This window comes from Saccopteryx leptura, chromosome 2 (genome assembly GCF_036850995.1).
Source record: "Saccopteryx leptura isolate mSacLep1 chromosome 2, mSacLep1_pri_phased_curated, whole genome shotgun sequence".
Lineage (NCBI taxonomy): Eukaryota > Metazoa > Chordata > Mammalia > Chiroptera > Emballonuridae > Saccopteryx > Saccopteryx leptura.
Window position 1 is genome coordinate 96,185,425 of NC_089504.1, and position 72,089 is coordinate 96,257,513.

General features: G+C 42.5%; 1 protein-coding gene across 3 annotated transcripts; it reads right to left on the minus strand.

Annotated features, from left to right (window-relative positions):
- Positions 1-6,941: 6,941 nt before the first annotated feature.
- On the minus strand, positions 6,942-45,449 carry ZNF169 (zinc finger protein 169). Of its 3 annotated transcripts, none has more exons than XM_066368356.1 (5): positions 45,382-45,449; positions 30,597-30,684; positions 20,710-20,836; positions 20,130-20,225; positions 6,942-10,114 (listed from the first exon to the last, which is right to left on the minus strand). In XM_066368356.1, the coding sequence occupies exons 2-5, from the start codon at positions 30,627-30,629 to the stop codon at positions 8,592-8,594; spliced, it is 1,779 nt and encodes a 592-aa protein (XP_066224453.1). In that variant the 5' UTR covers positions 30,630-30,684; positions 45,382-45,449; the 3' UTR covers positions 6,942-8,591. The 3 variants fall into 3 exon arrangements, with proteins under 3 accessions (XP_066224453.1, XP_066224451.1, XP_066224452.1); XM_066368354.1 differs by having other exon boundaries at positions 6,942-10,117; XM_066368355.1 differs by lacking the exon at positions 45,382-45,449 and adding an exon at positions 45,280-45,338 and having other exon boundaries at positions 6,942-10,117.
- Positions 45,450-72,089: the final 26,640 nt, after the last annotated feature.

Here is a 72,089-nt window from a genome sequence, read left to right on the forward strand (position 1 = left end):
GTGGTAGTTTACACTACTTTGAATTTATTAAATACCACTGAACTGTTCTCTTTAAAATGGTTAATTTTGCCCTGGCCGATTGGCTCAGTGGTAGAGCGTCGGCCTGGCGTGCGGGGGACCCGGGTTCGATTCCTGGCCAGGGCACATAGGAGAAGCGCCCATTTGCTTCTCCACCCCCCTCCCTTCCTTCCTCTCTGTCTCTCTCTTCCCCTCCCGCAGCCAAGGCTCCATTGGAGCAAAGATGGCCCGGGCGCTGGGGATGGCTCCTTGGCCTCTGCCCCAGGCGCTAGAGTGGCTCTGGTCACAGCAGAGCAACACCCCGGAGGGGCAGAGCATCGCCCCCTAGTGGGCAGAGCGTCGCCCCTGGTGGGCGTGCCGGGTGGATCCCGGTCGGGCGCATGCGGGAGTCTGTCTGACTGTCTCTCCCCGTTTCCAGCTTCAGAAAAATACAAAAAAAAAAAAAAAAAAGAAAGAAAGAAAAGAAAAGAAAATAATAAAATGGTTAATTTTGCCCTGGCCGGTTGGCTCAGTGGTAGAGCATCGGCCTGGCGTGCAGGAGTCCCGGGTTCGATTCCCGGCCAGGGCACACAGAAGAGGCGCCCATCTGCTTCTCCACCCCTCTCCCTCTCCTTCCTCTCTGTCTCTCTCTTCCCCTCCTGCAGCCGAGGCTCCATTGGAGCAAGGATGGCCCAGGCGCTGAGGATGGCTCTATGGCCTCTGCCTCAGGCGCTAGGATGGCTCTGGTTGCAACAGAGCGACACCCCAGATGGGCAGAGCATCGTCCCCTGGTGGGCATGCTGGGTGGATCCCAGTTGGGCGCATGCGGGAGTCTGACTGCCTCCCTGTTTCCAGCTTCAGAAAAATACAAAAAAATAAAATAAAATAAAAATAAAAATAAAAATAAAATGGTTAATTTTGTTGTATGAATTTCTCAATTGAAAAAAATTTTAAAGCATAAAAGCAAATTATGTTTAAATTATAGGAAAATAAAATGACAAATTCAGTAAGGAATCTCAATAGAGAAGTATTCAGATAAAAAGTACAATAAATGACAAAAAATTTAGCAAACTGGTTCAATAGCAGATTAAAGATGGCAGAAGAATGAATCAGCAAACCTTAAATAGCTAATTGAAATTTAAGTATTTACCCATTTCTTTTTCTTTTTTAAAGTGAGAGAGAAAGAAAGAGAGAGGAAGGGAGAGAGATGAGCAGCATCAACTCATAGTTGTAGCACCTTAGTTGTTCATTGATTGCTTTCTCATATGTTCCTTGACTGGGGGGGGGGGGGGCTGCAGCCAACCCAGTGACCCCTTGCTCAAGCCAGCGACCTTGGGTTCAAGCCAGTGACCTTGGACTCAAGCCAGTGACCATGGGCTCAGCCAGCAATGTTGGGCTTTAAGCCAGCAACCTTTGGGCTCAAGCCAGTGACCTCAGGTTTTCAGACCTGAGACTTCAACATCCCAGGTTAATGCTCTATCTGCTGTGCCACCACTAGTCAGGCAAGTCTAGAATTATTATAAAATAATGTTAAATGAAATAAAAATTTTAATGCTCAAGTCATTTATATGGCTATCACCTTAAATCATATTTTATTCCACTCTTTCTTAGCCTTATGTGCCAAAAAAAAAGAAAAAAAAATTTCTTCTGTTCTCTCTCTCTCTTCTTTTGTGTGTCTTTTCTCTTAACCAATTTTCTACTCACTTCAGTCTATTATCAACCCACTAATGTAGCTTTTACTATGACCACAAATGAATATTTTTACTCTACAATGGACATTAGTTAATATCTGCTCACAAATGACTCACATATTTTTATTCTAGACAGAACTTTTCTTATGAAAGCCTGATGCAGATATACAACTGCTTATCTGGCATTAGATTCAACAAAGCAATTTAGTGGTTTTTACTTTTCTCCCCCAAATCTATTCTTTGGTTTTTCCAACCAGTATCCAGTTAAAAGTATCGATCTCTCCTCTGTGGAAAGGGTGAGAGGCATTGGGGAACAGCAATGGGAGTTTCTAAGACACTGTAAATATACTGTTTCATAACTGGAATAGTATGTAAATATGCTCATTTTAACTTAAAAAGAAAATAGTTGAGAAGAATCAACATGAATTCATCTAAAAATGTTTGGTAGAATTTATCTGTGAAACCACCTGGTATTGGGCTTTTTTTTTGTTTAGAGGTTTTTGATTACTGATTTAATCCCCTTAACTAGTTATAGATCTACTTATAATTTTAATTTTTTACTTAGTCTTTGCAGGTTCCTAGGAATATATCCATTTCTTCTAGGTTATCTGATTTCATAGCATATAGTTGCTTATAATAATCCCTTACAATCCTTTTTGTCTTGTGCAATCTGTTGTAATGTCTTCTATTTCATTTCAATTTGGTTTATTGTAATTTATCTCTTTTGTTACTAAAGTTTTGTCAATATTGTTTATCTTTTAAAAAACCAACTTTTGCCCTGGCCAGTTGGCTCACTGGTAGAGCACTGGCCCAGCATGTGGATATCCGGGTTCAATTCCCAATCAGGGAATACAGGAGAAGCGCCTATCTGCTTCCCTACTCCCCCCCTCCCTCTCATTTCTCTCTCTGTCTGTCTCTCACTCTTTCTCTCCTGCAGCCATGGCTCAATTGGGGTGAGTTGGCCCCAGGCACTAAGGATGGCCCATGGCCTTGCCTCAGGCACTCAGAAAAGCTCAGTTGCTAAGCAACAGAGCAATGCCCCATATGGGCAGAGAATAGCCCTCCTCGTGGGCTTGCTGGGTGGATCCTGGTCTGGGCACATGTGGGAGTCTGTTTACCTTTCCTCTTCTCTATCATTGATCTCTATCCTTTTTCTGGTTTCTATTTCTACACTGTTTATTTCCTTTCCTTTGCTAACTTTGGACTAGTTTGTTCTTTTCTAGTTTCTTGAGGTGTGAAGTTAGGTTATATATGTCAGATCTTTCTCTTAATGTAAGAATGAACTGAGATAAACTTCCTATATAGAACAGCTTTTGATGCATTCCATAAGTTATGGTACATTTAAATTTTTCTCAAGATATCTTCTAATTTCACTTTCATTTTTCATCTTTGACCCATTAGTTTCTCAATAGTGTATTATTTATTTTACACATATTTGTGAATTTTCCAGGTTTTTTTAATTTTTAGTTTCATTCCATTGCAGACATAAGAGATACTTTGTATGAGTTAGTCCTCCTAAATTTATGAAGGCTTGTTTTGTGACCAAAATATGTGATTTATCTTGGAGAAAGCTTCATGGGTGTTTGAGAACAATGTATCATGCTGCGATTGGGTAGAATTTTCTCTATGTATTTATTAGATTCATTTGGTATATAGTGTTGTTCTTGTTAACTGTTTCTCTATTGATTTTCTGTGTGGATATTCTATACACTGTTGAAAGATGTTCTTTTCACACAAATTCCTAACAGGGACTTCTCAATGACTTTGTGCTGGCCCACAAGGAAACTAAAGATAGTTTTTCCTCAAGTGTCCTTTGTCTTTAACCAAAATGCAAAGGGACAGAATGACAGGTATTTCCCTTTAGTTACTTAGATTTTGGTCTCCCTTTTATTTCTGTTCTAAGCATTGGCCACCAAATAGGACACAATGCTGGTCAATGAGACATCAGCTGAGGGTTTCTGGGAAAGTACTTGTTTTCTTTTCTATTTTTTTGTTTTGTTTTGTTTTTTTACAGAGACAGAGAGAGAGTCAGAGAGAGGGATAGACAGACAGGAATGGAGAGATGAGAAGCATCAATCATTAGTTGTTCGTTGCACATTGTGACACCATAGTTGTTCATTGATTGCTTTCTCCTATGTGCCTTGACCGCGGGCCTTCAGCAGACCGAGTAACCCCTTGCTTGAGCCAGCGACCTTGGGTCCAAGCTGGTGAGCTTTTGCTCAAACCAGATGTGCCCATGCTCAAACTGGCAACCTCGGGGTCTCGAACCTGGGTCCTCCACATTCCAGTCCGACGCTCTATCCATTGCGTCACCGCCTGGTCAGGCAGTACTTGTTTTCTGATTCAGTCAGGGCTGCTTCCAAATTTTGTTGTCCTTTTCAGGTCAATCATGTATACACAAAGCAAAAAAAAAAAAAATCACTTTCCAAATATGATGGAGCAGAATGATAAAAAGTTAGGTGGGTCTTTCATCACACGAGTGAGCTGCAGTCTCTCCAACACTGGATATCTTGTTAGGTGATGAAATAATCTCTGATGTGTTTAAGTTGCAACCATATTTTTCTGCATTCCTGATAAAGAATGACTTGCCTGAGAATGGAGTTGCAAGATGCATATTCTAATATTTAAAATTGGCTGAATGGAGGAAGTAGGAGGGGATATCCAATTACTCCAGGCAATAAAATTAGAGATCTTTATTATAAGGCAATGAAATATGTGATCAAAGAGCTATCTACTTATCTGGGGACTCAAAATATAGGATAAGGAGAAGTGACAGGATAACATCTGAAATGTTACCTTGTGATTATGTTTTGGTATTGTCAATGTAGTCCGTGAAAACAGAGATGATTTCAGACTTGATCCAACCAGTTTGCATGAAGACATGGAAGAAATGGAGCTTTGCTAAAAGAACATTCTCTAACTGCATCCTTTAATTTATGTTACTCAAGGGTCATGATTTGGAGTTCTATGAGCTGAAATAACAGCTAACATTTATTTAGCACTTCCTCTGTGCTAGACAATAAGCACTTTACATTTATTAACATATTTAATCCACAGTCCTATGGTCACTATTGTCACAGTCTTTGTTCTATTGAGGCCTTCAACTGGTTTGATGAAGACCACCCAGATTATGGAGAGTAATCTGCTTTACTCAAATTCCAAAATTTCCAAGACCAAGGATATACAGTAAAATACTATAGCCTGACCAGGTGGTGGTGCAGTGGATAGAGCATTGGACTGGGACACAAAGGTTTCAGGTTCAAAACCCCAAGGTCACCAGCTTGAGCGTGGGGTTGCTGGCTTGAGCGTGGTATCATAGACACAACCCCATGGTCGCTGACTTGAAGCCCAAGGTCACTGGCTTGAGCCCAAGGTCACTGGCTGGAGCAAGAGATCACTTGCTCTGCTGTAGCCCTCCCCCACCCCCGTCCAGGCACATATGAGAAAGCAATCAAATCAATAAACAACTAAGGAAACAAAAGAGTCGCAATGAAGAATTGATGCTTCTCATCTCTCTCCCTTCCTGTCTGTACCTATCTGTCCCTCTCTCTCTTTCTCCATCTGTCACCAAAATAAACAAACAAATTAATTAATTAATAAAATAGTATACTCATTATTTTCCCTTCTTTCTTAAAAAGGTAACTAATTGTATATGCTTATGGCACTTGGCTCTTTTCCTTTAGTAACATTTCCTCCGTAGCATCTTCCTGTGTTTTTCTCAGCCACATTTGACTCCATTGTGCATATGCTTCAGTTCATATGCTTAAATATACAAGCCAGATTCAACATTTTGGAACTATAAGTAATGCTATGAAAAATAGGTAGGTGCATGGGTATATTCATAAAACTGCCGGTAACCCTTCAGGATAGATTCTTAGAAGCATGCTTGCTGTGTTGCCAGGCACATGTAAACAGTTTAAATATTGCCACATTACCCTCTAAAAGGCTTTAGCATTCTGTATTCCCACCAACAAAGGATGAAAATGGCTGTTTCCTCATGGCCCAATGAATACATAGTACTGCTGTTAAATTTCCACCTAGCTGACGAGTGAGAAATAGTGTCTCAGTGAAGCTGTAATTTATGTTTCTCTTATCCTGAGTGAAGTTAAACATCATTCTACTTATTTATGCCTCTTTTGGTAAACTGAGCATGTTTCTTGCTCAATTTTATACAGAACTTTTGGTCTTTTCCTCTTGATTTTTAAAAGTTTCTATAAAGTGGGGATTTAACCCTTTGTCTGTGAAATATGTTGATGTGTTATACATTTTTCTTTCAGTCATTTGTCTTTTGATATTATTCATGGTATTTTGTGCCATGCAAAATTTTGTTTTTGGCCTGACCAGGCAGTGGCACAGTGGATAGAGTGTTAGACTGGGATGCAGAGGACCTAGGTTCAAACCCTGAGGTTGCCAGCTTGAGTGCGGCTCATCCAGCTTGAGCATAGGCTCACCAGCTTGAGTGCAAGGTCACTAGCTTGAGTGTGGGATCACAGACATGACCCCATGGTCACTGGTTTGAAGCCCAGGGTCACTGGCTTGAGCAAGGGGTCACTGGCTCGGCTGGAACCCCCAGTCAAGGCACATATAAGAAAGCAATCATTGAATGACTAAGGTGCTACAACAAAGAATTGATACTTCTCATCTCTATCTCTCTCCCTTCCTGTTTGTCCCTATCTGTCCCTCTCTCTGTCAAAAAAAAAAATTGTTTTTGTGTTAAACTTTACTAATAATCTTTTATCATCTCTGGGTTTTAAGCCAGGAAAGCATATGGGCATGGGGGAAAGTACTGTACTGCTGACTGCTCAGTGCTCAAAGCAACGTGACATGGCCTCCTGGCTGGGTAACTGTTAGGCTCTGAGGATTAGAGAGCAAAAGGGGCAGTGGCTAAAGGGGCAGTGCCTTGCCTGGACATAAAGGTGTGTGCTCTGGACTCTTAAGACCAGGAAAGGTTGTGGCTGAAAGCCCTGAGTCCTTGTGCTCGGTCACTGACATGTAGTCGGAGCTGGTGGGATGGGGCCTCGGGCTGCCAGGACAGGTATTAATAGATAACTTCCAAGCTGCCACTGGGGTAGGCTGAGTGTGTGGCTTGGGGATCTCATAGGACTGTTGGAGGACTTAGAATGGGGTGAGGATGAGTGCCATTATAATACTTGTCTTTATAGGACCAGAGTCCAGAACAGAGTGATGTTCCCATGTCTCTCAAAAGGTTGAATATCTTAAGGTTTTTGACAGAATGAGGTACACAGACAGGTGTGCAGCTTTGTAAAGGAATTTATTAAAATAAAAGGAAATATAATACAGAGGACTGCTGCTTAAAGAGTAAACCATAAACGAACTCTCTCATTAACCCTGAAAGCAACACAGTGTTTCCTGCATTGCAGTTCAGGAGAGCAGAACACGTACTTCGTAGTGATTTCTGCCATCTTCACACTCACGGGGAAAGGAAAGGTCAGAACATGTTTACAGCAGGAGTTCATTACTGGCCATGTCAGTTTTGGAAATCCAGAGGGCAAAAGTGACAAATATTAGGTGAGGAGATTACTAAACAGGGTATTGAAGGTGCAGGCTGGTTTCTTCTTGCTTCTTATAGTGAAATGTGAGAGTAGAGAGATGAAGTGAAGGAACTCTTAAAAAGGAACCAAAACTTTAAGATTTGGGAATTCTCAGCCTATCCGTATTGCAAAAAATAAGACAGCACGTTCTGGAAAGAACACCACCGTGTTGCTAGACAATCATTTGATAACAAGATTAATTTGGGACACATCAACTATCTCAGCAGAAACTCTGACAGGCTGGGTTAATGGTGACGCACATGTGAAAAAAATGAAGGCATTCTACGAGAATGAGAATATCTCTATCCAACTGCAAACATGTGTTACCCATCAAGAAGAAGGATGAATGACCCCAAAGGTAAAACAGAGATGAGCAGGTCTGCTAGTCCCACAGTCAGCCCAGAGAGTAAAAGTCTGGGGGCCAGTGTGTCTGTTCATAGTCCTGGTGGGTCTAGCACCACCGCCACCACCCCAGTGGGCCAAGGGCAGAGGAGCCAACCAAAGATTGTTCTTGAGCCTCAAATATAACAGAATCTGCCTTGGAAGGTTTGTAACCTGTTTGGGACCATCATTCATTTCTTTTCTCCACTTTTGGAACGGGAACGGGAATTCTAGGCCTGTCCCACCTTTTATTTTAGAAGCAAATAACTCGTCTGGTTTACAGGTTCACAACTGAAAAGTAATTCTGCCTAAGGGTGAAACATATTTCTAGTGTCATTCATGCTTGATTTAGGTGAGATCCTGTCATGAGTTGATATTGGAATGTGTTAAGATTTGGAGGGTTTTAAGATGGGTGAATGTAATTTGCATGTGAGAAGAATGTGCATTTAGGGGGACTAGATATCCAGAGAGCCGAGTGTTATGGGCTGAGTTCTTCCTCTAAATTCATATGTTGAAGCCATAACCTACAATGGGATTTATTTGATGACAGGGTCTTTGAAAAGTGAATGTTATAAGGTGCCTAATGCAATATGGCTGGTGCCAGGATGAGAGGGAGAGATACCAGGAAGGCACACATACAGAAACAAGGCCTCAGGAGAACACAGCAAGAAGGCAGTCACACCTGCAAGCTTTCCAGCAGAAGCCAAACTGCTCACACATTGATCTTGGACTTGTAGTCTCAAAAATGGAAAAAAAAGAAGTTTCTGTTCTTTAAGGTACCAAGTCTGTAGTACTTTATTATGGCAGGCCTAGCAAATTATAACTTATTTCTACTGCAGGAGATAAACCATAAATCAACTATCTTATCACTGAAAGAATGCAATATTTTTTTCCACTACATTTGAGAAAAGGGAAATACTTCCTAGTGGTTTCTGCCATTTTCAGACTCATGGTGAAAGGAAAAGAAAGGTCAGGAGAACAGCTCTTGTGGCAGGGGGTGGTGGCCAGACTTGGTCCTCCTGTGTCTGTGGAGGTGAGACTTCTGGCTAAAGCCACGGCCACACTCCCTGCACACATATGGCTTCTCTCCCGAGTGGGTCCGCTGGTGTCGGATCAGCGCTGACTTGAAGCCAAAGCCACGCCCACACTCAGCACACACACATGGCTTCTCTCCTGAGTGTGTCCTCTGGTCAGAGGTGAGGTCAGATTTCTGGCTGAGTCTTTGCTCACACACTCCATACCCATCAGACTTTTCCCTTAAATGTGTCCTCTGGTGTCTGGTGAGGAGTGACTTGAAGCCAAAGTTGCGGCCACACTCAGAGCACATGTAAGGTTTCTCTCCTGTGTGTGTCCTCTGGTGTCTGATGAGGGTGACCTTGTGACCGAAGCCCCGCCCACACTCAGGGCATAGGTAGGGCTTCTCCCCTGTGTGAGTCCTCTGGTGTCCCATGAGGGCGACCTTCTGACGAAAGCCACGCCCACACTCAGAGCACAGGTAAGGCTTCTCTCCTGTGTGCGTCCTCTGGTGTCTGATGAGGGTGGCATTCTGGCCAAAGCTGTGCCCACAGTCAGCACAGACGTAAGGCTTCTCCCCTGAGTGTGTGACTTGGTGGATGAGGAGCAGGGACTGCTGCCTGAAGCCACGCCCACACTCTAGACACAAGAAAGGCCTCTCACCAGAATGTGAGCTCCGGTGTTGCAGGAGGGATGCCTTCTGGCAGAAGCCTCTCCCACACTCAGGACACACGAAGGGCTTCTCTTGCAAGTGTGTCCTCTGGTGCAGGACCAGGGCGATCTTCTGGCGAAAGCCGCGCCCACACTCCTGACACACAAAGGGCCTCTCTCCGGAGTGTATCCTCTTGTGGTTGGTGAGTGAGGATGTATACCTGAAGTGTCGCCCACATTCCCTGCAGACGTACGGCTTCTCCCCGGAGTGTTTCCTCTGGTGTATAGTGAGAGAGGACTTCCGGCCAAAGCCACGCCCACACTCCCCACAACTATAAGGCTTTTCCCCTGTGTGCATCCTCTGGTGCTTGAGGAGGTCAGACCGCTGGCAGAAACCTCTGCCACACTCAGGACACACATGATGCTTCTGGAGGCTTGAGTTTGTGCTATGTCCTAGTCTATATTTTTCACACACAACTGCTCCAGATTCTGAGCAGTCTTCCCCCACAGGATCCATCCTCTGGTCTATTTTTCCACCTCTGTTGCCTTCCACCCTGTCCACTGGCTGACCTTGAAACAGGCCAAGGGACACAACTGAAGTTCCACTCAGCTGCAGCCTCCTGAACACGGTGCCAGGGCCGCCTCTCTCTCCATCTTCTGCTACTTCACTCAAGCAGCGTGAAGCTTCCCATGGGGAGTGGCTTCCTACAGATGATCTTGGGAATATCTGAGGGGGGTGACCACATGGCACATATTGTCTGAGGAACTGTGGACCAGAAGAAAAGGCCACCAGGCTGGAGAGACTGGGCTGGAATTCTGTCCTTGATTCTGCTGGAGAGAGAGTCACTGTCAGAATCACCACGGGCCCGTTGTGGACAGTTAAACTTACCCAGAAGTCCTTCCTCAGATGTTCACAACAAGAGTCCTTCCCAAACCTATGGAAAGAGCTAGATCCTCAAATCCAAGAAGCAAACAGAACACCTAACCACCACAACCCAAAAAGGCCTTCTCCAAGGCACGTTGTATTAAAACTGTCAAAAATTTAGGCCCTGGCTGGTTGGCTCAGTGGTAGAGCGTTGGCCTGGCGTGCAGAAGTCCTGGGTTCGATTCCCGGCCAGGGCACACAGGAGAGGCGCCCATCTGCTTCTCCACCCCTCCCCCTCTCCTTCCTCTCTGTCTCTCTCTTCCCCTCCCGCAGCGAGGCTCCATTGGAGCAAAGATGGCCCAGGCACTGGGGATGGCTCCTTGGCCTCTGCCCCAGGCACTAGAGTGGCTCTGGTCGCGACAGAGCAAAGCCCCGGAGGGGCAGAGCATCGCCCCCTGGTGGGCAAAGCGTTGCCCCCTGGTGGGCGTGCCGGGTGGATCCCAGTCCGGCGCATGCGGGAGTCTGTCTATCCCCGTTTCCAGCTTCATAAAAATACAAAAAAAAAAAATTAAAAAAAAAATTAAAACTGTCAAAAATTAATGAAAAGAAAGAATTCTCAATGCAGCCAGGGAAATGAAGAAAGTGACCTGTAAAGGAAAGCATATTAGGTTATCAGAATTTTCAGCAGAAACTCTACAAACTAGAAGAGAATGGAACCAAATATTCAAAGTACTGAAAGAGAGAAATAACCAGTCAAGAATAATATCTACAGCAAAGCTATCCTTTAGATATGAAGGAGAAATAGACTTTCCAGATATACAGAAGCTGATGAAATTTATCACCAGAAGGCCTCTATTTCAGGAAATACTTAAGAGGGTTATTCTACCTAAAACAAAGAATAATAGGTCACAAAACTCTGAGTAAGATCACCAACAAACCTATAGCATTAACAGGGATAATTTGTGCAAAAAAAGGGGTGGGGTGGGGATTAAAGTCTGAAATTGCAAAGAAGGATGGAGATCAGATGCATTCAAAAGTGAAAGGAATACTAAATACACATTTTTTCATAAACGTAATGGTAACCATAAACAACAAACCCGAAACTGAGACATATCTTAAAAACAGGGGAAACAGGAAAAGAGGATGGAATACACCAAACAAAAACAACAAAGAGAAACACAAAGGAAAAGAACCAATGGAGACACAGAGCTACTAGAAAAAAAACAAAACATAAAATGGCTATAGGGAATCTCATACATCAACAATGGTCTGAATTCACCAATAAAGAGGCAGAGTAGCAGATTGGATCAAAAAACAACATCCAACTATATGGCTGCCTTCAGGAGGCACATCTAACCTGCAAAGACAAAGGTAGACTCAAAGTGAAAGGACGGAAAATGATTCTCCAAGCAAATAGTGCCCACAGAAAAGCAGGTGTAGCATACTTATATCTGACAAAATAGATTTAAAGATAACAACTGTAACGAGACAAAGAGGGACACTACATCAACAAGGTAACACTTCTCAATATATATGCACCCAATCAGGAAGCACTAATATATATATATATATATATATAAAGCAACTATACTGCTCACAAAAAAGTAGGGGATATTTAATCACTTCATATCCATTTTGAAATATCCCCTAATTCTGATTAAAAAATTAGGGTATATTTTATCACTTCATATTTATTTTGAAATATCCCCTAATTCTGATCACAAAAATTACAGCTTCATATTCGTTTTGAATTATCTCCTAATTTTTGTGAACAGTATACTAATAGAACTAAAGGGAAAAAATGACAAAAAAAAATCATAGAGATCTAAATACTTTACTGATAAAGACAGCTCGAGATAGATCATCCAAACAGAGAATCAATAAAGAAATATCAGCCTTAAACGACACATTAGATCAAATAGACAGAACTGACATTTCCAGAGTTTTTCCTCTCAACATCAAATAATACATTCTTCTCCAGTGCAGATGAAACATTTTCAAGAATAGACTACACACTGGGTCTCAAAACTCACTTCAACAAATTTAAGAAGACTGAAATCATACCAACCATATTCTCTGACCACAATGCTTTCAAATTAAAAATCAATTGCAAAATAATAATAATAGAACAACTCATAAATAAACCCACAAATATGTGGAGATTAAACAACATACTACTAAAAAATGACTGGGTAAAAGAAGAAATGAAAGCAGAGATCAAAAGATATATAGACAAATGACAATGACAACACGACATATCAAAACTTATAGGATGCAGCGAAAGCAGTAATAAAAGGGAAACATATTACAGGTTTATTTCAAGAAATGAGAAATCCCAATTACACAACCTAACATTACATCTTAAAGAACTAGAAAAGAAGAAAAGCAATCCAAAATCATTAGAAGAAAATAATAAAAATTAGAGAACTGAATGAAACAGAGAGCAAAAAGATATACAAACAATTAATACAATAAAGAGTTGGTTTGTTGAAAAGATTAATAAAATAAACAAACTACTGGCTAGATTGACTAAGGTAAAAAGAGAAAAGACTCATATAAACAAAATCAGAAATAAAAGAGGATAAATTATCACAGATATCAGAGATACACAAAGGATCATACTAGAATACTATGAAAGACTATACTGAAAAAGAGGCAATCCTCCCTAAAACATTTTATTAAATTTTTTTTATTTATTCATTTTAGAGAGGAGAGGGAGAGACAGAGGGAGAGAGAGAGAGGAGAGACAGAGAGAGAGAAGGGGGGGGAGGAGCTGGAAGCATCAACTCCCATATGTGCCTTAACCAGGCAAGCCCAGGGTTTCGAACCGGCAACCTCAGCATTTCCAGGTCGACGCTTTATCCACTGCACCACCACAGGTCAGGCCTCCCTAAAACATTTTATGAGGCCAACATAAGCCTGGTACCCAAACCTGGCAAGGACGACACTAAAAAAAACCCCCCACTACAGGCCATGGCTGGGTCACTCAGCTATTTAAAGCATCGTCCCTATACACCAAGGTTGCAGGTTCCATCCCTGGTCAGGGCACACAGAAGAGGCAACCAATGAATGCACAAATAATGCAAAACTAAGCAGAATAACAAATAGGTAAATGGATGCCCCCCCGCACCTGTTTCTTGTCTCTGATTAATACTGATGCAAAAATCCAACAAAATACAAATCAAATCAACAATACATTAAAAACATAATATACTGCTCACAAAAATTAGGGGATATTTCAAAATGAATGTGAAGTGATAAAATATCCCCTAATTTTTGTGGGCAGAATTAGGGAATATTTCAAAATGAATATGAAGCTATAAAATATCCCCTAATTTTTGTGAGCAGTGCACATCAAGAAAAACTAGGATTCATTCCAGGGGCATAAGGATAGTTCATCATAGAAAAATTGATCAATGTAATACATCACATTAACAAAACAATGGATAAAAATCATATGATCTTATCAAGAAATACAAAAAATTTTTGATAAGGTACTACATCTATTTATGATTAAAACACTCAAAATGGGTATAGAAGGAATGTACTTCAACATAATAAAGGCCATATATGACAAACCATCGGCCACTATCATACTAAATGGTGAAAAACTGGAAGCTTTTCATCTAAAATCAGGAACAAGACAAGGATGCCCAATTCTCTCCACTCTTCAACATAGTTTGGGAATTCCTAGCCAGAGCAATCAGGCAAGAGAAAGAAATAAAAGGTATCCAAAATGGGAATAAAGAAGTAAAAGAACTTTACTTCATTTTGCAGATGAAATTATTCTATATATAGAAAATCCTAAAGACTTCACCAAAAAAAACTATTAGAAACAATAAACAAATACAGTCAAGTTATAGATATAAAATCAATTTACAAAGATCAACTGCTTTCCTATATACTAATATTGAAATTTCAGAAAAATAAATGAAGAAAGCAATTCCTTTTGCAATTGCAACAAAAAGAATAAATTACCTAAGAATAAACTTAATGCCTGACCAGGTGGTGGCACAGTGGATAGAGGATTGAACTGGGATGCAGAGGACCCAGATTTGAAACCCTGAGGTCATTGGCTTGAGTGTGGGCTCATCTGGCTTGAGTGCAGGCTCACCAGTTTGAGTGTGGGGTCATTGGCTTGAGCATGGGATCATAGACATGACCCTATGGTCACTGGCTTGAGCCCAAAGGTCACTGGCTTGAAGCCCAAGATCGCTGACTTGAGCCCAAGGTTTCTGGCTTGAGCAAGGGGTCACTCACTCTGCTACAGCCCCCTACTCAAGGCACATATGAGAAAGCAGTCAATGAACAACTAAAGACCACAATGAAGAATTAATACTTCTCATCTTTCTCCATTCCTGCCTGTCTGTCCCTATCTGTCCCTCTCTCTGACTCCCACTCTGTCTCTGTCACAATAAATAAATAAATAAATAAACAAACAAACTTAACAAGAGAAGTGAAGGAGCCATATACTGAAAACTATAAAACATATTAAAAGAGATTTTAAAAAAACAATGAAATATAAAGATAGTCCATGTTCATGGATTGCAAGAATCAATATACAGATATAATGCAATCCCCATCAAAATCCCAATGTAATTTTTAAAGAAATAGAACAAAAACATCATCAGATTTTTATTTTTTGGAACCAGAAAAGATCCCAAATAACCAAAGCAATCCTGAGAAAAAAGAATGAAGCCAGGGGTATCACACTACCTGACTTCAAATAATACTACAGAGTAATGATAAAGAAAACAGCCTAGTATTGGCAGAAAAACACACACAGAGACCAATGGAATACAACTGAGAGACCAGAAATGAAACCACATGTATATGGGCAAATAATTTTTGACAAAGGAGTCAAAACCATAAAATAGAGAAAAGAAAGCCTTTTCAATAAATGGTACCCTGGCCTGTGTAGCCAAGTAGAGCATCATCTTGATACACCAAGGTTGTGGGTTCTCCCATCCAAGTACTAACCAGGCCCGACCCTGCTTAGCTTCTGAGATCAGACGAGATCGGGCACGTTCAGGGTGGTATGGCCGTAGACGGTTGTGGGTTCAATATCCAGTCAGGGCACAACAAGAATCAACCAATGAATGCAAAAATAAGTGGAACAACAAATCAATGTTACTCCCCCTGAGCCCCCGGTCCTTTCTTTAAAATCAAATAAACAAAAAATTAAAAAATAAATTGGTGCCGGGAAAATTAGAAAGCCACATACAAAAGAATGAGACTTGACTACACCTCATCCCCCTGAACAAAAATTAATTCAAAATGGATCAAATACCTAAATATAAGATCTGAAACAATAAATTACATAGAAGAAAACATAGATACTAAACTTATGGACTTTGGTTGTAGAGAACATGTTATAAATTTGACCCCACAGGCAAGGGAAGTAAAGGCAAAATAAATGAATGGGACTATCTCAAACTAAAAAGTTTTTGCACAGCAAAAGAAACCACCAACAAAATAAAAAGGCAACAAACCGAATGGGAGATATTTGCAAACAACAACTCCAGCAAGGGGTTAATATCCAATATATATAAAGAACTCATACACCTCAACTCCAAACAAGCAATCCAATTTAAAAACAGGTAGAGAACCTAAACAGACAGGAGGAGACTGTCACTTTCCTCTCAACGCTTGTTAGGTCACCTTTGCCAAAACCATTTGATGGTCAGATCAGATCTTAACACACAGTCACACCTTTTAACCACTCAGAGTTTGTGTGAGGAGAATGAGCAGATGCTCATTCATTGACATGCCGTGTTGATCGCACAAAAGGACAGCCAACAGCCACCCATGACAGGGCCCCTAAACTCTCCCCACTCACAGGGAGAACACCAGTGTCTTTCTCAAAGAGAGGAAAGCCTCAAAACACTGCCTGTACTTGGGTGTGCTCAGCTGCCCAGTTCTCCCTGAGAAGAACTGTCTGCACTCACCTCAGTCTTACCAACTAAGGAGATACTGCTAGAAATCTGTCAGAATGGTCAAAATAAAAAACAATGCGAACACCAAATACTGACAAGAATGCAAAGAAATTGGAGAATGGAAACATTTGCTAGTAGAAATGTAAGATGGCAAAGCCATCCTACCGGTGGGCTTGGCGCTTTTTACAACACTAAACATGAATTTACTGTGTGATGCAACAACTACACTCTTGGGCATTTAGCCCAGAAATGAAAACCTTATGTTCAAATAAAAAACTGCACACAAATGTCCATAACTGTAAATAATCCAAATGTCCCTAGGAGGGTGAAAGGTTTAACAAAATGATACATTCATACCCTGGAATACTACTCAGCAATAAAAGGAAGGAAATGTTGATACTGATACATGCAACAGTTTGGATGAAATCTAAAGAGAATTATGCTGAATGAGAAAAGGCAATCCCAAAGGTAACACACAAAATGGTTTCTTTTATGTAACACTCCTGAAATGATTAAATTACATCTCATCAAGCAAGGCCTAAGAGAGACGTTTGGCAAGCTGATAGAGGGCAGCTATGCAACCTCTATCGAGGAGGAAAGCATTCCCCATGAGATCAGGAACAAGGAAAGGATGTCCACTCTCACCGTGTAAATCCATCATTGCTCTAGATAACCTGACTGTGCAATGAGGCAAAAAAAAGAAGTTAAATATATACTGAGTGGAAAGAAAGAAGGAAACTATACTTATCCATAAATTAATTGTTTTCCTACGTACTAGCAACAAACAATTGAAAAGTGGTATTTAAATATAGCTTAATTTAAATAGCATCAAAAATATGAAACACAGAGGTGTAAATCTAACAAGAGACGCATAAGACCTGTATATAAAAATTACAAAACAATGCTAAGAAAAATTAAGAAGTCCCATAAAAATGGAGCAATAGACTGTGTTCATGAATAGGATGGCACAGTATTATTTACATGTAAATCCTCCCCATACTGATGCAGATTCAACTCAACCCCAATTAAATTCCAGCAGGTTTTTTGTGTGAAAGTTAGCAGGCTCATTCTGAAATCCATAAGAAAAATGCAAAGAATTTTGAATAACTGAAGCAACTTGAAAGAAAAAAAGAGGTTGGAGGATTGATACTAAGTTCTAGACATATTATAAAGCTACAATAGCCTGACCTGTGGTGGTGCAGTGGATAAAGCATCGACCTGGAACACTAAGGTCTCAGGTTCGAAACCCTGGGCTTGCCCGGTCAAGGCACGTATGGGAGTTGATGTTTCCTGCTCTCCTCCCCTCACTTTCTCTCTCTCTTCCTTCTCTCTCTAAAAATGAATAAATAAAATCTAAAAAAGAAAAAAAATTATAAAAAAGAAAGAAATGGCCTTTGGGGGGAAAAAAAGAGATAATAAAACTCAAGCCACAGAGAAAATATTTGTAAATCAAATATCTGATCTTGGACTTCTCTATAGAATATATGAAGAATTTTCAAAATTCATTAAGAAAAATATAAATCAAATTTTTAAATGGGAGAAAATTTGAGAAGGCATTTCACCCAAGAAGATATAGAAATGGCAAATAAGCCCATGGAAGGATCCTCAACATCATCAGTCATTAGGAGAATGTCAAGTAAAACCACAGGAAGATGCCACCACGCAGCTATGAGAACATCTAAAATTAAAATAACACCAAGTGTTGACAAAGATGTGGAGCATCCGGGACTCGGGAACAGTACTGCTGGGAACGTGAAATGGTGCAGCCACTTGGGAAAACAGTTTGTGAGGTTAGTAAAAAGTTACACACTGTATCATACAACTCAGCCAGTCCAGTCCCAAGTATTATCCAAAAGAAATTAAAGCATATGTCCACACGAAGACTTGTCATGACATGCATACACCTTTATTTGCATTTGTCAGAACTGGAGATTACCCAGTCTTTAACAGGAATAAATAAATTGTGGTATCTATATAATGAAATATAGCTCAGCAATGAGAAGAAATGAACTATAGATGTACACACACTATGGATGAAATTCACAGTAATTATGTTGAGTGAAATAATCCACTATGTATTCTGCATGATTCAATTCACATGAATTCCAGAAAATGCAAACAAACCTGCAATGATACAAAGCAGATCATGGACGCCTGGCTATGGGGTGGGGGGAGGACAGTGAGGCACATGGAAACTCGGGGCGATAAGTATGCTTAGTTTTTTTGGATGGTGGCGACGTTAAATATATGTAGTTTATTATGCTTTGATAATATACCTTAGAATTATCCCTTAACTATTATACCATGATATATTTTTCTATTATACCATAATTATAGCTTACATAATAGTTGTTTTTAAAATTAGGCAAAAGCAGTGATTTGCTAAGTGTACGAGTCCAGATGCATGGCTGTATTTTAAAAGCAAAATAAATAAATAAATAACAAAACAAGAATAAAATGTCAGGATATTGAAAATAAAACAATGATATAAGATAAGCCATGGAAAAATTTATCCTTAAGGGAAACACCTTGATCAGTCACATCACAGAATAGGAAACAGCAAGTGGCTAATGAATATAGGAAAAGATGCTCATGCTCACAGGAAAGCAAAAGCCCCTTAAGATTTCAACGCAGACCAGATACATGGGTAGAAACGAGGCCTTACACTACCTAGTATTGGTAAGGACATGGAGAGCTCTAAACAGTGCTGCTGGGGTATGGAGTGGCATCATAGCTTCAGAACACAATATGGCACAACATGAATCAGGTTAAGGTCACTCATGCCTATGAGTCAGCTACTGTTCCTTGGTAGGATCTGGAGAAACTCTTGCTCGTCTTTCCAAGGAAACACCAGTCAAAACTTAGAAATAAATTTTATCTCCAAAAGGAGGAATTGATACTTTAACAGCACTAAAATAGAATGTCATATCATGTAAGAGTTTTAAAAGGTACAGACTAAACCTACACATTGTAACAAGAATCTCAGGGTGAGTTGGTGAAACAGCATGTTCCAGAAGGATGTGTACATGATGATTCCATGTGAGAAGTTTACAGACATGCAAAACAACAATCTATATGGTTGGAGGACCATCAAATGGAAAAAAAGAATATGGACAGTCATGGGGGCGCTAATGCAGAAATAGGACCTTCAAGGGCAGGATGGAGGAGCCAGACACAACCTGGGATGGTACGCCAGGCTGTTACCTGGGCGTACAATGTTCTATTAGGCTCCAGGGAATACACATCGGCACTCACTGCTTAATTCTTCATGCCCTATTGTAATCTTTAAAAATCCACCATAAAATTAAAAAACAGCCTGACCAGGCAGTGGCGCAGTGGATAGAGTGCCGGACTGGGATGCGGAAGGACCCAGGTTCGAGACCCCCGAGGTCCCAGCTTGAGCGCGTGCTCATCTGGTTTGAGCAGAAGCTCACCAGCTTGGACCCAAGGTCGCTGGCTCGAGCAAGGGGTTGCTTGGTCTGCTGAGGGCCCACGGTCAAGGCACATATGAGAAAGCAATCAATGAACAACTAAGGTGTCGCAATGCACAACGAAAAACTAATAATTGATGCTTCTCATCTCTCCGTTCCTGTCTGTCTGTCCCTGTCTATCCCTCTCTCTGACTCTCTCTCTGTCTCTGGAAAAAAAAAAATTAAAAACAAAGTTATGGGAATTGAAGGGCTAGAACCGATGCCCTTCATAAATATGTTAGCAGGTTAAGATAGAAACTGGACAGTATGGAGCAGGGGCAGATGACTTAGGCTTAGAGGATAAGTACTGTGTTGAAGACCAGGCCCACCAAAAGAACCCCAAGAATAGGGAGATCCTAGATGTGCTGGAGGAGGGACAGAGAGCAGAGTGAGGCTCCCCGGGGGAGGGAGGAGGACATGTGCCAGGAAGGCCCTCTATGGGGTGAGCAGGATGGCATGGAAGGAAGGCCTAGAGAAGAGCCACCCCCAGGAGCGGACAGATGCTTCCCCTCCCTCACCTGCTGAACCGCTCATTTGCCTGTCTCTGTGTCCGCCTGGTACTTCCCACTCACCTCGACAAAGGTCCACAAGATATTCACTCTCCTCTCTCCAGGGCTCGTCCTCTTGCTCCAGTTGTGTGATGAGTTTTGGTTTGGAAAAGGCAAGTCCTACTCACAGGAAAAGAAACCAAGGTGACCTTGGGTTAGAGGACTAAAAGGCTATCAGAGACTCAGTCAGCTGGTGAATGCAATAACCCAGAAGGGGGAAGGAAGCACAGAGGAGGGCAAAGGTGCCCTCTGAATGCTAATTAGGAATGACTAGGGGAGGGGGCCCTCCTGAACCTAAAGGCAGCACACTGCTTCTCCCTGCGCTTGAGTGAAGACAACATTCCCTCATTTGAAGCAGTCTCTTGGGAGGAAGGGCCAGATCTCAAAAAGGCCTGAAATAGTCACTTCGTGGAATGATATGCAGTAAGACACCAATACAGACACATAAATAACTTCACTAGCTTTGAATCTATACAATCCAGACATTTTCGGAGGGACCTGGGGGGGGGGGATTTTTCTTTTTCAGCCAAAAGCCTGGAGATTGCTGCCTAAATCCTGAAATGCCCATAAGCAGAGTCCATGACCTGAGCAGGGCGGTCCTTACCCAGCGACACCAAGTGGCTGTAGTTCTCCAGCATTACGTCCCGGTACAGGGTCCTCTGGGCTGGGCTTAATAGCTTCCACTCCCTCTCGGTGAAGGCCACAGCTACATCTCCGAAGGCCATTAATGCCTGTAGCAGAAACACATCCTGCTCAGCCAGGAGCCAGCACACCCACTAACCACCTTTACCAAAGCTGCTAACCCTGGTGGAGGCACAAGAAGGCTGGTGAGAGGCCCCTAGATGAAATCTACACGTCTTGCTTTTTTATCCTAAAGCCTGGGGCCAGCAGTTCAACATTATAAACTTCCTGCCCACATTGCTGGTCAGGCTACTTAGAAGTTCTCCGTTCTGCTCTGTTGATCTCTACGGCACTGTCAAAAGCACAGCTTGGCCTGACCAGGCGGTGGCGCAATGGATAGAGTGTTGAATTGGGATGCAGAGGACCCAGGTTCGAGACCCCGAGGTCGCCAGCTTGAGCGCGAGCTCATCTGGTTTGAGCAAAAAGCTCACCAGCTGGGACCCAAGGTCGTGGGCTCCAGCAAGGGGTTGCTCAGTACGCTGAAGGCCCGCAATCAAGGCACATATGAGAAAGCAATCAATGAACAACTAAGGTGTTGCAACAAAAAACTAATGATTGATGCTTCTTGTCTCTCTCCATTCCTGTCTGTCTGTCCCTGTCTATCCCTCTCTCTGACTCTCTGTCTCTGAAAAAAAAACACCAAAAAAAAAAACCCAAAAAAATACAGCTTGATGACTGTAGCTCTATGGTAAGCCTAGAAATCAGCTAGGCTGATTCCTCCCACTTTATCCTTCATTTTAAAGGTATTTTAGCTATTCTAGGGCATGTGCCTTTCCATGTAATTGTAAGATAATCTTGTCCATAGCAAACAAAAGTAAGTGCTGGAATTCTGATGAGGTTCCATTAAACCTACATATCAATTGGGAAAGAACTTACATCTTTACTTTGTTGACTCTTCAAATCTCTATTTATTGAGATGTTCTTTGATTTCTTTCATCAGCTTTCAGGGTTTTGAGCACACAAATCCTGTGTTTGCTAAGAATTTCTTCTCTCTCTCTTTTTTAGTGATTTTTTTTTTTTTTTGTATTTTTCCGAAGCTGGAAACGGGAAGGCAGTCAGACAGACTCCCACATGCGCCCGACCAGGATCCACCCGGCACGCCCACCAGGGGGCGATGCTCTGCCCATCTGGGGCATCGCTCTGTTGCAACCTGAGCCAGTCTAGCGCCTGAGGCAGAGGCCACGGAGCCATCCCCAGCACCCGGGCCATCTTTGCTCCAATGGAGCCTTGGCTGCGGGAGGGGAAGAGAGAGACAGAGAGGAAGGAGAGGGGGAGGGGTGGAGAAGCAGATGGGCACTTCTCCTGTGTGCCCTGGCGGGGAATCGAACCCGGGACTTCCGCACGTCAGGCCGACGCTCTACCACTGAGCCAACCGGCCAGGGCCTTTTTTAGTGATTTTTATGGTATTATATTTTTAGTTTCAGTGATTGTATGTTTATTGCTCTGATACAGAAATACAATTGTCTGTCTCTCTTGAATCCTGCAATCTGGCTGAACTCACTTATTAGTTCCCAGAGTATTTTTTGTCCCTGGTCCCTCTACAGAGACAGTCACGGCATCTGCACATAGGGACAGGTTTATTTCTTCCCTTAGACCTGTATGCCTTTTATTTCCTCTTCTGCCTTTCCTGTAGCGCTCCTGGCAGTAATGACTAGGGGGAGTAAGCACAGACATCCTTGCCTTGTTCCTAATGTAAGGAGGAAAGATTACATCTCACAGCATTGATACGGAAATACCACATCATACTCATTAACATACCTATTACCAGGGAAACAGAAAATTTTTTTTTCCAGGGTGGCAGGGTGTGGAGAAATTGGAACCTTTGGGCAATTGCTCTTGAGAAAGTAATACTGCTGTTTCTATAGAAAAGAGTTGGGTAGTTCCTCAAAAAGTTAAACATACAATTTACCATCGGATCCTGCAAAGAACTGAAAGCAGGAACACAAACAGATAGTGTCTGTCAATGTCCATGACAGCATTATTCACATTAGCACACAAGGGAAAACAGCCTAAATGTCTGTCAGGTGATAGAGAAAATATAGTATATACAGACAATTGCATATTATTCAGCCTTGAAAAGGAAGGAAATTCTGATACATGCAACATCATGGATTAGCCTTGAAAACATTATGCCAAGTGAAATAAGCCAGTCACAAAAGACAAATATTGTTTCTTTCCACTTATAGTAGGTACCAAGAATAGGCAAATTCATAGAGACAGAAAGTAAAGTAGAGGTTACCAATCTCTGGGGAGAATGGGAATGGGGAATTATTGTTTAATAAATATACTTTCAGTTTGGAGAGATGAAACTTCTGGAAATGGAGAATGGTGATAGTTGTACAACATTGTGAATGTACTTACTGCTACTGATGGTGCGGTAATAGCTCACATAACATTGTCCAAAGGTCCTACGACTTTAAGCAAAATGATGTATAATGAAACCCATTTTATCATTGGCTAATCAATATAAACAAGAGTTAAGTTCCTACAGTATCTCATCATTACAACGAAATAACATTGAGTGGAAAACACATTATTCAAGGACCCTATATACAGTTAAAAGTAGTTAAAATAGTAAGTTTTGTTATATAAACGTTAGCAATGATAAAAGTTTTGTAGGTGTCTCTACCAAATAGAGGAGTTGCTCTGTTCCTACTGTTTTAAGATTTTTTTAAACATATGGTTGTTGAATTTTGTCAAAAGCATCAACTGATGTAATTGTGTGCTTTTTCTTCTTTGGTCTGTTAATATGGTGGAATACATTAATTGAGTTTCAAATATGGATCCTGTCTTGTAACCCTGGAATAAATGGTACTTGGTAAGGGTGTCTAATTACTTTGATATATTGGTGAATTCAATTTGTTAATAATTTAAGGATTTTCATGTCTATATTCATGAGAGATGTTCATTACTTTAGTTTCACATTTTTCTATTGTCCTTGCCCACTTTTGTTATCAGTATAAGACTTGCCCCATAAAGTGAATTGGGAAGTGTGCCCTTCTGTTTTATTTTTGCAAAGAAATCACATAGCATTGGTGTTAAGCCTCCATTACACATTTGTCAAATTCCACAGTAAAATCACCTACGCCTAAAGATTTCTTCTGTGAGAGTTTTTAAATTACAAATTAAACTTCTTTAAATGTTATAGGGCTGTTCAGAGTATCTATTCCATTGGGCAAGTTAAGGTAGTTTTTGGTTTTCAAAGAATAGGTTCATTTCATCTAAGTTTTCAAATTTATGGGTGGATATTCTTTGGATGGCTACAGAGTTGTAGTAATATCCCTGTTTCATTCTTGATACTGGTCATTTCTGTCTACTCTCTTTTTCTTAGTCAATCTTGCTAGATGTTTGTCAATTTAGTTTTCTTTTCTTTTTTTTCTTTTTTTCTTATTTATTTTTGTGTGTGTGTGAAGTTAGAAACGGGGAGGCAGTCAGACAGACTCCCGCATGCGCCTGACCGGGATCCACCCGGCACGCCCACCAGGAGGCAATGCTCTGCGCATCTGGGGCATCGCTCTGTTGCAACCAGAGCCATTCTAGTGCCTGAGGCAGAGGCCACAGAGCCATCCTCAGCACCCAGGCCAACTTTGCTCCAATGGAGCCTTGGCTGCGGGAGGGGAAGAGAGAGACAGAGAGGAAGGAGAGGGGGAAGGGTGGAGAAGCAGATGGGCGCTTCTCTTGTGTGCCCTGGCCAGGAATCAAACCCAGGACTCCTGCACGCCAGGCTGATGCTCTACCACTGAGCCAACCGGCCAGGGCCCAATTTAGTTTTCAAAGAAGCAGCTCTTTATTTCATTTTCCTCTATTTTTAACTTTCAATTTCATTGATTTCTGCCTTTATCACTATTATTTCATTTGTCTCCTCTGAGTTTATTTTGTTCTAATTTTTGTAGTTTCTTGAAGAATTTTAGATGACTGACCTGAGATATTTTTTTGTTTTCTAACACACATATTTATTTAGTGCTATAGGTTTTCCCCTCAGGACTGCTTTAGCTGCATCTCACACACTCTGATATGTGATATTTCCTTTTCATGTATGTTTTATGCCCATTGAAACTTCATTTTTGATGCATGGATTATTCCTTTTAGTGTGTTATTTTCTAAGTGTTTAGAGGGTTTTTGTTAACATTCTCCTGTTGATTCCATTGTCATCAGAGAACACTCTTTTGTATGATTTCAATTATTTAAAATGTTTACGGTAAACAAATTTTTTGTTTTATGTGTTGTTTTACAGCCCAAGATATGTCTATGCTGGTATATGCTTTTGAGGGCACTTGAAAAGTATATGTACTCTGTTGAGTGGAATGTTCTATAAATGTTGTCTAAATTCTGTTGGTTGATGATGTTGATGAGTTCTCTCGATTTTGGGCCTAGTTATTCTATCTATCATTGAGAGTAAGGAGTTTAAGTCCCCAACTGTTGATCTGTTTCTTCTGTCAATTTTCTGTTCACATATATTGAAGCTCTATTATTTAATGCATATATATTAATGATCATAATATCATGTCTTCCAGGTGAACTGACCCTCTGTGTCTAGTAACTCTCTTTGTTTTGTGTTCTACCTAACCTGATATTCCTATAGCTAAATACTTTCTTTGTTTAATTGCATTAATGTTTGCATGATGCATCTTTTTTAACATGTCTATACAGTATTTGAAGTTTCATTTAGACAGCGCATAGGGTTTTTTAATCTACCATGTAATTCTCTCCTTTAGTAGGTATATTTCAAGCATTCTAATTTTGTTCTTTTTGTTTCTGTTTTCTTTTTACTGACTGCTGGTGGGTTACTTGAGCTTTTTAAAAACTTCTATTTTGATTTATCTATAGTGGTTTTTAGTGTATCTCTGTATAGCATTTTTAGTGGTTGTTCTAGATGCTACATTATGTTAACATAACTTACCAATCTACTGGCTATGTCATTTTACCAGTTTGAATGAAGTATAAAAACCTTAATTCCCCAAACCTCTTCCCCTTCCTGTCTAAAATGTAACTTTCTTAAGTACTTTTTCTGTATACATTTAGAATCACATCACACCCTGTAATTATTTTGTTTTAACTATCAGAATTAGTTTAGAAAATTTAAAGTAGGAGGAGTGCCTGCTGCATTTACTCATATTTTTCCTTACTGTTTATTTTCATCCTGATTGCATCAAGGGTTCCCAAGACCACCCTCAGTTTTGATGTTCACTAGGAGGACTCACAAGACTCACCATATAGTTGTATGCATGGCTACCATTACAATAAAAGGATACCAAGCAAAATCCACAAAAGGAAATGGCATGAGAAACAAAGTCCAAGGGAAATCAGGAACAAGGTTCCGAGAATCTCTCCCAGTGGAGACACACCTGACCCACTTAATTCCCCCGGCAAAGACTTGTGACAACATGTATTCAATGTTGTCTAATAATAAAGCTCAAGAGGCTCCAAATTCAAAATTTCTGGTGGAGGATGGTCACACAGGCACCCTCTCTGGCTAGCATGTATTAAAACTTGAGATCCCAGAAGGAGACCAGGTGTTCAGCATAACCTTTACTACCTCCTTTTAGGCACAGTGAGCCATTCATATCAGTTCCGGGAATGGTGCCAACCCTGCTGAAATGTAAGATCCTGATACCAGCCAAAGGATAATCTAGCAAAAAGGACTTTCTAAGGATAGCAGTGTCAAGCTGGCTATGTTAATTCTTTACTGCCCACAGATGTTCCAAGGTTCCCTCTTTTATTGTTTCCTTTCTGTTTATAAAGTTGCTTTTACTCATTTTCCTGGAAACAATTGTTTTCCTTCATCCAAGAATATCCTGATTACCCTCTTCATTCCTGAAAGTTACTTTCATTCTGTCTAGGACTTGGCATGAAAAGCTCCTTTCTTTCATCTCCCAAGAAACAGGGCATCCTTTCCATCTAACCTCTGTGGTTTCTCATCCACGACCATTCTCATAGTTTACCCCATCAGAAAAATGTGTTATTTTTTTCTGGCTCCTTTCAAGATGTCTTCCTCATTTTTAGTCTTCAGAAGATTCATTATAATGTGTCTTGGTACAGATTTCATAGGGTTTATCATGTTTGACATATGCTCAGCTTTATGAATCTGAAGGTTTACATCTCTTGACACATTTGGGGAGTTTGCAGCCATTGATTCTAATACTTTTTCAACCCTGTCCTCCTTCATTTCTTCTCCACGATGACAATGACACAAATGTTAGATATTTTTGCTATACTCCCACAATTCTTGAGACTCTGTTCATTTTTTCCCCCCCAGCATATATCCTCCCTGTTGTACAGACTGGGCAATTTATATTGTTTTATCTTCTAGTTCGCTGATTCTGTTATCTTTAAACTGCTAGTAAGCTCTGATGCAGAGCTTTTTGTTCAGGTGTGTATTTTTCAGTTCTGAAATTTCCATATATTCATTCATTATAACTTTTATTTCTTTGCAGAGGCTTTCTAATGTTCCATATATTTTAAGTGTGTTCTTTTAGCTTTGGATATCCAGTTGTCCAAGAACCGTTTGTATAGACTATCCTTCTCCGATTGAATGGTCTTGGTACCCTTGCCAAAAATCAATTGCCCATATATATCTATATAGGGTGGGGCAAAAGTAGGTTTACAGTTGTGAGTACACAAAATACAGAGCTCATTCTTCTTCCTCTTATTATTAACTATTGTATTATTTTTCCATAATTACAACTATAAGCCTGCTTTTACCACCCTGTATGTGAAAAAAAATTTTTCTGAGCTCTTAATTCTGTCCCGTTGATCTATGTTTCTATGTTTTTATCCTATAGCAATACAACACTTTTCCCACTGTGTCTAGTTTGATACTAAGTATTGAAATCGGGCAGTATAAATATTCTAATTTCTTTTTCTTTTTTCAATTATTTATTTATTCATTTTAGAGGAGAAAGAGAGAGAGAGAGAAAGAGAGAAAGAGAGAGAGAGAGAAGAGACTTAGGTAGGAGCAGGAAGTATCATCTCCCATATGTGCCTTGACTGGGCAAGGGTTTTGAACCGGCAACCTCAGTGTTCCAGATCGACGCTTTATCCACTGTGCCATCACAGTGGATAGGCTCTCCATTTTTTTATCAATTGCTTTTGACCATTTCAGGGTCCTGTGAGATTCCAAATAAATTTGAGGATAGGTTTATTTATAGCTGTAAAACACACATGCACGCACATACATACTCATGAGATTTTGATAGGGATTGAAATTATAGATTCCTTTCACTAGTACTGTCATCAATATTAAGTCTTCCAATCCATTATCATAGTAAGTCTTTCCAGTTATTTATCTCATCTTTAATTTTAGCAATGTTTAGTAGTTTTTAGTGAACAAGTCATTTGCTTCCTTGGTTACATTCACTGCTGATTATTTTCTTCTTTTTGATAATACTGTAAATGAAATTTTGAAAAATATTTTCTTTTTGGATAGTTCACTGGAAATGTACAGAAATAACAACTGACTTCTGCATGCTGATTTTGTATCTAGAGCTTTACATTTACTGTATTTATAATGTTCTCTCTACCCCTGTGAATTTTCACCAGAGGATGCTCTGATGCTTAGTATGAATTTTGACTAAAGGCTTTTACACATTCATATTTATGGGGTGCTATAAGCTGAACTGTGTCCTCCAAAAATTCATATGTTGAAGCCCTAAGTCCCAATATGTCTATATCTGGAGATGTGATCCCCAAGGAAGGTTAAATGAGGTCGGGGGGGGGGGGGGCAGATATGATAGGATGGTGCCTTCTAAGAGGAGGAAGGCCCCAGAGCTCACTTGCTCTCTGTCTCTGACAGGTAAGCATATAACAAGAAGACAGACATTTGCAGGAAGAGAGCCCTCCCAGGAACTGCCTCAGGTGGCACCTTAATCTTAGACTTCCCAACCTCAGGAACTATGAGAAATAAATTTGTTGTTCAAGCCACCAGTTTGGTATTTTCTTATAGCAGCCCTAGCTGACCAACCCTGATTTTGGTTCTGACAGCAGGTCACTACTATAACAAATACGAACAGCATGGAAGTAGCTTTGGCACTGTGTGATGGGTAGAGGCTGGAAGAGTTCTGAAGTGTTATGCTAGAAAAACCTAAAGGGACTGGTAATAGAAATAAAATATTCCAATTTCTCCTCCCAGGCAAAACCCTTAACAGAAATACCTAGGTGTCATGTATATTTTATATAATTCAGATCTGACACATACAAAGTACAGGGGCTCCTTGGGTTACGACACAGTTCCGTTCCTACGACAGTGACGTAACCTTAATTTTGGTGTAAGTCAAAACACATCTTAGCCTAAGTCACTTACCTATCCTAACACAGTTGTAAAATCATAATCTAGAACAGGGGTAGTCAACCTTTTTATACCTACCGCCCACTTTTGTATCTCTGTTAGTAGTAAAATTTTCTAACTGCCCACCGGTTCCACAGTAATGGTGATTTATAAAGTAGGGAAGTAACTTTACTTTATAAAATTTATAAAGCAGAGTTATAGCAAGTTAAAGCAAATAATAATAATTACTTACCAAGTACTTTATGTTGGATTTTCGCTAAGTTTGGCAGAATAAATCTTTATAAAACAACTTACTATAGTTAAATCTATCTTTTTATTTATACTTTGGCTGCTCCACTACCGCCCACCATGAAAGCTGGAACGCCCATTAGTGGGTGGTAGGGACCAGGTTGACTACCACTGATCTAGAACATGCTTGACCAGGCAGTGGCGCACTGGATAAAGCGTCAGACTGGGATGCGAAGGACCCAGGTTCAAGACCCTGAGGTTGCTAGCTTGAGCACGGGCTCATCTGGTTTGAGCAAAGCTCACCAGCTTGGACCCAAGGTCGCTGGCTTGAGCAAGGGGTTACTTGGTCTGCTATAGCCCCAAGGTCAAGCCATATATGAGAAAGCAAGCAATGAACAACTAAGGTGTCACAACGAGAAACTAATGATTGATGCTTCTCATCTCTCTCCATTCCTGTTTGTCTGTCCCTATCTATCCCTCTCTCTGACTCATTCTCTGTCTCTGTAAAAAATAAAAAATAAATCTAGAACATAAAAACACAATTAAGCCACAGAAAAAGGAAAAGGACATAAATAGACTGTACTATATACTGTACTATAGTAAAATGACAGAAAAAATGACAAAAATGAGTGTAAAAAAAAGCCCTTACTTTTATTCCTGTGGTTGGCTTGCACACTGGAAGGGACATGTCAAGGTGGAGGAGTTTGACCTATTGGGAGGAGGAAGCTGGAGAGGCAGGAGAATCTGCAGAAGGTTCTGGAGATACCGGGTCAAGTGAATCAGGGTTGCCTAAGGAACATGCAGGAGACGCTGGAGATGATTCTACCTGTACTGCAGGTGTTCCATCTCGAGAAGCAGCTGATGGAGAGGTAGAGGGTCTATTGCAGGCCTTTCTACCTTCTTAAAGAATTGTTCCAGGCTAGTCTGTAAGTATGATGTAGTCTGTAAATCTGACACTAATGGCTTAAGCCAAAACACATCTCAATTTATTAAAGTTTTTATGGGAATGAGTGTCATAAACTTGAAATGTCGTATGTTGAGACTGTCATAACCTGAAGATTCCCTGTATCTGGAAATGCAATTTTAAGAATCCTATATTTGTAATTTAACTGCAATCATGGCTTTCTACTTGGTGAACGCCTGGGTCATGAATAAAACAGAGGAGTCTAAAAAAAGGCTTCAGGTAAGATGGGCCTCACCTCCAAGGTCAGGGCCAGGTATGGCCTAATACCAGCAAGACATTGGGACGAGAAAGGCAATGGATCCATCCTGCAAGAGCTAGAAATTTCAGGACTTACCTCATCCCTGGTGGTCAGGAGGCCTGGAGCCATAGTCCTGGTTGGTTGAGTGCTCTTCCTACAGAAGAGTCAAGTTGCACAGGCAGAGCTGGGGAAAGAGAAGGGAGGGGTGCTGAGGAAGAGTACATTCCATCTGGCATCCCAGTTTAGGAGAAGTGGAGGAGTTATGGAAAGCAGGTTGTAGAGCGTCAGACGGGAGAATTCAAGAGTTAAAATTTTAGCTTCTGTAATAGTGGCTTTGGTTATAGTCAGTAGGCATAATGGTTAATGAAAATAAAAGCTTTGGCCTGACCAGGCAGTGGCACAGTGGTTAGAGCATTGGACTGGGATGTGGAGGACCCAGGTTCAAAACCCCAATGTTGCCAGCTTGAGTGTGGGCTCATCCAGCTTGAGCGCGGGCTCACCAGCTTGAGCGTGGGGTCGCTGGCTTGAGCGTGGGGTCGCTGGCTTGAGCGTGGGATCATAAACGTGACCCCATGGTTGCTGACTTAAGCCCAAAGGTCGCTGACCTGAAGCCCAAGGTTGCTGGCTTAAGCAAGAGGTCATTCGCTCTGCTGGAGCCCACTGGTTAAGGCACATATAAAAACACAACTAAGGAGCTGCAACAAAGAATTGATGCTTCTCTCCCTCCCTGTCTGTCTGTCCTTATCTGTCCCTCTCTCTGAAAATAAAAAATAATAAATAAATAAATAAATAGAAAGAAATAAAGAAAATAAAAGTTTTGTTCCAGGAACTGGGATATGTTTACAGGCCTATATAACTTAAGGATATCTGGGAGTGATCCACCTTTGTGTCCCAGAGGACTGTAAGCAAAGCCTTTGTGCTCCAAGGAAGAAAGGCCTACTGACTATGATCCAATTAACTTTGAGTATGATCTGATTAATCCCTTGAAATTCTAAAACCCTTACCTACCCTTTTGTTCCTCTTATAGAAAGTTAGCTATAGATAGGGGGTAGAGATGATTTGGGAATGTAAACCCTGTCTCCCCAGATTGCCAGCAATTGGAATAAAGTGCCATAATGATTCAATCCCTGTCTCAACTTATTTGGCTGAATTGGTGATAGGCAGCACGAACTTTAGTATTTCCGGTTTTAAGAATAGCTCATTTTTAACCCATGTCCTGTAAGCAAGGCACCCAGAACTGAGCCAGCAGAGGGTGCAACCCCAATTTCTGGTTGGTAAACGAAGCCCTAAGCAGCTGGTAAGACTCTGTGTGGACTCTATTAAGAAGAAAGGGCTTCAGAGTGTCCAAAGGTGAGCATTTTCACTGAGAAATAAAGTGACCTATTAGTGAAAACAGAAGTTCCCCATCCACATCTTCCCTGAGGCCAAAGTATAAGGCCCAGGAAATTCCAAACAGAAAGAGCACTGTAGTCTCCCCAGAGTGTAGATTGGGGGGGAGACTTGAAGCAGGGTAGAAGCCATGACCTGCTTTCACCCTCCCCTCCACTTACACATCCAAGATTAGGTTCTTAAGAATTGAAATGTGTCTTGAAATTTAAGAATGGGCAGTCAGCAAATGGCCCAGGTCTTCAACAAGTCAATTTCATAAGAAAATTTTTAAGAGAGGAGAGTTTCCTAATACAAAGCTACTTAAGAGATAAACCAGTCTTACACAGGAAAACTGTGCTCAGCTGGGACTTTTTGTAATTTTGGAAGGAGAGCTACTCTCCACCACCTCAAACATACAACCTGCACTTTCCTTTATCCTGACCTGTTGGGACACTGAGCCCACAGGTGTGGCTGAATATGCTGTGTGCAGGGAGAAAGGAGAACAAAGCAGAGCCTGACTTATGTGGTTTTGGAAGGAGAGCCACTTGATTAAGAGGCACATGGGGAGTCTATGGGATCTGAAGCTCTAGGGGAAAAAAAGGAGTGGGGCTGGCCACTAGGATTCCTGTACTGAGTTGTTCCCAAGTGCAGCAGTCGCCATCTTTCTTAGGTGGAGCACCTCCCCCTCAGGGGAAGTCCAGTAGCCACGTTCTCCCAGCTCTACCTCCTTCAGAGTCTCTGTTAGAGAATGAGTCTAACAGGCCAAGGCAGCTGGAGGCAGATCTCAGGGTGCCTGGGGTTTTTTGCTGACCTACCCATGGGCCCAGTGCTGACAAAAGCCAACTACAGTGTGCAGGTTGGTCCTTCCTGAGCCCAGCAGAGGCAGCCCCAAACTGTGGATGGCCTGTAGCTCCAAAAAGGTTGTGGAGGTCCAGTCACAGGAATCATCTAACATTAGCCTGTGCCATATTCTCTCTCAAGAGGCCCAGAACCACACCCAGTGGACAACTTCAGACAAAATCAGAGCAGGATCCAATTAGGGCCAGCACCTGTACTGCAGCTCAAACACTTTGGTCAAGATGAAGCCTTGCAGTCAGATAGCCTGAGGCTCAAACAGACACACAGTGAGCCAATAGCAATCAAGTCTCAATTACAACTAGATGATACACATAACCCACTCAAAGGGTCATTCCTCGAACACCGAGCTCAGGTGATCTTGGAGACTGCACCACTAGACCCAACAGAACACCTACTATGTAAGGCAACTCAACAAAGACTGGGAATCATAGCAGATCTACCTAATACATAGAAACAAAGACAAAGTGGCTGCCAAAAATGGAGAGAAAAAGAAACAGGCCTCAAATGACAGAACAGGAGAAACTCCAGAAAGAGCTAACTGAAATGGAGATGAGTAATTTATCAAATATAAAGTTCAAAGTAATGATTATATGGATGCTCAAAGAACACAGTGAGAACTCCAACAAAGAGATAGAAAACATAAAAAAGGACACAGAAACCACAGAAAGGAACCAGTCAGAAACAGAGAGTACAATCTCTGACATCAAGAATACACTGGAGAGGAGATACCAAGATGGCAGGAGAGTAGGCAGATGCACAGACTCCTAGCTCACACCACCAAACTGGATTACAAATTAATTTAGGAACCATCAGCATGAAAAACCAACTTTGGATTAAAAGAACAGGTCTCAAAAAACAAGGAGCAAAGAAGCCATACTGAGCTGAGTAGGGAGTGCAGAGGTGTGGTGGGGGCTCCTCTGCTTCCAGGAGTGAAGGAGGGTGGGTGAGGCTGAAAGCCCAGAAGGGCTCTCATTACAAGAAGAGCAGAAAATACCGCTCACAGCCACTTGCCTGGGGACTTGGGAATGAGGTGGGCTGAGAGGACTGGCTTGTCTTCCAAAAGGAAAGGGGGGAGAGAGAGACAGACAGTGACAGGAAGAGAAATGCATGGGATGATGTGAAAAGCTGACCCATCCACTGTGGAGGCAGCCATAGCTAGGGGAGGGGTTGATCCCTCCACACAGCAGAAGCCTAAAGTGGTTCCGGGTGACCCACCTCCAGAAAGCTCTCCAGCTACAATCAGCACAAAAAGACAGCTGAAAACAGGAAGTGGGAAGTAGGGGTAGTAACTCAGGTCTCCATGGAGATCTGAGATACACCTCCCCCTACTGAAGCTGAGAAAGCACCCCTCCCAGAGTAGCTGACAGTGTCTCAGAGGTTACACCCACATTCCTGAATACACTTTCAAATAAGCCTCCTGCTGAGATCAGTAAACAAGATTACCATCGAGTTAAGAAAATTGAGAACAAAACGAAGAAAGACTTCAAAGTGGCTCTACTAGGCAAGGAGACAACAACTGGAAACAGAAAAATGGGAAGGCAGAGAAGCATAAGTCATATGCTTCAACAAGATAAATCCTCAGAAAAAGTCTTGGATGAATCGGAAGTAATCAAATTACTGGATGCAGAGTATAAAATAATGATTGTCAGGATGCTTAAGGATCTCAAAGCTACAATGAATGGACTTAATGAACACCTCAATAAAGAAATTGTAAGCATCAAAAAAGACACGAAAATCATAAAGAATAACGAGACAGAAATGACAAACACAATATCAAAAATGAAGACTACACTAGAAGGAATTAAATGCAGGCTGGATGAAGCAGAGGATCAAATCAGCAACTTAGAGGACAAGATAAGAGCGAAAGCACAGAAGCAGAAAAGCACACAGAGAAGAGGATTAAAAAGTCTGAGGAAAAAAAAAAGTCTGAGGAAACTCTAAGAGAGCTCTGTGACAACATGAAGAGAAATGATATCCGCATAATAGGGGTTCCTGAAGGAAAAGAGAAAGAACAAGGACTAGAGAAGCTCTCTGAAGAAATTTTAGTTGAAAATTTCCCTAAATTGATGCAGGAAGGAGTCACACAAGTTCAAGAAGCAGAGAGAACCCCATTAAAAAAGAACCCAAAGAGACTCACATCAAGACACATCATAATCAAAATACCAAAGCAAGAGATAAAGAAAGAATATTAAAAGCTGTAGAGAAAAACAGTCAATCATCCACAAAGAACACCCATAATGATGACATCCAACTTCTCAACAGAAACACTTGTGGCCAGAAGGGATCGGAAAGAAATATTCAAAGTAATGCAGAACAAGAACCTACAACCAAGACTTCTTTATCCAGCAAGACTATCATTTAAAATTGAAGGAGAGCCTGACCTGTGGTGGCGCAGTGGATAATGCGTCAACCTGGAAACGCTGAGGTTGCCAGTTCAAAACCCTGGGCTTGCCTGGTCAAGGCACATATGGGAGTTGATGCTTCCTGCTCCTCCCCCCTTCTCTCTCTCTCTCTCTCTCTCTCTCTCTCTCTCTCCCCTCTCTATAATGAATAAATAAAATCTAAAAAATATATATAGATGCATTAAAACAAAAAAAAATAAAAAAAATAAAATTGAAGGAGAAATAAAAAGCTTCCCAGACAAAAAAAAACCTCAAGGAATTCATCACAACCAAATCAATGCTGCAAGAAATGTTAAGAGGCCTGCTGTAGACAGAACAAAGCACATGTACCCTGATTTAATGATGTCACCCCATTTAAATAAAAATTTATTTATAAAAAAAAATCATCTTAAAAAATATATATATAGTAAAAGAGGAACATAAATTTAAAGAAAAAAATGGCAATAAACAACTACATATCAATAATAACCTTAAATGTAAATGGATTAAATGCTCCAATCAAAAGACACAGGGTAGATGAATGGATAGCAAAACAGGACCTGTACATATGCTGTCTACAGGAGACCCACCTCAAAACAAAAGATACATATAGACTGAAAGTAAAAGGATGGAAAAAAATATTTCATGCAAATGAAAATGAAAAAAAAAGCTGGGGTAGCAATACTTATATCTGACAAAATAGACTTTAAAACAAAATAGACTTTATAGTAAGGGATAAAGAGGGTCACTACATAATGATAAAGGGAGCAATCCAACAGGAAGATATAGCCATTATAAATATCTATGCACCCAAATATATAAAGCAGATTTTAAAGTTTATTTTTTTACAACTTTTTTTAAAATTATTTTTATTTATTTATTCTATTTAGAGAAGAGAGAGAGAGAGAAGGAAGGGAGGAGCAGGAAGCATCAACTCCCATATGTGCCTTGACTGGGCAAGCCCAGGGTTTTGAACTGGCGACCTCAGAGTTCCAGGTCGATGCTTGATCAACTGTGCCACCACAGGTCAGGCAACTCTTTTTTTTTTTTTCAGAGACAGAGAGAGAGTCAGAGAGAGGGATAGACAGGGACAGACAGACAGGAATGGAGAGATGAGAGGCATCAATCATCAGTTTTTTGTTGCGCTTTGCGACACCTTAGTTGTTCATTGATTGCTTTCTCATATGTGCCTTGACTGCGGGCCTTCAGCAGACCGAGTAACCCCTTGCTTGAGCCAGCGACCTTGGGTCCAAGCTGGTGAGGTTTTGCTCAAACCAGATGAGCCCACGCTCAAGCTGGCGACCTTGGGGTCTTGAACCTGGGTCCTCTGCATCCCAGTCTGATGCTCTATCTACTGCACCACTGCCTGGTCAGGCTATAAAGCAGATTTCGATGGACATAAAGGGAGAGATCAACAGCAATACTATAATAGTAGGAGATTTCAATACTCCACTAACATCAATGGCTAGATCCTCAAGAAAGAAAATTAACAAAGAAACAGCAGAATTAAGGGACACACTAGATCAACTGGATTTAATAGATATCTTCAGAACCTTTCACCCTAAAGCAGCAGAATATATATTCTTTTCATGTGTGCATGGTACATTCTCTAGAATAGACCAGTGGTCCCCAACCTTTTTTGGGCCACGGACCAGTTTAATGTCAGAAAATATTTTCACAGACCGGCCTTTAGTGTGGGACGGATAAATGCATCACGTGACCAAGACAAGCATCGAGAGTGAGTCTTAGATGGATGTAACAGAGGGAATCTGGTCATTTTTTTAAAATAAAACATTGTGGCCCTGGCCAGTTGGCTCAGTGGTGGAGCATCGGCCTGGTGTGCGGGAGTCCCGGGTTCGATTCCCGGCCAGGGCACATGGGAGAGGCGCCCATCTGCTTCTCCACCCCTACTCCTTTTTCTCTGTCTCTCTCTTCCCCTCCCACAGCCAAGGCTCCATTGGAGCAAAGTTGGGCCGGGCACTGAGGATGGCTCCGTGGCCTCTGCCTCAGGCGCTAGAATGGCTCTGGTTGCAACAGAGCAACGGCCCAGATGGGCAGAGCATCACCCCCTGGTGGGCATGCTGGGTGGATCCGGTTGGGCGCATGCGGGAGTCTGTCTGACTGCCTCCCCGTTTCCAGCTTCAGAAAAATACACAAAAAAACCCCAACAACAACAAAAAAAACAATCCCCTTTATTATTGCAACAACAACAACAAAAATACCTAGGAGTAAATTTAACCAAGGAGGTTAAAGACTTGTACTCGGAAAATTATAAAACATTGGTAAAAGAAATCAAGAGAGATACAAACAAATGGAAGCATATATCGTGTTCATGCTAGGAAGAATAAACATCATTAAAATGTCTATATTACCCAAAGCAATTTATAAATTCAATGCAATTCCTATGAAAATACCAGTGACATATTTCAAAGATATAGAACACATATTCCAAAAACTGATATGGAACCAAAAAAGAACACGAATAGCCTCAGCAATCTAGAAAAAGAAGAATAAAGTGGGTGGTATCATACTTCTGGATGTCAAGTTATATTACATGGCCATTGTACTCAAAACAGCTTGGTACTGGTATAAGAACAGGCATACAGATCAATGAAACAGAACAGAGAACCCAGAAATAAACCCACACCTTTATGAACAATTGATATTTGACAACGGTGGTAATAGCATACAATGTAGTAAAGACAGTCTCTTTAACAAATGGTGTTGGGAAAATTGGACAGCTACCTGCAAAAAATGAAACTAGACCACCAACTTACACCATTCACAAAAATAAACTCAAAATGGATAAAAGACTTAAATGTAAGTCATGAAACCATAAGCATCCTTGAGGAAAACATAGGCAATAAGCTCTCCAACATCACTCACAGCAATATATTTGCTGATTTATCTCCACGCGCAAGTGAAATAAAGGACAGGATGAACAAATGGGACCATATCAAACCAAAAAGCTTTTGCACAGCTGAAGACAATATGAACAGAATAAAAAGACAAACCACACAATGGGAGAACATATTTGACAATACGTCTGATAAATTTTAATAACCAAAATTTATAAAGAACTTGTAAAAATCAACACCAGGATGATTAACAATCCAATCAAAAAAATGGGCAAAAGAAATGAATAGACACTTCTCCAAAGAGGACATACAGATGGCCAATAGGCAGATTAAAAAATGCTCAACATCACTAATCATTAGAGAAATGCAAATTAAAACCACAATGAGATATCACCTCACACCAGTCAGAATGGTGCTCATCAACAAAACAACACAGAATAAGTGCTGGCGAGGATGTGGAGAAAAGGGAACCCTCCTGCACTGCTGGTGGGAATGCAGACTGGTATAGCCACTGTGGAAAACAGTATGGAGATTCCTCAAAAAATTAAAAATCAAACTGCCTTTTGACCCAGCCATCCCACTTTTAGGAGTATATCCCAAGAACACCACATCAACGATTCAAAAGGAGAAATGCACCCCCATGTTTATGGCAGCATTGTTTACAATAACCAAGATCTGGAAACAGCCCAAGTGTCCGTCAGTGGATGATGGATTAAAAAGCAGTGGTACATATACACAATGGAATACTATGGGGCCATGGTTAAGAAGGAAATATTATTTTTTTGCGACAACATGGATGGACCTGGAAACTATTATGTTAAGTGAAATAAGCCAGGCAGAGAAAGAAAATTACCATATGACCTCACTCATATGAGGAATCCAATGAACAATATGAACTGAGGAGCAGAATAGAGACAGAGGCGGGATCAAAGGATCCAGAAGAAAAGCGGACAGAGGGAAAGGGGATGATAGGGTGATAGGATGGAATGAGAGGAGAAAAGCAAATCCTGGAGGGAAAGGGGGAGGGTGCTACTGGGAGGGGTACAGGTGGGATGTACTGGGGAACACAGGGGAGGGGAGGATGTATTTGGGGGGGACACTAGAATCTATGTAAGCACAATAAATTAAAAAAAAATACACTGGAAGAAATAAATACTAGGTAGGATGACGCCAAGAATCAAATCCGTGATTTGGAAGACAAGTTAGAAAAAAACACCCAATCAGAGCAGCAAAGAGAAAAAGGAATTAAAAAGAACAATGAGCCTGGCCTGTGGTAGCCCACTGGATAGAGCATCAACCTGGAACACTGAGGCTGCTGGTTTAAAACCCTGGGCTTGCCCGATCAAGGCACATATGACAAGCAATCAATGAACAACCAAAGTGAAGCAGCTGTGAGTTGTTACTTCTCGTTCCTCCCCCCTTTTTCTCTACTCTTTCTCTGTAAAATCAATAAATAAAGTCTTAAGAAATGACAAGAGGTTAAGGGACCTTGGGACAACATGATGTGAAACAACACCTGTATCATAGAAGTACCAGAAGGAGAAGAGAGCAAGAGATCAAGAACCTATTTGAGCCTGACCTGTGTTGGCACAGTGGATCAAGCGTCGACCTAGAATGCTGAGGGATTCAAATGCCAGTTTGAATCCCTGGGCTTGCCTGGTCAAGGCACATATGGGAGTTGATGCTTCCTGTTCCTCCCCCCTTCTCTCTCTCTCTCTCTCTCTCTCTCTCTATATATATATATATATATATATATATATATATACATAATATATATATATTTCTCTCTCTTCTCTAAAATGAATAAATAAAAATAATTTAAAATGTATAAGTTGTTTATAAAAAAAAAGAACCTATTTGAAGAAATAATGATCAATAATTTCCCTAATCTGGTGAAGGGAAAAAAAAAAAACGCTCAAGTCCAGGAAGTACAGAGTCTCAAACAAGATAGACCTAAAGGCCCTGGCTGGTTGGCTCAGTGGTAGAGCGTTGGCCTGGCGTGCAGGAGTCCTGGGTTCGATTCCCGGCCAGGGCACACAGGAGAAGCACCCATCTGCTTCTCCACCCCTCCCCCTCTCCTTCCTCTCTGTCTCTCTTTTCCCCTCCTGCAGCCAAGGCTTCATTGGAGCAGAGTTGGCCCGGGCGCTGAGGATGGCTCCGTGGCTTCTGCCTCAGACGCTAGAATGGCTCTGGTTGCAACAGAGCAACGGCCCAGATGGGCAGAGCATCACCCCCTGGTGGGCATGCCGGGTGGATCCTGGTCGGGCGCATGCAGGTGTCTGTCTGACTGCCTCCCTGTTTCCAACTTCAGAAAAATACAAAAAAAAAAGACCTAAAGAGGCCCACACCAAGACATATCATAATAAAAATGGTGAAGGTTAAAGACAAAGAGACAATCGTAAACACAGCAAGAGAAAAGCAGTTAGTTTGCTAACTGCTAATGGAAGGGAGCTTCACTGTCAGCTAATTTCTCAACAGAAACATTAAAGGCTAGAAGGGACTGGCATGAAATATTCAAAGTGATGAAAAGCAAGGACCTACAACAAAGATTACTTTACGCAGCAAGGCTATCATTTAAAATTGAAGAAGAAATAAAGACCTTCCCAGACAATAAAAAGCTAAAGGAATTCATTACCACCAAACAAACATTACAAGAAATGTCAAAGGGCCTTTGTTAAGAAAGGAAAAGAAAGAAAGGGAAGAAGGAAGGAACGAAGGAACACAGTTAAGGAAAAAAATAGTAATAAATGCATATCTATCAATAATCACTTCAAATGTAAATGGCTTAAACACTCCAATGAAAATACATAGGGCAGCTTAATGGATGAGAAAGCGAGACCCATATATATTCTGTTTACAAAAGACCCATCTCAGAACAAGATACACAGTCTAAAGTAAAGGGATGAAAAGGATATTCCATACAAATGGAAATTTAAAAAAAAGAAAGGAAAAGCTGGGGGCCTGACCAGGTGGTGGCACAGTGGATAGAGCATCGGACTGGGATGTGGAGAACCCAGGTTCGAGATCCTGAGGTCACCAGCTTGAGTGCGGGCTCATCTGGTTTGAGCAAGGCTCATCAGCCTGGACCTAAAGTTGCTGGCTTGAGCAAGGGGTCACTCGGTCTGCTGTAGCCCCCTGGTCAAGGCACATATGAGAAAGCAATCAATGAACAACTAGGAACCGCAACGAAGAATTGATGTTTCTCATCTCTCTCCTTTTCTGTCTGTCTCTATCTGTCCCTCTCTCTGTCTCTGCTACAAAGAAAAAAAAAAGCTGGGCTACAATACTTACATCTGACAAAACAGACTTTAAAGCAAAGGCTTTAAAGAGTAAGAGAGTGTGGTAAGGTACCAAAGAAGTGAAAAATTAATATTAATATTTTAGGAGGAAAAGTCAGGTTTCTTGCTCAGTCCTTTCTTTAGAGAATGGAGGGAGAAGGATGTGGGAGTTTCCCGGCTTACAAGGACGACTGAGCCATTTAGTTCAACTATAGTTTTCTGAAAGAATAAAGGTTATCTGAAGAACTTCCTTTCCCTTTTAATAAGCAACAAAATTTACATACCCTACACTGATTTTAACTCTTCCTCCCTTCCTGGAATCCTAAGAGTAACATATACCTCTAGACAAAGGAGGTAGACACTAGAAGATTTGTGAATGTCTTTGATACGTAAAGCGACATCACTATTGTGTTACCTTATAGGTTTTAATATGTAGAAATATTTTTATAGATTCTATAGACAAATGTTATAAGCTTGTTAATGAATTGATTATTGTGTCATATTCCCCTTCCTTTTCCCTTCCCCCAAACCTGTATGTGATCAAGTCTATATAATGAGCTGCAAGGCTATTTCACGATACGCATGATTTGGGTCAGCTAAACCCCATGTCAGTCATATGCAGCCGGCTTAATAAATAAAACTCCTCAAAAATTCATTTGGACTTGATGTCTCTATGTAAACCCGGAGGAACGGTATTTTACAACAAGACAAAGAAAGTCACTACATAATGATAAAGCCAGCAATCCAACAACAGAATGTAATCCTTGTAAACCTTTGTATCCAATGTAGGAGCACCTAAGTATGTGAAGCAAATCTTGATGGACATAAAGGAAGAGATCAAGAACAATACAATCATAGCAGGGAATTTTAAGACCCTATTGACATCAATGGATAGAACTTCTAGACAGAAAACCTTACAGAGAACACTCAGAAATCTCTGCAGTAGAGAAACATCTGAGCTAGCTAACAAGGGGGAGTGTGTGAAGCATAAAGGCATGAGGGAATAAAACTGCAGGGGTTGGGATAGATTCCAATATGGCTGTAACAGCGTCCAATTGGACTGTAGGGTGAAAATGATTCTGGAAACGCTGTTGGGGGGGGGGATAATGCATAATTACCATCATTACAATGCATTCTCCCTGAGCACTCACTGAGTGCCAGGCACCCTCGCCACTTCCAAAGATCACATTTCCACCTCACAACCCTAACATTGCTCTCAGCCCTGTTTTACACATGAGAAAAAGGGAGGGGCACAGAATAAAGGGAATGCCCAGGATCAGAATCAGTACTAGTGGAGCCTCAGAGTCTGACTTCAGAACCTGCAATAAAGAGAGGAGTACTGTCTTGTAACAGGAAGATGAACGAGAACATGGGGAAAAACAATATACTGAGCTAACAGGTGAGGAGGAAGAGGAGGAAGAATTGACAAGATTTAACAGCTCATCAGATAAGTGGGAAATCTGGGAAACTCAAGGAGGCACGAACCCTGAGGTCATGCAATATGTGTCAGCAGGTAGAATCCTGCTATTTTGTTTTTATTTTTAAATTTATTTATTTATTTTTACAGTGACAGAGAGAGAGAGACAGATAGGGACAGACAGACAGGAACGGAGAGAGATGAAAAGCACCAATCATCAGTTTTTCGTAGCGACACCTTAGTTGTTCATTGATTGCTCTCTCATATGTGCCTTGACAGTGGGCCTTCAGCAGACTGAGTAACCCCTTGCTTGAGGTTGCCTTGCTCAAACCAGATGAGTCCGCGCTCAAGCTGGCAACCTCGGGTCTTGAACCTGGGTACGCTGCATCCCAGTCCGATGCTCTATCCACTGCGCCACCGCCAGGTCAGGCAGAATCCTGCTATTATCAAGACCAGCAGGGCCAGAAAGGGTAAGAAGAGTGAAGGAGGAACTCAAAGAGCAGGATTCACAATACTGTCCTGCTCAGGCCTCTTAGCCGACTGCTGAGAGCAGGCTTTGAACTGTAGCAAGGCATTTTGTGACAACTATGGAAACTGAACCCACCCTATTAGATGACATTAATAAATTTGCAATAATTTTGTTGGGTATACATGTACATGTGTGGTTAAAAGGTTTCCTTTAAAGCCCTCATTCAAAAGAGATGCACACTGAAGTATTTACACATAAAATATTACTTGCGATTTGCTCCAAAACCCTTTTGCAGAGAAAACTAAAAGGAAGAGCAGAATGTTCACAACTGCTGATGCTGAGCGAGGAACACACAGGTGCTCTTACAGTAGTCTCACTATGTTTGGCTGTATTTGTAAAACTGTCATAATTTTAAATTTAATAAGCCATCTCCCTTCACACCCACAAAAGTAGAAAAATAAAACACTTCAAAAGGAGGAGGGATAAACTAGGAACACTGAGTGGGCTGGTTGCTGCCTTCTGTTGCTATCATTGATGTCATCAATAGAAGTTAATGTCATCAGGGGCTAAGACAAAGGCTCAGGAGAATATGAACAAATGTTTTATCTTTATCAGTATTGGGTACATGAGACAAACTGGAAAGATAGAGCACCTTCTTTTAAATTTTCATTAAAACTTATGAAAGTTAAGGAAGAGGTAGCGCCAAGGTAAAAGTTATTATACCATTTCCCCCTCTACAAAATGAGAATTCTACTAAGCAATGTACAAAGATGGCTGAGGAAATAAACTATGGCAGTGCGCAGAGAGCACCCAGACAATACAGGACGACTCAAAACACGACTTCTCACTACCTTTGCTTCGCCAGGGCTCAGAGGCCCTGGAGATGCTGGGCAGCCTCTTGGAAACCACCTGCAGCTCTAAGCCCAGAGAGGAATACTACATACAAGACACGAGGACAAGCAAAGCCAGGCACCCTCTATTATGAGCAGAGACACCACAGGAACACAAGGAAATGCTGCCCACCTGACAAGGGGCTGCCAGGCCCTTAAGACCTCTCCCCACCCTTACGGACAATCCCTCTGGATGTGGGGGGAGCATGGGGTGCTGCAGGGCTGACTTGAGCAAAAGAGAAGCGGCTCCAACCTTAGGATTCTCTCACAGCCCAGAGTGCCCCTGGAAACCCCAATTCTGCAGCCGGGGGCCTCTTCACTTACGTATCAGAATCGGAAACATTCTATGCCCCTACAGAGTCAGGGTGTGAGTTTTAGAACACGCTTCCAGGTCATGCTAATACCCACCATGACATCATCTCCTATGTGCCTCTGGCAGGCAGTAAAAACACAAAGTAACGTTCCTGGCCACTGAGCATGTGATAGACACAAGTTTTATCTCGTTCCACACTGATGACAGCTTCAGTGAGAAAGGGGCACAGCAGGATTTGAACTCTATTGGCTCCTGGCTAGAAACAATTCCCAAAGAAATACACACTTGCAGATCTGGGAAGAAAGGACAGGGTCTTATTTTCTAAGTGGTGAACCTAAGTGATGAATCTGTGAAACTTCACGGCTACTTCTGGGTATGCTTGCAAAGTTTTAAAACGAAAAGTTAATAAGAACCTAAGTGTAGATATCTTACCCCCCACCCCAGTCATTCAGGGGGTGAGCCAGCAGCCCCGTGGAGCTTGGAGGAAGGTCCCTGCCCATGGGCTCCACTCCAGTTACTCTGCCCCAGGCTCCTACAAGGGCCCCACACACCGGATAGAGCCGTCTGGACTTAGGGATGCCAACGCAACCCAGAATACTGAGCCCTCCAACTTCCCCAAGGCCCTGAGGCCTCCGACCCGAGTCACTTTGTCTCAGTCGCCCCCCATCCTCCACCCCGACCCAAATAAGTCTGCAAGCCAGTGCTTCCCCCAAGACCCGGGTCCTCGGACTACCGAGCCGCCACGGTGGGCGCCGCCCGGACGCGCCCCCCCCCCCCCCCCCCATCAAAACCCAGGACGGAAACCCGAGCCGCACATCCATAGCTGTGGGGACGCTGCCCCGAGCCGGGAGTACTCCCGTTTCCCAGATCACCTAAAGTATTCCTGGCCTCAACAGGACAGGACGCTGGGATCCCACTCCCGATCCCGCCCAGAAAAAAATTCACACCTCAAGGAACCCACAGCCAGAGCGACACGTCCCCCGCCCTCCGTTCCCCGGTTTTCCTGACTGTCCTTCCCTGGAGCCTGTGGCCATACAGGCCTCGCTCACCACTAGCACGGAAGAACGGTCAATTCACCGCAAGCTACGCCAGGGGGTGAGGTGGGGGCGTGTAAGTGTCCTACCCACAGTGCCCCAGGGAGGGACTACAATGCCCACAATTCCTCGGTGCGTGCAACTACGTTAACCACAGTGCTCCCGAGCGCGCGCCCATACTACTCAATCCCCTGCGATGGTACTCTAGTACCCAGCGTAACTCCGCCTCCATATCTTGTGGCGCGGTCCCATGCAGCGCAGACCGCTGCTGGGGCACCGGACTACACAAGGCACAGTGCTCCAGAGCGGGGAATTAAACTACCGATGATGCTGCAATTCAGCCAAAGTCGCTGGTAATTGCCCAGTCGGTTCTATTGATCCCGCGCTCACGTGTCCGAATTGCAGCCACTTGCGCTCTGGGAGAAATTGTGAAAAATCAGACGAGCAAAATCAAACTGACTTTGGGGGTATGTGAGAATGGTGGTTCAGGTGAGCACTAAAATCTTTTTTAATATACAGGATCTTTCTAATTATGCCTAAATTGTTATTATTTTTAATGAGGTGTTATTAACTTGGATGTGTACTTTTCCTCCTTTCTGCAGATTTGAAACCGGAAAAACCAAGCCAGATTCGGAGTTACAAGTCCCCCCAATGACAGTAAAGAGAGATGAGGACTAAGTGGGTATAAGGTACGCCTTTACTCAGCCTTCAATAGTCTAGGAAGGCAAGGGGCATGCCGCCCAAAGCTTGTCTGAATTGTACATCTACAGTTAAGGGGTTGTATACCTAAAGGTGAGTTAGTCTATTTTGGGCTCATGCAGTTAGTTACGTAGTCAGTCAGCAGGTAGGTGGTCTAGTCCTGGATCTTAGGTTGCTGGCTGGGCTTCGCTGTTGATGTCTGCGATGATATCTCAGGCATCTGAAAAACAGTCCGTTCTTATCTCCTTGGAGTATGGAGAACCGATCAACCTGACCCTGGCAGCAGTCCGTGAGAACCGAGCCTGTTTGCAGCTCCCTGTATTTCTCACATGGAACGGGGAGGGAGGGGGGGTGATATGGGTAAAGATATAATGTAGTTAATGTTGCTTTCTATATAGTCCCTTACGTTCCCCACTGTTAATAAATTGATTATCTTTTAACATATGCATCTCATAGAGTTGATTTAAACAGGTTTGACTATTGTCGGTGCTTGCTGGTCTATGAATTGGAGGGACTACATAGTGGTGCACAGTGAATACAGCAACAAACAAAAAGGCCTAAAAAAACAAAAAGTAAACAAATTAAGAAGGCTTCTTTTAATCCTGTTAAACTAGGGAGCCAGGAAGTTAGCCACGATAAATCAAGTCCGAAGAATCCTTCTCTTTGTGTTACTCTAGTCACTACCCGATGTATGTCTTGGATCTTGCTCTCTATTAACTTAGAATTGTCAGTAAGATTAAAGCAACACATTCCTTTAAATTCCTCACAGCCATGATTATGCCTTAATAAAAGATAATCAATAGCAGCTCGATTCTCTAAGATTGCCTCCCGTTCCTCACTTAGCTCTTGGTTAATTGAAGCAATGGCTTGGGATGTCGCATTTAAAGCTTTTACCATTGTGCAAGCTAGCCTGCTAATTTGTACATTAAGTGCAGTTACCATTGCCGGCATAATAAACAAAGATAAAGAAACATATTCTGCCGGACTAAATAATTGTAAGTCATCCCGACAGTCTGGTGACAGGGACACGGTCCTCCTGGTCCGAAAATGGTGGTTCTTTTGTGGCATGAAGATGGTTAACCTTCCGATAGAACATGGACCACCTGTGCTATTTGCAGGAATATAGGAATATACAGTTTTTCCACAAATTAAAAACCAACCTTTAGGTAGCTTCACATGACCTAAACTGTAAAAAGTGGAAGTGGTAAAATTGCAAGTTAGTATTCCAGTAACATTGATACAATTCTTAGTACATCCTCTGAATACAGCACAGTCATTAGCAGGACCAACATTAGCAACTTTAAGAGAAAACATTTCTATGTCTTTATAGTAAGTAGTGGGGCCCCAAGAGGCATAATCTTGGTATGTTATTGTCTTGCTTATATGTCGAAAAATGGTGTAATTTTTTAACTGTTCTAATGGTGTACAAACACCAATAAGGCAAGAAGTGAAAGCCTGTTGGACATATGTGCCTCCTGCAAGACAAAAATCAGAGATATTCAATACATTTCTGGCAAGATATGTCCAGATGTTCTCATTACTCTGGAAAGGGATTAAAGAACTGTGGCATGTAAAACAAAACATTATTAGGATCAAGGTAGCTGTCTTTGCAGAATCAAGTGTAGATCTTCTGTTGGGTGTGCGGCCCATGATTCCTCTGGTGCTTCTTTAATTCTAGTGTGATGAATCCAAGGTTTTATGCCGGCAAGTTTTACTGTGGTAGGAGTAGTTAGCAATATCTCCCAAGGTCCAGTCCATCCGTTTTCCAGGTTTTCAGAAGAACTTCATCTCTAGCCTGGAAAGGATGCTGTTAATCGAAAGATTATTAGGCATAGCTTGTACAATTTCATTCAAGTTCTGTACATATTTAATTCTTAAATCATGATCAGTTAAACCATCTCCAGTCCCAGTTACAGCCTGGAAGGGGCGTCCAAAAAGTATTTCATAGGGACTCAATTGAATCCCACTTCGGGGAGCCACTCCTTTCTGGAGCAGGGCAATAGGTAAAACCTGGTCCCAATGCAAGTGTGTTTCCTGGCACAGTTAAGCAAAAGTCTTCTTTTTTTTTTATTTTATTTTATTTTATTTATTTTTTTTTTTTCTGAAGCTGGAAACAGGGAGAGACAGTCAGACAGACTCCCGCATGCGCCCGACCGGGATCCACCCGGCACGCCCACCATGGGCGATGCTCTGCCCACCAGGGGGTGATGCTCTGCCTATCCTGGGCGTCGCCATGTTGCGACCAGAGCCACTCTAGCGCCTGGGGCAGAGGCCACAGAGCCATCCCCAGCGCCCGGGCCATCTTTGCTCCAATGGAGCCTTGGCTGCGGGAGGGGACGAGAGAGACAGAGAGGAAAGCGCGGCGGAGGGGTGGAGAAGCAAATGGGCGCTTCTCCTGTGTGCCCTGGCCGGGAATCGAACCTGGGTCCTCCGCACGCTAGGCCGACGCTCTACCGCTGAGCCAACCGGCCAGGGCCAAGTCTTCTTTATAGTATGGTTCATTTTTTCTACTTGGCCAGATGATTGTAGCCTCCAACCTATATGTAATTTCCATTTTATTCCCAGTGCTTGACTTATTTTTTTATGTTATTTCTGATATAAAAGCACGTCCAGGCCGTGGCCGTTTGGCTCAGTGGTAGAGCGTCGGCCTGGCGTGCAGAAATCCCGGGTTCGATTCCTGGCCAGGGCACACAGGAGAAGCGCCCATCTGCTTCTCCACCCCTCCCCCTCTCCTTCCTCTCTGTCTCTCTCTTCCCCTCCCGCAGCCGAGGCTCCATTGGAGCAAGGATGGCCCGGGCACTGGGGATGGCTCCTTGGCCTCTGCCCCAGGCGCTAGAGTGGCTCTGGTCTCAACAGAGCGACGCCCCCTGGTGGGCAGAGCATCGCCCCCTGGTGGGCGTGCCGGTTGGATCCCGGTCGGGCGCATGCGGGAGTCTGTCTGACTGTCTCTCCCCGTTTCCAGCTTCAGAAAAATACAAAAAAAAAAAAAAAAACACATCCAGTGTCACTCTGGATGGATTGTGGAAGTCCAAATCTAGAATGACTTTTTTTAGTAAAACCCTAATTACTTCAGGGGATTTCTCAGTTCTAGTGGGAAATGCTTCTCCCCATCCAGAGAAGGTGTCCACTAGGACTAGGAAATATCTCCATCCCCCTTTCTTAGGCATTAAGGTAAAATCAACTTGCCAGCCTTCAAAGGGGTATATTGTCCAGTATACTGATGCCCTTTCTCTGGCCTTTTGGCCTCTGTTTTAGGATTATTTTTTTAACATACAACACATGGCTTGGGTTATGCGACACAGGATTTTACTAATCTCAGACCTTGTGAGCCATGGTCTTATATACCTAATTAGCCAGGGCATCTCTCCCATAGTGTGTAGCCTCATGTAAATATTTCAAGACCAGGTAGACTAAAGCTTCCAGGAGTAGAATTATCCCTTTCTTATTTCTTTTCCACTGTTCTCCAGAGGCTTCCTCAGTGAAACCCCATTTCTCAGCCTTTTTAAGGTCCTTCTCAGAATATTCAGGAGAGAATTTCGTGACAGGTAACAGAGGTTCTATGAGTGACCCAGGGTGACTTTTCATTGCTGCTTGGTAGCCAGGTTACTCCCTCTCTCCACCTCAGTGTCTATTGCTGATGTCCTGCTCAATGCATTGCTGCTACTCTGCTAGGCCAATCGATGGCCTCAGTTAGTTTCAGGATTTCAGCAGCATGTTTCACCTCCTTTCTGTTGGCTGTGAGCAACCCTCTCTCTTTCTGAATGGTACCATGAGAATGCAAAACAAGAAACACAGACCTGGAATTCATTTACACGTTTGCTGATCTTCTTTGTGACAGGTCAAGCATCTGTATTAATACAATCAAGTCAGCCTTCTGTGCTGAAGTTCTGGGGACTAATGCCCTTGCCTCAACAGTACATTCTAAAGTGACGATTGCATTGGCTAGCTTTCCGAATCCTTCCTTCCGTGTAACTACTCCCATCGACCAATAGCCTCCAATCTGGATGTCGACTCTGCTGGGAAAGACTTCATCAGTAGTCTCAATGCAGTTGTGTTGTAGAGAATGGGAGGCTTCTGCAGGTAAGAGATGCTGGGTTCAGTCTAGTAATTGCCCATAGCTGTACCTCTAGGTTGTCTAACGATAGTGTTTGGTATTTGGCTATTCTGCCAGCTGATAACCAAAAGTTTCTTTTCTGTTCTAATAAAGCCCAAACCTGGTGAGGTACATACATTGTAATGGTCTGGCCTAAAGTAAATTTCTCTGCTTTGGAGAGGAGTTTGCAGGTGTCTGCGACAGCCTGGAGACAGGGTGGCCAACCCAGTGCAGTATGATCTAATCCAGGCATGGCCAACATACGGCCCGTGGACTGAATGCGGCCCGCTTAATGAGTTTATGCAGCCCGCAATTAAATTTTTAATATTCTCTGCACGACACACTGTGGAAATGAAATAAGTGGTACTTTTAAATCATTATACATAGGCCCTGGCCGGTTGGCTCAGCGGTAGAGTATCGGCCTGGTGTGCAGGAGTCCCGGGTTCGATTCCCGGCCAGGGCACACAGGAGAGGCGCTCATCTGCTTCTCCACCCCTCCCCCTCTCCTTCCTCTCTCTTCCCCTCCGGCAGCCAAGGCTCCATTGGAGCAAAGATGGCCTGGTCGCTGGGGATGGCTCTGTGGCCACTGCCTCAGGCACTAGAATGGCTCTGGATGCAACAGAGTGACGCCCCAGAGGGGCGGAGCATCGCCCCCTGGTGGGCATGCTGGGTGGATCTCGGTAGGTCAGGCGCATGCGGGAGTCTGTCTGACTGCCTCCCCGTTTCCAGCTTCGGAAAAATGAAAAAAAAAAATCGTTATACATAAACTATGATATCTAACCATTGTACAACAATGAAAGTTAAAATCTCAGCTGCTCAGAAGCGGAAGCATCTTTGATTATTGGAAATTGAGATATTTATTTATTCATTTTAGAGGAGAGAGAGAGAGAGAGAGAGAGAAGGGGGAGGAGCAGGAAGCTTCAACTCCCATATGTGCCTTGACCGAGCAAGCCCAGGGTTTTGAACCGGTGACCTCAGCATTCCAGGGAAATTGAGATATTTAAAATGATAGTGATACGCAGAAAAGAATTCCACGTGTGACTAATCTAGGGTTAACTTCCAATAATTGGTCGAATGGATTCGTGATACTTCTTTATTTTTTTAAAAAAATTCCATTATAAAGATTTACAACTTTTGTACTCATCTGTGCAATTTTTATAAGCAATTGAATAATGGAAAATATGGAAATTTAAAAAAACTTGCCAAGGAATATTTAGTAATCTTCAGCTCAATTTATATTTGTGAACAAACTTTTTTTTTAATGAATCTAAATAAAAGTACACCAAGATCAAGACTGAATGATTTACATGTGGAGGCTGTGTTAAGAATAGCTACTTTAAGTATATAGCCAGATATTAAAAAAATAATAGGCGATGCAAAGCGCCTCAACATGTCACGTTAGTTTTTTTGTTAATTTTTTGTACTAAATTACTTACATTTATTCATAAAAATTACATAATAAAATTTTGTTTACTTAACTGAATCATTTTTGTATTTAACATTTTTTAATTTTACTATTTTGTCCGGCCCGTGAAAAAAGTTTTCTTTCTAATCTTGCCCAGGGGCAAAAACTGTTGGCCACGCCTGAGCTAATCCCTCTGACAGGTATGCCACTGGCTGTGTTAGATCCTCAAGTTGCCCTTTTTTCTCATAAACATATAACTGGAAAGGCATGGCCAAGTTTAGCAGCCTCAAAGCTGGGACCAACATCAAGAGTGCCTTTATTTTCTGAAAGGCCTGTTTGAACTGATAGTCCATTCTAAAGGGGTAACTCTCTGGTTCACTATAAGAGCCTCACATGAGGGCTTAGCTCTAAGTCCAAGCAGCTGTCTTTTCCTGCGGAGTGTCTGTAACTGCGTAATGGCTTCTTTTCTGTTTCCCAGTAGACTTCATTTCCCTGGCTCTAGGAGAAATCCAGAAACTGAACATCTTGTTGGCAAATTTGGGCCTTTTTCCTGGATACCATAAATTCACAATCAGCTATATGATTCAAGGTGGCTATGGTATTTTCTAAACAATGTTCGAAGTGTTTCTGTAATAAGGAGATCATCTACATATTGTGACATTGTTTAATTTCCATTTAACAGTCTTGCCCTTACACTTCATTAAAAGGAGTGGGGGAATTTTTAAACCCTGGGGCAGGACTGTCCAACAGTATTGTGTTTTAACTTGCGATTCTGGGTCCTGCCATTCAAAAGCAAAAAGTGCCTGGCACTCGGCAGCTACTGGGATACAAAAGAAAGCATCCTTCAAATCTAAGACAGAAAACCAATTGCTATTCTCTGATATTGTGTTGATTAACATATAAGGGTTTGGGACCATGACCGCATATATCTTGTACAGAATCATTGATGGCACTCAGATCCTGGACAAACTAACATTTCCCTGTCCTTAGCTTCTTTAACGGCAGAATTGGAGTGTTATATGGAGATTGACAAGGCCTAATAAATCCATATTTAATACAGTATAGGCTTGAATAATTGGCTGAATTCCTTCGAAGGCCTCCTGTTTCAAAGGATGTTTTTTTATTAGGGGTTTGAGATTCGGGCTTCACAATAACAGAAATGGGGGTGGCATTCTTTGCTTTCCTGGGCGGCCCAGTAGCCCACATACAGGGGTTTACCTGTTCCTGAAGGGCGATGGGCCAATCATCTTCTGTTCCTGATTTTCTTTCCCAAGGCTTGATGAGGAACTGCCAGGCACGCTCTGGTGGAACCTGCAGGGGGAGCTGTTGCTCCTCAGAATTGAGTTATTTGTGCCTGCAGTTTAGCAAGTAAATCTCATCCTAATAAGGGTATAGGACGGGGGTCGGGAACCTTTTTGGCTGAGAGAACCATGAACACCACATATTTTAAAATGTAATTCCATGAGAGCCATATAACGACCTGTGTACCTTATGCATTATCCAATAAAAATTTGGTGTTGTCCCAGAGGACAGCTATGATTGGCTCCAGCCACCCGCAACCATGAACATGAGCAGTAGGAAATGAATGGATTGTAATACATGAGAATGTTTTATATATTAACGTTATTTTTTTTTATTAAAGATTTGTCTGCGAGCCAGATGCTGCCATCAAAAGAGTCACATCTGGCTCGAGAGCCATAGGTTCCCGACCCCTGCTATAGGACATTCAGGGATGTACAAAAATTTATGACTTAAGACAGATTCTCCTGCCTGACCTGTGGTGGCGCAGTGGATAAAGCATCAACCTGGAAACATTGAGGTTGCCGGTTCAAAACCCGGGGCTTGCCTGGTCAAGGCACATATGGGAGTTGATGCTTCCTGCTCCTCCCCCTTCTCTCTCTCTCTCTCTCCTCTCTATAATGAATAAATAAAATCTTAAAAAAAAAATAAAAATAAAAAAGACTAATGATTGATGCTTTTCATCTTTCTCCGTTCCTGTCTGTCCCTATTTATCTGTCTCTTTAAAAAAAAAAAAAAAGGATTAAGACAGATTCTCCTACTGCACACTCTAATAGTTCTAGGAAAAACTGAGATTCAGGCCTTCCGGAGACCCCAGTAGTTGTGACTGCCTGTTTGGAGGTCCGATTCAATGGTTTGTTAACTACCCAACAGGTGGCTCCAGTAGCTAACAGAGTCAGTTGTCTTACTCCCCACTGTTAGTTTACTCAAGGCTCCTGGGGTGTTACATCAATGGTTGTGATAATGACAGAGCCTCTGGGCTGCCTCAGTTATCGGAGCCCTCTCCTTTTCCAAGATGAATATGGGTCTTCCCCTCTCCTTTTCCAAGATGAATATGGGTCTTCCCAGGTTGGCCTTTTTTTTCCTTAAGGAGAGGGCATTCCCTCTTCCAGTGCTCTTTCTCCTTACTAATGAACATTGATCACACCCTGGAATCTTGTCATGATCCCCTTTCTTTTCCTTGGTTCTTTCCCTTTCGTTCTCCCTGATCATTTTTTCCTTGTCATTTGCGGGGGGGGGGGGGGGATGGCTGCCTGAGCCTTTTGTGCTCCCTGTTATTGAACACCTTAAATGCGATGTCTACCAACTGGGAGGGGTTCATTCCAAGAGCTCCCTCGACTTTTCTTATGTCCAGGGCACTCTGAAATAAAAGTGATATTTACCATTTGTAGGTTTTCTGGGGCTTATAGGTCAATGTCAATATATTTCTGGTAAGCTTGGTAAATCCTTTCCAGAAATTCTGAGGGATCCTCTCTGGGTTTCTGCTGGATAGCCTGAACCATGTTTAACTTTTTTGCTTTGGTATCCCTTAAACCTTCTAGAATACAGTGCTTATAATGATCTAGGTGCAGCATTCCCTGTCATTGGGGTTCCAATTTGGCTGAGTATAGGCTATGGTGGCTTCTTCCCATGCCTTGCCTAACACTAACCTTCTCTTGTCCCCTGTTAAAAGAATAGTCAACAAAACCTGTACATTGGCCCAATTTGGGCGATGAGTAACAAAAATTGATGTTATTAAATCAGTCATTCTACTAGGATTATCTCAGTATGAAGGGTTAGAACTTCTCCAAATGAGCAAGTCCGAAGTAGGAAAGGGAGCATGAGCCCAATAAAATCCTGCTGGCCGTCCATCCTGTCCTACTCAGACTGGTGGCTGCCCAAGGATAAACTGCCCTGCCATGGGTGGAGTGGTCCCACGCCAAATCTAGTACTTTCCTTGTGCATGACAGGGACACTATTTCGAGCTGCTCCTCCGGAGAACTGGCATCAGAAGAGTCAGTGACAGAAGGTGGAGGTGGCAATTGTTCTGGTAACACCGGAGGCGATAGCGATGAAGGAGGAGGGAGAGGTGGGGGCAGCAGCACAGTGGGAATAACTGGCTTGCCACCGCCATAACCTCTAAGTCCTGGGCCTCTAAATCCTCCCACCACCTGCTGTCAGGCATTGGGGGCCCTGCTGCTCTCTGGACTACTTCGTTCCTAAGTCCTGATTATGCAACAATGTAAAAGCTTGCATGTAGGATATTTCATTCCATTTCCCTGACCACTGACACAACTGTAACTGATAAATAGTATAAAAATTCAAAGACCTGTAGAGTGGCCAGTGCTCTCCAGAATCAAGTATATACATTGGCCACATAGTATTACAATAAAACACCACTTGTTGCCTTTTCATAGGTTCATATGCATATGTAAGGAATTATTTACCAATGCAAATGCAAAAACGTGTCTTTAGGCTGAGATAATCAGCAACCTCAACCAGGAGCAGACCAAATGCAAAAGAGTATGCATCAGTCCAGATGACACCCTTGTCACTACTCAGTCTGAGAGGGTCCTCATGGGGAATGCCAAGGAGTCCAGTCAGAAAACCCTGAGTAAATGCACTCGCCAGCTGCTGGGGAATTAGAGGTCACACTCCCAGGGTCTTACCATCTGAGTAATCAACCCAACGGGACCCCTGCCAAAAACTTACCGGAGGTCCCAATGGGTCCTGGCGGAGTTGCCAAATGAAACTGGAAAAACCAAGCCGTATTCGGGGTTACCTGTCCCCCCAATGCCAATAAAGAGAGATGAGGACTGAGTGGGTATAAGGTATGTCTTGACTCAGCCTTCAGCAGTCTGGGGAGACAAGGGGCATGCCGCTCAAAGCTTGTCTCATCTATACAGCTGCAGTTCAGGTGTTTTATACCTGAAGGTGAGTTAGTCTGTTTTGGGCTCATGCAGATAGTCACGTAGTCAGTTATGCAGATTGTCTAGGTAGTCCTTGATCTTGGGTTCCTGGACCGATCTGGGCGTCACTGCTGATGTCTGCAATGTTATCTTAGGCATCTGAAAAACACTCTTCTTATCTCCTTCAAGTATGGAGAACAGGTCAGCCTGACCCTGGCAGCAGTCTGTGAGAGTCAAGCCTGTTGCAGCTTCCTGCATTTCTCACATGGAAGGTAGGGAAGTATGAGAAAATATAACAGTTAATGTCGCTTTCTATATATCCCCTTACAGATTCACTTCTGTGTTTTTACATTTAAATAGCAGCACGTAATGAATGAACTTTGTAAACCCAGTAGACGCGGCTACCATCACAGCCGCCTGGCCCGTGCAGATTCACATTTGATTCGGGCAGACGGTAATGAAACAATGGAGCCAAGAACTGGTGGGCCATTAGCTTTAACCCTAGCTTGCACCCAGCAGGCAAGAAATACACACAGTGGGAAAACACTTCCCTTTCCATTCAGGGCTCCCAAAGCCACCGACTTATCTGAGTTTCCTAGAATCAAAGGTTTATAGCTCACTAGCCTTATTCATCTCTGTTCCCCATCTCCTTCTCTCTGCACAAACTGGCTTCTCCTTCAGCACTCTGCCATCTTGGCTACTTCTCCTCTTCTCCACGTGGCTTTTCTCTGCTCTCCTCCAGCATGGGCTCCTCTGCCCCATTTTATAGTGTAGAAATCAAAACCTTTAATCCAATATACAAACAAGGAAGTTCTGATACAAAATCACAATGGGATTCCTTATGAGATTGCACCACCCCCTATCATGCAACAGTCAAGGGTGTGGGGAAAAGCTTAGTCTTAAAACTAAGCCTGAGGCTATAACAACCCTGCCTGCTTACAGCCTGCTCCCACACCCAATGCAAACTATAAGCGAGCAAACATATACATCATATTTGCAAACTTATTTGACCCACAAACTCATAATAAATGCCACAGCTATTGGTATTGTTTATTTTTTAAAGATTAGGAAGTTGTTGTTTTTTAATAAAAATTGAGAAAAACAATGTGAAGACATTTAAAACTACAATAATTAAAATCATTTTATTATTACGAAAGTTGTTGACTAGATATAATGGAATAGAAAGCTCAGAAACCTAAGTTTATATAAAGAGACACACCCTTTTTCTAGAGATTTGACGAATTGTGTTTTCAAATTACTTCCTATTTGCCAGTGCTCGAAATGAAGATACAGGAATCAGATTTAGCCTCATGTCATGTCTAAAACAACTTTAAAACGACAAAATATATGAAACAACAAGATTGTAGACTGTAAAGCCAGTATCCATGGCCAGGGCCACTACTACTATCACAGCAGCCCGGCCTATGCAGGTTCACATTGGATTCGGACAGTCGGTAAAGAAACAGCGGAGCCAAAAACTGATGGGCCATAGTCTTTAATTCTAGCTTGCACCCGGCGGGCAAGTAAAAAAATACACACTGGGCTCCAAAACCCAGTCACATTCAGTGCTCACAAAGCCACTGACTTATCCGAGTTTCCTAGAATCAAAGGTTTCTAGCTCACCAGACTTATTCACCTCTGTTCCCCATCTCCTTCCTTATCCCAAAAACAAACTCTACACAAACTGGCATCTCACTCAGCACTCCACCATCTTGGCTGCTTCTCCTGGCCTCCTCCACGTGGCCTTTCTCTGCTCTCCTCTGCTCTCTCTTCTAATGATAATCTCAGGAACCAAGAGCGCAAGCTCTCGCTCCATCCCCATTTTATAGTGTAGAAATCCAAATCCTTAATCCAATATACAAAATAGGGAAGTCTCTAATACAAAGTCACTTTCTGAGGCATGATTGGATTGTACCACCCCACAGCAAAAAGGGTAGGAAAGGCTTAATCCCAAAACCAAGCCCCAGGCTACAAGGATTCTCAACACACATTAATATCACCTGGGCAACAGCCTCCATCTTTAACAAAGTGAGCATAATACATTTTATCTGCCCAACATAGACATTGGAAATAAGACAGTGAAGAGCAGTGAACCCAGAGAGATGTGTAAGAAACTGATAGAGGATCTCAAGAGTTAAACATTTAGCTTTAGTAATAATACTTTTTAGTTATAATTATTTATTTTTATTTTATTTTTTTACAGTGACAGAGAGAGAGTCAGAGAGAGGGATAGATAGGGACAGACAGACAGGAACGGAAAGAGATGAGAAGCATCAATCATCAGTTTTTTTGTTGGGACTCCTTAGTTGTTCATTGATTGCTTTCTCATATGTGCCTTGACTGTGGGCCTTCAGCAGACCGAGTAACCCCTTGCTCGAGCCAGCGACCTTGGGTCCAAGCTGGTGAGCTTTGCTCAAACCTGATGAGCCCACGCTCAAGCTGGCGACCTCGGGGTCTCAAACCTGGGTCCTTCCGCATCCCAGTCCGACGCTCTATTCACTGCGCCACCGCCTGGTCAGGCTTAGTTATAATTAATTGTAAGGCCAGGAGCCATGGCTGTCACTATCAAAGCAGCCGCCTGGCCCATGCAGGTTCCCATTGGATTTGGGCAGATGGTAAAAAAACGGCGGAGTTGGAGGATGGTGGGCCATCCTATTTATTGGTGTCTCACCAAGACAGGCAAACCACAAAAGAAGACAAGGGAAAAGCAGAAAACCAGCTTTTCCCATGAAGGGCAAGGGATCAGGGAAGCCCCTGCAATCCTGATAGCAGGAACTGAGTGAGCAAGCTCCTGGTCTGTCCCACTTTATAGTGTAGAAAACCAAAATCCCTTAATCCAATATACAAACAAGGAAGTCTCTGATACAAAGTCACTTATCCAAGGCATAATTGGATTCCTCATGAGAGTGCACCACCCAGATCATACAATCAGTCAAGGGTGTGGGGAAAAGCTTAGTCCTAAAACCAAACCTTAGGCTACAACGACCTGGCCTGCTTATAGCCTGTCCCCCACACCCAATATAAGTCACAAGCGAGCAAACATATATATCATATTTACAAACTTATTTGACCAACATTAATGCAAGTAAAAAGCTTTATTCCAGAAGCTGGATACATGAACAGGCCTACATGGCTTCACAAAGGCTGCAGCTGTTGTTCCTCAGGCCCAGAAGATCTGCTGCAACCCACCCTTGTGTACCAAACCCTGGATATCTCTAAGCAACCAAGATAGTCTCTAAGCCCTGGTTCTCCAAGGACAGATTGTTCACTGACAAGGACACAGATAAAGAATTACTAGTCAGCAGATGAAATACTGGGGAAAAACAAATATCTGGACTACAACTTTTATCTAGTTAACTTTTTCCGATATTCCAAACCCCTTATTTACCCCCTTTCTTTCCATTATAAAAAACTTTGTTGTGTGTTGGTCAAATAAGTTTTCAAATATGATGTGTATGTTTGCTCACTTATAGTTTGCATTGGGTGTGGGGACAGGCTGTAAACAGATAGAGTTGTTATAGCCTCAGGCTTAGTTTTAAGACTAAACTCTCTCCCTCCCCCCCCCCCCCCTTGACTGTTGCATGATAGGGGGTGGTGCACTCTCATGAGGAATCCCATTATGCCTCAGATAAGTGACTTTGTATCAGAGACTTCCTTGTTTGTATATTGGATTAAAGGTTTTGATTTCTACACTATAAAATGGGGTAGACCGGGAGCTTGCTCTCTCTTGGTTCCTGAGATTAGCATTAGAGAGGAGAGCAGAGAAAAGCCACGTGGAGAGGAAAAGCAGCCAAGATGGTGGAGTGCTGGAGGAGAAGCCAGTTTGTGCGGAGAGAAGGAGATGGGGAACAGAGGTGAATAAGGCTGGTGAGCTAGAAACCTTTGATTCTAGGAAACTCAGATAAGACAGTGGCTTTGGGAGCCCTGAATGGAAAGAGAGTGTTTTCCCACTGTGTGTATTTCTTGCCCACAGGGTGCAAGGTAGGACTAAAGCAAATGGCCCACCAGTTCTTGGCTCCGTTGTTTTATTACCATCTGTCCAAATCAAATGCGAACCTGCACGGGCCAGGCAGCTGTGATGGTGGCCGTGGCTACTGGCCATACAGTGTGAGGGATGTTATGACAGTTTTTGGGTACAGAACCTCTTGTCTTCTCAGACCACCAGCCCTCTTAGTAAAGCGCCCATAAAGATTCAATCCTTGTCTCTACTTATTTGGCTGAATGGTGACAGGCAGAATGAACATGGGTATTTCCAGTTTCAGAACCAGGTGAGCCCTTAAATTGCCCCAAGAAGAGAAATTTCAAGCCACAGGACAGAGAAGGAAAACCCAAGAGGAGAGTTCTTGGCCTCAAATATCACTTGAATACCAACCACCACATGTATGTGCAACCGCCCAGGAAAGAATGATAGAGTTGATGCTGGATATGGCCCTTCCCCCTCCACAGCCACATGATGCATGGTCACCAATCTTGATCATGGGCCATGAGGTAAAAGGGTAATGAAAATGTAACTAAGGTTTTACTAAGAACAAGGGAACTGAGCCACCAGATATGTATCAAGGAGGGACAATACAGAACAGCGCATACCCTTCCCCCACCCTGCTTGCCAGCTTGCTTGCACATAGACAAAAAGTTTCGCTTGAGTAACTGCCCAGGACTTAGCTATTTAAACCACAACCCCACCCAGTGGGTCCCAGAACTTACACTGACAGGCCACCATCAGTGCTGCCCCTGTATGTAAGTAATAAAGGTTATGTCTGCTCCATCTGGTACTCCTTCTGGTTTCTTTGGGATCCTGCAACAACACCAGATCCATCTTTCAAGTCTGGACCTTCTGTCTTACAAGAACCACCAGAAAGGATTAGAGAGAAATACCATGAGCTCACCTAGAGCAAAAATAGTGCCTGTCCAATCAGGCAGAGTAGTAATCTTCATAATTCACATGACACAAAGTAAAGTACAGCCAGTCCTTGAATAATGTTTCATTCAGCATTGTTTCATTATAATGTTGGTAAGAAAATATTTGATTCTTAATCGCAGGCACTGTCTGTGTGGAGTTTGTACATTCTCCCCATGTCTCCATGATTTTTCTACAAGTACTCTGGATTCTTCCCACATCCCAAAGAGATGCTATTTAGGTTAATTGGCGTGTCTAAATTATCCCAATCTAAGCGAGGGTGTGTATGTGTATGTGTGCACCCTGCAATGTGGAGCACCCTGTCCAGAGTTGGTTCCCTCCTGGCACCCTGAACTGCCAAACTAGGGTCCAGCCTTCTCAACTCTGAATTGGAGTAAATGGGTTGGAATGTAATTATCTTGTTTTTATTAATCTTTCCTAAATATATATATAGCTCACAATTATTTCAGTGTTTAATATTAAAAGTGTTCTTGCCTGACTGATGGAGGTGCAGTGGATCGAGTGTTGTCAACCTGGGACACTGAGGTCCCAGGTTCAAAACCCCAAAGTCACCAACTTGAGTGGGCTCATCCGGTTTGAGTGTAAGCACACCAGCTTTAGTGTGGGATCATCAACATGATCCTAAGGTTACTCACTGGCTTGGGCCTAAAGGCTGCTGGTGTGAAGCCTAAGGCCGTTGGCTTGAAGCCCAAGGTCATTGGCTTGAAGCCCAAGGCCACTGGCTTGAGCAAGACATCACTGGTTCAATTGTTGCCCCCTGGTCAAGGTACGTGTGAGAAACAATGATAAACAACTAAAGTGACGCAACTACGAGTTGATATTTCTCATCTCTCTCATCGCTCTCTCTTCCTGTCTCTCTCAAAAAGAAGTGTTAGGGATTGTTTTTGTTTTTAAGTTTGGTGATGTTCTCATGATCAGAAATATGCCATACCAACTTAACTTTTTTGTGTGTCTGTGACAGAGACAGAGAGAAGGGGACAGATAGGGATAGACAGGAAGGGAGAGAGATGAGAAGCTTCAATTCTTCATTGCAGCACCTTAGTTGTGCATTGGTTGCTTTTTCATGTGTGCATTGACCAGGGGGCTACAACAGAGTGAGTGACCCCTTGCTCAAGCCAGTGATCTTGGGCTCAAGCCAGCGACCCCGCGCTCAAGCTGGTGACCTTTGGGTTTCGAACCTGGGTCCTCTGTGGCCCAGTCAGACGTTCTATCCACTGTGCTACTGCCTGGTCAGGCCAACCTAACTCTTGTTAGATCAATTAATCTATGTAAAATTAGTTCTATTGATGTTGTTTTGCTTAAATTTGCGATTTCCAAGAACCTATCCATGACATTAAGTGAGAACTAATTGTACAGGTAGTCCCCAGGTTATGAACAAGATAGGTTCTGAGGTTTGAAAATGTTTAAATATTTATATGTACAGAAAGGTAAAAATAAATACTATGTATAATGCTGGTGGCTGAGGCCAGACAGGCTCACATTGGATTCGGGCAGAGGATAGAGAAACTGCGGAGCTGGTACCATTCCCATTTATTAGATTCTCACAAGGTGGGTGAGCAAAGAGGCAGGGGGAAACCTCTTCTCGGGGCAGCAGGCAAGCTAACAGGAAAACTGCCCCTCACAGTGGCACACAAGTGCACCAAGGGAAAGCACCAGTAGCCTTACATAGGCTATACACACGTGGCTCTGCCACATGCTCACACACTAATCATGCAAAGTGCAAGCAGGCAAGCCTAACACAGCTGCTTTCCCTATACTATTGTCAAGACAAACATCTGTCTAACTTGCATTTAATAGGTAAATGTACCTGTTCTAACTTCCACACAAATTCCACTTAACAAAAAGACAGAACCCATCCCACACCAGGGTTTGCCTCAACTAGAATAAAATTAGACCTAAATGATTAAGATAATTTTTATATTAAAATTTGGGGAGACGTATGTCAAATGTTTCAGAAATCTTGACAGTTCTTTCATTTTTACATGAACTGCATATGCAGAATTATACATATTATATAAACAAAATTTTAAAGAACTTAATTCAAAGTCTCTCATTAAATGAGTTATAAACTTAATATAATCCAATTTAAACAGTATTGGCTTATTTTCAGCACCATAAAGTAATTCTAATATATCAGAATGATCATATTGGTTATATTTATCAAGAAAATAGTGATAAACGATAGGGCTTAATTTGCTCTATTATTAGCATTTTAATATGAAATTATCAATATGACAGTGATGCATGTCAGCTAAATGGACCTAAAGAGAATAACCTAGGAAGGTAGAAAGAAAGGAGAAAGATGGGAGGAAAGTGAGAAAGTGATTCAAATCAGTTTGGAATGCTTGAGAAAATTGGTTACTTGTTTGGGAAAACTATGCTGGTAGACAAAACTAATATATAAAGAGAAATGGGAGATGTAGCATAATGAAATAGAAATGATATTGAAAATATCTTGTAGTACACAAGGCCTTTGCCTGTATCATACCACAGCAGAAACCATCATGAAGAAACAACAGTGCCAGAACAAGTGTGCACGTGCTCGTCATCAGATATCTCTGTCTCTAGTCTCTCTGGGCTGAAATCAGCTGAAGAGGGAAGAGGGACATTTCTGTAAACTCTTTATTGGTGGTTTCAGCTTTGAGACTGTACTGGATGGGGAATGGGCCCAGAGTGGGTCTGCTCTGGCTAGCCAGTATTGTGTGGGTTTTTAACTTCATACAAGAAGGATTTCACAACACAAGTCCAGGTGATTTTGAGAGTACATTTATTACACCTGGGGACAGTGCAATAAAGGAAGGGCTTAGTATAGAAGAAGCAGGAAAGAGCCTAGGTGGGGCTGCTCTGGCTCTCTGAAAGTCAGAGGAAAGGGGGGCCTTGGTAACAGGTTCAGGGGTAAGCCCTGACGAGCTGCTGCTGCCTGCTGCTCCCCTGGTTGCAAGTCCCATGGGGACCCAGAGAATAAGAGAGAAAAGCATAGGTATGCTCTAGAGCAGTGGTCCCCAACCCCCGGGCCGCGGACCGGTACCGGTCCATGGGCCATTTGGTACCGGTCCGCAGAGAAAGAATAAATAACTTACATTATTTCCGTTTTATTTATATTTAAGTCTGAATGATGTTTTATTTTTTTTTAAATGACCAGATTCCCTTTGTTACATCCATCTAAGACTCACTCTTGATGCTTGTATCGTAAGTTTGACAATTATATTTAAAAATACCACAGTTTTTACGCCAGTCGCATTTTATTTTGTGCATTTATCCATCTCACCCTAAAGGCCGCTCTGTGAAAATATTTTCTGACATTAAACCGATCCGTGGCCCAAAAAAGGTTGGGGGACCACTGCTCTAGAGCAAGCCTCTTGTCCTGAGGCTTTTTATCTTTCTTTAGCTGGCAGGAATTTAGGGGAGTTCTCAGGGGAGGGTCTTAACAGAATATTCATGAGTTTTCCAGGTGTGTCCTTCAATATGATGATGTATTAAGATGTGTGTAAAGAGGTGTCAGGGTTATTTTCTGGTTTGGTTTTATTTTTTTTAAGAATGTTATTAAAGAAGAACTGGGACCAAAGCCAGTCTGTCTTAAGATGGTCTGGAATGTGTAAACCATTTACATCTTAGTGTCCTTGGTTAGTGAAGATAGAACCTTGTGATTCATTAACTGGCTATAAATTGCTCAGATTGTTTGGCCTTATTTAATTATTTGGTCTCAGTTTCCCTTATTTCACTCGTCAAGGAATTTCTCTAGCTTCTTATTGTTCTTCCCAAAGCTACAGAAGAAAGTTTGAAAAACTACTACTAGTCATGGGACTAACCCCTGCAGTCCCTCCAGGAATGCAGTACTACTTTTACTTTTATTCTAGGCAGTGGCAGTTTCTAGTGGATTCTACTGGGCCTCTTCCACCATGGTAGCCCTTACTCAATAAGTGAGAGAATTGATGTGGGGATTCCTCTAGTTACTCAATGCATCTATTCCAATTATACATTCTAGAAATGGGTAAATAACCACTGGATGGGTTTACAGACCCACTGGCCCCACTGTAAGACAGACCTGAGCTAAAACTTCATTCGTCATGTGACTGCCATAGCCCTTATTCTGACAGTGATATTTTTAGTCTCCTGTATGATTAAAGTCAGTTCATAGCTATTGTCCAGTAGTTCCCAAAAGGTATGATTATTCCCCTTTCACCAATGTGCAGTCACTCTGGTAAAGGCCATAGGTCCCTTTGGGAAAGGCTGAGAGAATTTATTACCTCTGGTCTTAACAAGCAAGAAATAATAAAGGGAATCCTTGAAGTTGAAGTGAAAAGATACTAGACAGGAATTTGAAGCTGTATGAAGAAATGAACATTTCAGATAAAAATAAATATATGGTGAGTGAGAATAAAAGCTAGTATAATTGTAATTTTGGTTTAAAACTTTTTATTTTCCACATAATTTAAGAGACATGCATAAAAAGCCACTATTAACCTGTGTTATTGGGTATATAATTTATAAAAAAATAAATTGTGGCAACAATAACATAAAAGAGGTAAAAGAGGTATACCGAGTTTTTGTATGCTGTAGAAGTTAAGTTGGTATCAATTTATATTAAATTTATATGGTTTTATTACATTAAATATAACCCTGATGGCAACCACAAAAAATATCCAAGGAATAAGCACAATAGAAAATTATAAGCTAATAAAATTCAAATGGATTAAACTTTTTGATTAAAAGACAAAGATTGGCAGAATGAATTTAAAGGAAGCATTATTCAACTATATATTTTCTACAAAAGACTCACTTTAAATCCAAAGGCACAAGTAGATTGAAAGGGAAAGGATGGTTAAAAAGTATTTCACACAAATAGTAACCAAAAGAGTATTGGGGTTGCTATGTTAATGTCAGGCAAAATAGACTTAAAATTAGAGAGGTTACCGTTGCAGGAAGCAACCCAAGGGAGGATAGACACTCAGATAACTCAATTATTAAAGGAAGGAGAATTTATTAAGCCGGCAGAGCACATGAAATTTGTAGCTCCAAAACACAGGCTCCCCAAAGTTGATTTTCTTATAGGTTATATACCTTTACAGTATCTAAACTAAGCAATGTGCATATGATCTCTTTAAGGTTTTCCAGGACTCAAGGAGAGGGGAGGGAAAATTTCAGTGGGGTAAACAAGGGGGAAGGGGTTTCCAGATCACTGGCCATAGGTACATATAGATCTTGCTATTCTTGTTTTGTATTGTAACTATGGGATATAGATCATTTATCACTGGCTGACTCGGTTACCCCAGCTGGCTCCTTTCCCTTGTATTTTTTTCGTTTCTTCCTTCTCAGGGAAGAGGGAGCCTGCCCCTCCTTCCTCATTCCCCCCTTTGAGACTTCAGAATTTCTTTTATACTGGAGTCTCACATTCTTTATCTGGTCCCGAGGGGAAGGCCTGATAGTGGTGGGTAAGGTATACATGGGCCGTAGTTCGTTGCTGTACTGTGGCCTCTATCATGTTCCTTATGCTGTTTATTAATAGTGGCAACAAACACAGACCTATTAAACAAATTCCTAGATGGTAGACTGCTCCTATAAGGGTTTTAAACCCACCAAAGGCTGAGAACCATCCCCCCAAAAGGCTATTAGGGTTCTATCTGTGCCAAACTTGCACGGGCACATGTGCCAGTTTTGTCATCTTCTTGACGAGGTCCTCAACTGCCTGGCCCTGGTCATCTTTTTGCAGGCAACAGTTAGTAAGATTGAATTTCCCACACACTCCTTCTGCTGCTAGCTGATAATCTAGTGCCAATCTGTTTTGGTAGATGGCATTTCTCATGTGAGTTTGCTGATGTGCAAGGAGGGTTAGGGCTCTCCCAGTCTCATTGGTAATGACTTCTAAAACTGCCTGCAATCAGATAATCCGGTTTAACATATAAATGGGGATACAGTATCTCCAAGATCCATCCTCTGCCCAGGTGGCAGGTCCATAGTATTGGATTATCCACTCTGGGGGCCACTCATCTTTCCAGTCTCCTATATGGAGTTCTCTTTTTACCTGTTGTAAAGGCTGGGGAGCTGGTAGCCAAGCAGTTCCCGTTTCCAGAGGCAAGAGGTAAAAGGAGGGCTTTATTATACCTGTCACACAGCTTCCTTCCCAATTCTTGGGGAGACGGGTACGAGCCCTACTTCCACAGATCCAGTAAAGTCAGTGTGGTGCTAACCAGTCTCTGGCCTTGCCTGGGTCCTGCCAGGCTCTAGTTAGCTCAGGAAATCTGGCTAACGGGTTTCTCTCCATCTGGTTTCCCCACCACACACTTTGCTTAGAGGTGGCATTATAATACCATTGCCCAAGGCAAGTCAGTTCCCCCACTGATTCAGTCAGATCTCCTCCTCTGCCTAAGCAGTACTGCCCTATGAGAGTATATTTTAAAATCCATTGGCTGTCCTCAGAGGTGCAGGGGGTTGTTACATTTGGCCTCGTCTCTGTGGGAACTAGTTCCTTAGCTTCCCACTGCCATCTGTCCCCTGTTAGAGTTCCTCCACATACATAGCAAGAGGTGATTATCGGGGACCCAAAAATCAATAGGGCTTTTAGAGTTTGGATTTCTGGGGGACAGAGGTACGGGGAACTGGCTTAAACTGAAAGTCTGCCTAACTCCCCACCTCGCTTGCCTGATTAAGTTGCAAAAGGCTGAGCCCTTCCCCACACCTCCATGTATTTGCTCATTCTACCCTCCATGTTCCCTGGAAAGACTGGCTTCTTTTTGCAAAGTTAGGATGTTAATGTATGGTGGGGGTTTTCTGCACTTGGTGGAATTCTTGAGTTGCCTTGAAAACTGTAATCAGAAAAGTCATTGATTTGCTAATAGCCCACTTTACCCTATAAAATAAAGGGAGATGCAGCTTTTGGGCATGGGGTGTTTCTGCTAGGGCGGTCTGTTTCTGCTAGCAGTAATTGAAGCCTGCAACCCCATCTTTTAATTCTTTAAGTCTGTTTTCTTAATTCCCCACTGTTCTCGCTCGGGACCTGAAAATACTAGTCACGCTGGTTCTCGACAGGTGATATTTAGGGAATGGGCTATTTCCTCAGCCATCCAGAGGAACAAGTTCTTAGTTGTTAGTGGGAGTGGTGGTAGGGGTCTAACTGCTTCTTCATAAAAAGATTTATATACTTGGAAGGCTCGAACCAGGTGGTTCTGTATCTGGCCCTGGATGATGAGTTGGGCATAGGGGTTTAAGCCAGCTCCATTAATGCCAAGGGTTAATACCTCATTTTTCCTCCAGTGGTGATCCAGAGGATTGGTTATAACTAGCTCTAAGGGATTGCACCTAGGGCTAGTACAATTTGACAAGGCTGTTCCTTTCCTCAGGTATACTTCTCTCTTCTTGGAACTATCTTTTTCCCAGGTTGCCCATAAGACACATGACCAATATGCATAGCTGTTTTCACAGGTGAAACTTTGTGAGCATATATACTTTTCTTCTACCCGGTAGCTTCTCTCCCAGCTGAAAGACCCACAGGTCCTTCCTTCATCCTATGTTGCCTGGCTTATGGCTGCACATGCATCAAAACACAGTGTAACTTGTCTGGGGTTTTCTTTAACTTTGGTCTGGGCTATTGTTGGTACTTCTATCTATTTCCTCATCCTCCTGGGGCTATTTTTATTTCAAATATTGTTGTAGTAGGAGGATTTGTAGGATTATAACAGACATAGGGCTGGTTATCTCCTGGGTCACACACTGAATATTGAGTCTGATTATAGGTACAGGTTCCTTTCTGAGTTCCCTTACACTCACAGAAGCTATAGAAAAGCACGGCAGTGGAGACCTTTTGGTCTTCCTTGGTGGCATGGACACACAGTTCACAGTCCTCTGCCCCAGTTTTCCTCCTCCCCAGAGTCCAATTATAAGGAGTCCCATGGTGAGATTCCTCCAGCTTCAGTTGTGCATGGACCAGCCAGCTCCTGGTTTGTGGCTGGAACAGGGCATGTTGTCCTTCTCAGGGACAACTTACAAGGGTTGGCAGGGTCAGTTTCTGCTCTCCACGATGGTGTCTCTGCTGGAGCTGCAGGCTTCAGGCAGCTATGGTGAATCCAGGCAGATATGCCTGCTACCTTGGCAGCAGTGGGAGTGGTCAGGATCACAGTGTAGGGTCCCTCCCACCTTGGAGGGGAGCTGGATTCCAATAATTTACCCACACTTGGTCTCCTGGGGAAAAAGAACGGACAGGGGCAAACAAACTGGTCGGAGCCCTATCTAGCACTCACTTGGATATGGTACTGGCTACCTTGCCTAAAGCTTCTAATTGCCTATGTAGTTCTGTTTCTCCTAATTCTCGGGGAGTCCCTAGCAAGCTACGTAATATTAGGGGAAGTCTATTGTATAATACCTCATACGGTGAATACCCGGTGTTCTTGGGGGGGGGGGGTGCACCGAACTTTAAACAATATTAAAAGCAAAGCTTGTACCCATTTAAGACCTGTGTCCTGACATAATCTGCTAAGCCCTAACTTCAGAGTCCTGTTCATGCGTTCCACCTTTCCTGAGCCCTGAGGTCTGTATGCCATGTGAGGCTTCCAGGTGATGTCCAGTGCTTGAGCTGTCCCTTGTACTATCTTAGCACAAAGGCCAGGCCATGGTTGGAGCCTATCCGAAGTGGCAGTCCAAACCTTGGAATTACTTCTCTGAGCAATGCCCTTGTTACTTCTCTAGCCTTTTCAGTCTGAGTGGAGTAGGCTTCTACCCATCCTGAGTAGGTGTCACTAACACCAACAGGTACTGGTAACCTTCACTCTTGGGCATCTCGGTGAAGTCCACCTGTATATCCTCAAAGGGGGCTGCCCTGTAGGACTGAATACCGGGGGGTACTGAAGGTCCTTGTTTCACATTATTCTGATGGCAGGTTGAGCAGTGCAGGCTTACTTTCCTGGCTAGGGTTGCCAAGAGAGGGATATAGAAATATCTCCCTAGCAGTGTTTCTGTCTTTTCTTGTCCCAGATGGGTGGCAGCATGCAAAGCCTGGGCTACTGCTGGCCCAACAGGTGGGGAACAACAACTCGACCATCTGGCAGTGGCATCCAGCCGTCCTTTAATTCTTTGGCTCCCTCTTTCTCTACCTTGACTCTCCCTCGGAATATCCAGGTACAAGTTCCAGGGCCTATGGGATGAGAGGAGCTATAGCACCCTGTGGTAGGGCAGGGTAGAAGCCCTCTTTGCGTCTGCATCTGCTCTGGCATTTTCCTGGGCTTCTACCATTCCTCCCTTCTGGGGTCCTCGGCAGGGGATCACTGCTACTTGTTCTGGCTTCCAGCAGCTGGAGAATTTCTCCTGGATATTTAAGATCTTTGCTGCCAGCAATTAAGAGTCCTCTCTCGCCTGACCTGTGGTGGCGCAGTGGATAAAGCGTCGACCTGGAAATGCTGAGGTTGCCGGTTCGAAACCCTGGGCTTGCCTGGTCAAGGCACATATGGGAGTTGATGCTTCCAGCTCCTCCCCCCTTCTCTCTCTCTGTCTCTCCCTCTCCTCTCTAAAATGAATAAATAAATTTAAAAAAATAGTTTAAAGAGTCCTCTCTCTTTGTAAATTGCCCCATGTACAGTGGTACCTTGAGATACGAATTTAATCCATTCTGTAACCAAGCTCGTAAGTCAGTCAACTCGTATATCAAACTGCCGATACTGGACCCATGTGCCACCAGTAGTGGCAGCTTCCCGAATCACCACTCGTATCTCAGAATTTTGCTTGTATCTTGAACAAAAATACGACCAAGTCGCAGCTCATATCTTAAAAAATTCGTATGTTGGTCTGTTCATATCTCAAAATACCACTGTACTTGGAGAGTGAGAAAGGCAAAATGGGAATCTGTAAAGATATTCACTCTTTTCTTTTCACTGAGCTCTAAGGCTCCAGTCAGGGCAATCAGTTCTGCCCGCTGAGCAGAAGTACCTTGGGGTAGAGGCCGCATCCTCTATAGTCTCTGTTAGAGTTACTACTGCATACCCTGCCTGCCTTTCTCCCCTTGAGTTGATGAAGCTGCTTCCGTCCACATACAGCTCCCAGTCGAGCTCCCTCAGGGGTTGATCTAGCAAGTCTGGCCAGCTGGAGTATACTGAGTCAAGTACTTCTAAGCAATTGTGCTGCAGCTTTCCCTCAATCACAAGGAGCAGTGTCGCTGGATTTAAAGTGGTACTCACCTCTATTACTAGTCTTGGGTTTTCATATAATAAGCTCTGGTACTTAGTGAGGTGGGCATTTGTAAGCCAGTGATGTCCTTTGGCATTCATCAGTCACTACTGCGTGTGGCACCCACACTCTCAGGTCTTGTCCTAACGTTAGTTTGTCTGCATCTTGCACCAGCATGGCGGTGGCTGCTAGAGCTCTCAAGCAGGGTGGCCAGCCCTTTGCAACCTTATCTAGTTGCTTGAAGAGGTAGGCTACCGGTCTAGGCCATGACCCCAAATCCTGGGTTAATACATTCACTGCTGTCTTGCTCCTCTCTGAGATATATAGCACAAAAAGTTTGGCTAGGTTAGGAAGACCTAGTGCTGGGCAACTTGTAACTCCTTTTTAAGAGTCTGAAAGGCACAGTCCTGTTCTGGCCCCCAGTCCATGGGCTCCTTTTCTCCCCCCTTTGTGACTTCATAGAGGGGTTTGGCCAGTACTGCAAAGTTAGGGATCCAGAAATGGCAGAATCCTACTGCACCCAGGAACTCTAACTCAGGGCGTTTGGGAACCTTTCTGGCTGAGAGAGCCATGAACACCACGTATTTTAAAACATAATTCCGTGAGAGCCATACAATATGTTTAACACTAAATACAAGTAAATGTGTGCATTTTATGTAAGACCAACACTTCTAAAGTACAGTAAGTCTCTGAATTCTTTTTAATAACATTGTTATGCTGTTGCTAACCAATGATGAATAAAGTACTTCTTACCATTAATGTGACTTCTGGTGCTGCATGCATGGTTTTGCTGATGGGTTTGTAGTCTGGTTGATACGTGGTGAGGTTAAGTTTCATGCAGGCGATGAGAATTCCATCCATTAAACGTGATCGTAGGTCGGTCTTAACGTTCTTTAGATGTGGAGGAAGACTGCTCACATGCATACGTAGAGCCAAACATTGTCAGTACAGCAATACTCACACACTGCAGTATGTGGTATGTGACAGGAAGCGTGTTCCAAGTTTTGACAATCAGCGGGTCCGTGGGTTGAAGTTTTTTCATTTCTCCCCACTTCTGTTTGTTCGCCAACTTTGCTTGCTGTTGTGCAAGTCTTTCCAAATCTTCATTTAGTAACTTGAACTTATTCACTCACATGTCTGAGGCCTTCAGGTCAGCAGCTTGTAGCTCAAAATCTCTGATGGAGACTCCGGGGATGTAACTCAGGTCGGCACTGTCCACTGCACACTCATGTAGATGGGTGAAGAACTTAAAAAGATGAGCGCACTCATGAA

What these genes read in the sequence shown, in the direction of transcription:
- ZNF169 (XM_066368354.1), bottom strand. Translation starts at nt 30,629, where the DNA reads ATGGCTCCAGGCCTCCTGACCACCAGGGATGAG. An exon ending in TCCTGACCACCAGGGATGAG is followed by an intron (nt 20,837 to 30,596) that starts GTAAGTCCTGAA and finishes TTTCTGCTACAG; the next exon opens with GCATTAATGGCCTTCGGAGA. An exon ending in CAGCCACTTGGTGTCGCTGG is followed by an intron (nt 20,226 to 20,709) that starts GTAAGGACCGCC and finishes TCCTGTGAGTAG; the next exon opens with GACTTGCCTTTTCCAAACCA.